At 38.8% G+C, this 57,968-nt stretch overlaps 1 protein-coding gene across 2 annotated transcripts; it reads left to right on the top strand.

Annotated features, from left to right (window-relative positions):
* Window positions 1-1,137: 1,137 nt before the first annotated feature.
* On the top strand, window positions 1,138-52,218 carry TM9SF3 (transmembrane 9 superfamily member 3). 2 transcript variants are annotated; one of them, XM_087764149.1, is made up of 15 exons: window positions 1,138-1,350; window positions 11,014-11,209; window positions 18,979-19,101; window positions 23,637-23,797; window positions 26,596-26,673; window positions 27,633-27,764; window positions 28,286-28,452; window positions 31,063-31,157; window positions 33,078-33,208; window positions 41,679-41,818; window positions 43,412-43,480; window positions 43,575-43,721; window positions 44,147-44,230; window positions 44,340-44,416; window positions 48,966-52,218. In XM_087764149.1, exons 1-15 carry the CDS (start codon window positions 1,138-1,140, stop codon window positions 49,031-49,033), a joined length of 1,881 nt encoding a protein of 626 aa, XP_087620275.1. In that variant the 3' UTR covers window positions 49,034-52,218. The 2 variants fall into 2 exon arrangements, with proteins under 2 accessions (XP_087620275.1, XP_087620276.1); XM_087764150.1 differs by lacking the exon at window positions 1,138-1,350 and adding an exon at window positions 1,562-1,834.
* Window positions 52,219-57,968: the final 5,750 nt, after the last annotated feature.

The following is a 57,968-nucleotide window of genomic DNA, read 5'->3' as shown; positions in this document are numbered from 1 at the left end:
CTAGAAAGAAACATATGGTGGTATCAAAGCTGTTGAGGGTTGTTTGGTTTTTTTTGTTTTTTTTTTTTTTTTAATAGGGGTTTTGAATGGGTTTTGACAAGTATCTCTACAGGGACCTTGCTTCTACTGAAATAGGCAGGAGATTGCAAACATACTATCTGGAAAAGGCTTCATATAAACGTAGCTTGCTAAAATATGTTCAGGGAAGGGAGACTGAATGTGTAAGGCCACAAGGGGAAAAGCTTTTAGTGTAGGTATGGCGGTCGGTGGTAAACCGGGAAATCTGTTTCTGCATCGTTCCTACAACGCATGGATGGCATGTGACAGCACGGAGCAGCTCCTGCGCTCAGCTCATGTCCTTCGCCGTCTTTGTTGGCTTGTGCAATATTTGAGAAGATGCTGTAGCCTTTCTTTTTTTTTTTTTTTTTTTAAATATTATGCCTGATAACCTCTGAAAACTGTTTCTGTATTTGTTCAGTTTAAAAATTGTCTGATCAATGAACGCTTAATACCGTCAGCTTTTTGGCTTGGGGGTTTTACTTGTAAAACTTGTAAAAAATATTTGAGAAGATGCTGTAGCCTTTTTTTTTCGCTTTGGACTCGCAGCCTGAGCCGGCCCACGCCCGCGCGCGGGGCTGCAGGCCGCGCCTCAGCCGCCCCCGGCCGGCAGCGCGCCCCCGCCCGCGGCTGCCGCAGCTTCGCCGCCTCGGCTCCCGCCCCGCTGCGGCGCTGGGCGCTGCTGCCTTCGCCGCGCCGCCTGCTTGTGCAAGCGGTGGAGAAAAGGGGACCGCTTATTTTTGAGGGCACTTGCGCGCAGCCCTGCGTCACGTCGTTCTCAAATGATGCTAGATTATTTCCTTCATCAAAATGATTTTATCAATTAAGAAGTAGCTGAGCCTCCACGCGCCCGTGCCGAAGGCCGTCGGGTCTTCAACGCCCGCGCTGCCCGGGCAGGTCGGGTCCCGCTGCCCTCCCGTTGCTTCCGCGGCCGCCGCTCCGCCCGCAGGCACCGGCCCGCCGCCCTCCGCGGGGGCAGCGCCGGGGGCGAGGCCCGGCCCCTCCCGCCCCGCTCGGCGCTCGGCGCTCGGCTTGGCCCTGCCGGCCGCCGTAGGAGCCGCGCTTCCGGCGTGCGGCCGGATGACGTGGCCGGGCGGAGCGGAAGTGGCGTCGCAGGTCGGCGTTGGCGGCGGGGCGCGGGCCGGCTCCGCGGCGGGGCCTGCTGCGTGCGCGGGGACGCCGAGGCCCGAGATGACGGCGCCCGGGCTGCAGCTCTGCGCGGCCGCCGCGCTGCTCCTCCTCCTCCTCCTCTGCCTGCCGCTGCGCGCCCGCGCCGACGAGCACGAGCACACGGTGAGGCGGGGCCCGGCCTCCCCTGGGGGCGCCGCGGCGCTCGGGCCGCAGCCCCGGCCTCCCTCCCTCCCTCCCTCCCTCCCCGCCCGCCGCCCAGGGGCGGCGGCGCCCGCAGCGGCCCGGAGAGCGCTGCCCGGCGGGCGGGGCGGGGCGGGGAGCGACGGGCCGCGGCCTGGGGGGGAGTGGGCGCGGCGGGTGGCGGCGGCGGCGGCGGCCCTCGCAGCAAGCGGGTGGCTGCCGCCCCGCGGGGCTTCCTTCTTGGCTCCGCCGCCGCTCGGGTTATTTCGAGCCGAGTTTATGGGGGATCCGGTCCTGTTCTGTGTAATTCGGTGCGAGCGGGGCCCCGGGGTGCTCGGGAAAGGGCTACCGGTTTGGACATCTCTGCGCTAGCCGCTGGCGTGGCAGGCGTGCGGCCGGGGGCCGTGGCGCTGGGCTGACTGCCGCCGGTCCCACCTGTTCCTGGAGCAGATAAACGCCTCGGCAGGTACGCCTGCTTTGTTTAAAGAGGGCTGCCGTGCTGTTTGACTTGCACTCTGCGGGAACAGTCCTTTCTTCCGGGAGGATGTTTGCGTTTGCTTCAGGACAACAGTAGAAGCCGGAGCGCGGTTGGGCAGTGACAGCCCTGTGGGCGCACGCTGCGGAGGGACAGCTCGCTGCTGGGAGAGGGAGGTGTATGGCGGGGCGAGGCTGAGCAGTAAGGGCGGGACGGGGGCTCTCAGACTTGGAGCACTGACATGGGCCCCTAAGGAGAAAGGGTGCCTGAAGTACTGCTGGCTTGAGCGCTCACCCGTTGGTATGAGGATAGTTTTTCTAAAGTGCTTGCGATGTCACCCAAAAAGAATCTCTAGGAAGCCAGTACCACTGCTTCATCAGTTTCTGATTTCGCATCAGGGTGCTGTTTCCCATGGCTTTAGGCGTGGGACGGTGGAAGTCTGAGCTGAGATGTGATTTTGGAATGAGGCTTTGCTGAAAACCATCCCTGTTTCCTCACAGGTGGAGTGGGTTGGAGTGTGGCTGTAATTAAACACTCTGTCTGTGTGTCAGAACTTTTGTGCTCTTGAGCAGCCTGGCTGGTGAACACTTGCTCAGTTTCTTAACATAGCTTTCTGTCGGTGTGGTATGATAAGCTTAATAGGTGTTTTTAATAAAACAAATAAATAATGTTGATAGTTTTTGTATAAGCAATAGTTAATTAGTTGGCTAATTCCATGCATTTATGAGACTTGAAAACTGTTTAGGATTGTCTTTATTTTTTGAAAGCTAGTGGGATTTATCAGTGCTGCAGTTAATGACAGAAAAGTCAAGCTAATATTGAGTACATTCAAGGAGCAGATATTCTTTGAACTAGCTTAGGTCCCAGTTTTGTTGCTGACCCTGTGTTTTAGGGTTGGGTTTCTGCTGAGGTGAGATGGTTTTCAGCATAGCACTCTGTTTATTTTTAAATTATGTTTGACTTCAGGGATTCCTAATTATTCATTTAATAATGGTAGTCTTCTGGGGAAAAAAGTGTTTCATAAAGCTGTCATTGAATTTATTGATTTTTGAGCTCTCCCTTCAGAAGTGAATTCTTCTGATGGTTTTTAGGTCTTCTGAACGATGACCTAAACAATTACCAATAGAAATCACAAATTCCTTTTGAAGTCTTGTAGTTTTTTCATCTATATTACTCAACTCTTCAAGATTATAACTCTGTCTCTTGGTTCAGTATTCTAGTTCACGTGATGTCCAGTTTAGTAACATCACATGATAGGTTAGGAATAGTTGATGTGGGATGACAGGTACCTTCTTTTGGAAGGCTGTCTCCTTGCTTAGATATTTTGATACTTTAATATTATACAGGAGATTGGAGTGGAAGCATTATTAGTAGGAATGAAACATGAACAGGGTTTTGTAGTAGTACACTGATTTTGAGATTAAGAACCTGATGGAAATGTTCCCTAAATACTGCATTTTAATGAATTTCAGTTTTGAATATGATTGCAGTTGGAAGATAAATCTTTCTACAGCCAAAGTGCTTTATTACATTTTGGAGGCTTTGCTTGCTGTTAGGGAAGTGGAGGAGAAATAGTAGTATACTGATTCAGGACTTAGTGAAAATTTACATTTTGAAGTTACCAACTTTAAGACTTTGAGTCCCGTTGGTAGGAATACACACCATTATGTGCTGCCATTTACTTATTAATGCTTTAGTGTCCAACTTCTTGTGCCCAAGCACTTGGTCATATCTGTGTGAGGGTATGTCATTACACCTCGCCACAATTTGCTTTTAACTGCTGATGTGCAGGGCCTTGTCTGTATTGAGCCTGCTATACATTTAGAAGTACTGAGTTAAGTGTTTAATGCTCTGTGTTAGCAGGTTAATTTTTTAATTCCTTTACTGCTGCTACAACACATAATAGTATACAATATTTATAAAAGAATACACATGTGTGCTATAATACGTATTTTTGTATTAATATAAATTGGCTGTTCATGTTTTATATGTGTCCTTTATTTTATAACTGTAGGACTGCATAAGCAAATATTATAAAAGGTAATTGTGAGAGGACTCCGCATGAAGCTCTAGGACTGAGTATTAGTGTTTCTGGAGATATTAGGTATGGATAGCTTCATTGGATCAACAGCTAAATCCTTTATCTTAAATTAGTCTTTAAAAATGGTGTCTGCATTTCTTTAGGGGAAGAATAGTATAAATATAATTACAAGTAAAGACTTGGGTATTTAAAATCAGTAGTAGGTGAAGGGAAATTGGGATTTGACACAGCATTTAAAAATCTTCGTTATCAAAAGACAGTGCAGCAGTGTAACTTCAGACCACAACAGAACGATTTCTCAGAAACTAACTGAAAACTTGTCTGCTGATTCTTTAACTTATTTTCATGCTTCAGCGTGTGTTGTGTACGTGCTTTTTGCTTGTATTCTGATAATTGCACCATTTTTTGACAGTTGGCCTTTTACTTGTGGAGGTGACAGTATAGATGAGATATTGGTGTCCTCATCACAGTATATGCTGATCCTGCAGAAGCAGGGTTGGTGGGCTCCTGCCTGGCCTTTGCTTTCACGTCTTCTGTTGCTAGACTTGTTGGAATTGATGATAAAATAGACAAACTGTAAAAATATTCTGAAATACCCTGGTTTTTTTTGTTGCAGGGAAATGGACTAGGGAGTAGGTAGCATTTTTATTTTAATGTTGCTTCAATTTAATTATCGGTGCTCCGTAAGCATGGAAATACATGACAAACATTGAAAAAATAAACAAAACCCAGCCTGTACTGCATAGCAAAATTCCTAATTTATAATGATTGAGAAAAGCATTTTTGTTTGACTTTTAACCTGATGAAGCATGTTAAAGCCCGGAGACTGTAAAGCTTGTTTAAAATTAATACATAAAATTATGGAATTTGTATAGTATCTGTAAATTGTCATTTAGAGAAACACGGTAGAAAACATTTCAGTGCATGTAAAATACCTCTTTGCATACAAAGTTGTGTGCAGATGAGTAGCCTGGTTCCTTTTTGATGTTCTCGTGGTTCCATTTTGAAGAGGTGAAATAAACGTCACAGAAGCAGGACATGGTGTACCTGAGCAACCTTGTACATCTAGGAAGTGTAACAGTAAAAGGACTGCTTGTACAATAGTTCAGACTGTGCTGCCGGTACAGTTGTAGCCACATTTTGGTGAGGCCTAACATTGAGAGAGAAATGAAGAGATGTTAACAGAAATAACCTGCTCTATCCGAAGGAGAGCGTGAGGTCTGAAATCCACAGTTTAATAGGCTATGGATGTGAGCTGCAAAAATTGCGCATTGTCACAGTGCTTGATAAATAGAATATCTGCAAGATACTGGGGACTAGAAGCCTGCGATATTACTCGCCAGTTGAGTCTTACTTGCTGCCTATCTTATTTCTTGGCCTGCTTCTGCAGCTTTGCTCTGCCAGTAAGAGATAATGTTGATCCTTTTTTCCCCTGAAATGCGTGCTGGTGTTTAAGGAACTCCATTCTGGAAATCCTTGCTCCAAACTTTAACTTGAGAAAAGGAGTAACATTGCATACTTTCTGAAAGAAACGATCTTGATTTGAATATATTTTGCTGAATCATCACATAAGATTTGGTAGTTGTAATCCTCTCTGTGCCTCCATCATTTTTTTGCGAAGTTTTTCATGGTTTACAAATATCAACAACGTGCCAGTCTCATATCCTTTTCTGCAGCCTTTCATATACTGCCTTAATCTAGCCTTAATTGTTTTATAGAATAAATAGTTTGTTTCTGTGGCTACCATGCTAATTTCTACGGTTATGCAAAGAGAACATTAAGTTGCGTTCCACATTACAAGTGCCCTATTGGGTAACAGGAAAGAAAGATGCATATACTGTGCTGAAGATAGTCTCAGTATTGCTGTGCTTGGATAGGTTTTAAATCATACAGATGTATGGAAATTGTCTTCGTGTTAAGCCTCAAAGTGGCACACAGACTCGAGTTTTCAGTAGTTGTATTGCCACAGAAAAAGTCCACACTTGGCCAGGTCAAACTGCACAAGCTTCATGCCAGTTTAATATTCCGCAGGGGACTAGAATGGTAGTGTTGCCTTGTTGCCGGTATGGATGGGTTTAACGTGATTTTAGCTTACACACGCACAACATCTCTATAGCCCAGTGCTCTGAACAGGCACTGTGACCATATTGTGCTGCTTTGGAACAGATGTCCCCAGCTGTGATGAGGGTTGTAGCTGATGCATGGTAGTGCTTGAGGTGCAGATTGCTCCTCCACCACCTGGGTGGCAATTACAGAAAAAAGTTTCTGAAGGTTTACCTCCCATTAATCAGATTGTACCAGCATATGGTAGGTAACTTGTGTTGACGCTGAAACTTGTTCAGGCTGCCACTGTGTTTTTGCACAGTTGAAATAGATCATCATATACTCCATAGAATAACTGAAATTACTGAGCTGATATTAAGCTTAGTGCAGAAAAAGATGCAAAGCCAAGCTTGCTATGCTTACAGAATGAGTACTACCTTTTTCATAAATTACTAAGTAAAAGGTATTTAAAATTGTGTTTTGTAGTCTTCTCTCATATTTGGAAGTAGTGAACTCTCTAAATTCTGGCACCATTGCGAAGTTGCTAAATGGTTGTGCCTGTGAATTTTATTAGGATCTCTGAGCTATATGCAGTATATTGTCCCTTCGTATGAACCAAAACGAGAAGAGCTTGCTGAGGTATGCCAGGGTAGAGATTGCAGCATCTAATTTGTTGACCTTTTTTGCCTTGTCAGTAACTATGTTCTTCATAGGACACTGGTGTCCATCTTTTGGCGTGTGAAAAGCTGCCTTTCCACCGTCTAATTCTGTGCAAACAAGTCAGGAAAGGTAACGAAGAACAAAAAAGAATTTCTGAAATAGCAGTACTTCAGTACAGCAAAATAAGTCCTTCATGTTAGGAAGTCCTTCATGTTTGGCACTTGTTTTCATAAGGGATAAAGATAAAATTGCATTGATGCATAAGTGTAACTCTAGATATTAGATTTATGTCACTCAAATTATCTGGAGTCTACTCTGCAAATCATCAATTTTACTTCAAATTATTTTACCATTTGACATGCTACTTCATTACTACTTGCCCCTGTTGCAAGCCTCAGTAGTTTAGATACAGCTGTAATAAGAATATGTTTCTTTTCTAAAAGTCCTATGGCAGTGATGGGTCAAATAGTCACTCAGGACCTTTATCATATGTGGAACGAGAGCAAGAAGTTTTTATTTAGATCTTTTACGATGACAGCTATTCTTGGTGAATTTAACTCGTCAGACGTGTGATGTGGATATTCTCGCACATTGTAGCCGACTTCCTCTTTTGTTTGTTCCGTACCTGTATTGATAGGAGTTCTTGATACTTTTTTCATGTTTTCTGGTATCTGGAGGAATCTCAGTGAGTCAGAGTACTTTGATGATTATGTAGCAGAAGATAAGGAAACTATCACAGTTGGTTATGCAAGTTTTATATTGCTGTGTAACAATTTTTGAAAGAGACCGTTGGACTCTTCGCATCCTGTCTTATCCTGTGTTCGTTTTGACTATGAGTTATTGCTGACTTGCCTGCTAAGGTTAACAGAAGGCAATAGGATTTTGATTTGCTCTGTTGTGTTCAAAGCTCAGAAGCTACAGTTGAACAATTGCTCATCAGCCAGTATCAGAACAGTAAAAATAAGAATTCAGGGTTCTTCTTTTTTGTCATTTTTTCTGGTGTGTCTAAGGCTGATCAGTTCCTGATGAAATGAGAATGGTTTCTTCAATATGTTCTTTCTGCCGAGAATGAAAGGTGGTGCTATGGAGCTGAAATTTTCTTCCTGTTTTCTATGGCTGTGCGTTCTCCACAGTTTGCAGGAGACTCCACGTACACTGAAAGAGGGTATAAAAGAGCATGACAGTAGTTGAAACTAGTGCAAGACTGACGATGAATGTGTTGACCAAAATCTGACTGGTACTGATACAGCGCACCTGAGTGCTGTGGCTCCCTTGGAACCAGGGCTTTCTTTTGCTATCTCTCTTGTAGTGTGATGTTTTTGCTGGAAGGCATGTTGTATGTTAGCCTTCTCTGAACCTAGAAATCCTCATACAGAGGTGACAGAAGAGTCCTACAAGATACTCAAGTTCTTTGTCTTGCCTAAATAAGAATTGTTTTCCTGTAAGTGTGTTGACACTGTTAGTTGTTATAGATGCTTTGATATTGTGAAGGCAGTAATGAAGAAAAAAAAAACACCAACAAAAAAACAACAACCACCAACCAAAAAAAACCCCCAAAACCCAAACGACCACAAGCTTTGAACTTTTTGATAGCACTGAGTTCTTGCCACCAAATTACCCTACCACTAGGGTAAGATTATAAGGATGAGATATGTCATGACAGGGAAATGTATTTAAACGTGAAAGCTCATCTTTATAATTGAGAATGAGCAAAACCCAACAAATGTAGGGAGAAGAAAATCTGTTTGAGTTTCTACTAGACATCACCACCACTCTCAAATGCAGGCTGAAGTTGCTTAGGCTGGGTTTCTTACTACAGCCCTCTCAATTTGGGAGGGCACTGGGAGCACCTGATGGATTGCAAATTGCTATAACTAGGGACTTGCTGATTGTGAGTGAGGTGTAGTTTGGGCTGGCTGAGGTGCTGTGTTCATTTATGTAGGAGTCCTGAACAGCTTTCTCTTGTGCTGTTCTGGGATGGTTGTGAGAATGGAGGAAGTAATAAATGTAGACTGAATTCTTTGCTTATGTTTGGTTTGGTTCCTCTTCTCTCCAGAGCAGACTGATGGCATCCTGGAGGCAGTGTGGGAAAACCTTGCAGGCCCTGAAGGAGGTCTAAGCATCATGCGGATAAGAGACAAAGACCAAATTTGTTATTGTAGATGTTGTAATTGCAATGTAGTTACATTATTAGATCAGAAAATGTAACAAGATTTTGAATGATATGTTCTTAAGAAGTTGGTTTCTGTCACTTGAAAAGGTGATCTGGTATAGTTCTAAAAATGTAGAGGTCCCAACTCAGTATGCAGCAGGTCAGAAACAAGAAGTTAAGTAAAGCAGTGGTCAATGCTTGCTTTATTCAGGTACTGTCAAATATGAATTCACAGACCTAAGGATGTTGTCATATTCTATTACTGAAAGTTGTACGTAGACATAGCTCGGTTCACATGTGAAGCGGTTGCATTACAAGGAATAATGCTAAACTGGGCTCTTGACAAGTTAAGATCATTTTGAGAAAGGGCTGAAAATATGTTCTGCAGCTGTTAGAGGAAGAAACAGAAGACGTGCTAGGCATAACAGACTAGAAAGAGATACGGAGCAACTTGTCCTTTGCTACATTGGCGAGAACTAGAGGCAGTATCATAGTGCAGATTCTCCACCCTCTGCTGCCGAGGGGGCTGGAACTGTGATTTTTCTTTCTTTCTTCCTTCTTTCCCAACTTTCTTTGAAGTTGGACAACTGTGCTGCCCTGGTATAACCTTTCTGGTTGCTGGCAGAGAGGAGGAATGTCTACCTTCTCTTGCTGTGGTGTTTGCTCTTTCTTTGCTCTGTCATTGACATTCTTTACCTGTCAGAATTGTACTGAAGTATGTGCTCTGCAAATGGGCAGGTTTGTGAAATTGATAAGTGTGTGGTCTCTGCTGCAGCTCAGAATGAAATTAGTAAGATATTTAAAGTTTCTTGTTGGAGAGCACTTGCATAAGAGGCTGGAATGACCCTCGTACATCTTTGTAAACAAAAAAGATGAGACTTGTAATTGAGATGACATGTTAGTATAAAGGGATTAAGTTATTTTTCAGAGCATGTTTGTTTAAATCCTTGAATTTAACTTTTAAACACCTCATCTGAAGAATTCATTGCATTCCACGTGTAGCTAATTATTTCTGAGTTAACCTGTCAGTATGACTGGTTATTCAGAATAAATGGAGCTGAAGAACCTTTGTTCATTTGTTAAAAAGGGAGATGCAGAACTGCATTCAGTATCTCAGCTGTGCTCTATGAAATAGTTACAGCTAATGAACACTTGACTTATTTTTCCTCTCCAATGTGTTCTGTGTTTGCATATTGGTCTTAAAACAGTACTTTATTCTTCTGTACTTTAAAAAAAAAAATCAGAATCTATATGGTGATTGTGCTTGCAGGTGTGTACAATTACAAGTGGGGTTTTTTCCTGCCTTAAAAGTTAGGTCACTGTCCCTCCTAATCTGTTGAAATTGTAGTAGGTGAAGGAGTTGTGTTGGGTGAGAGGCTTTGTAGTAACCAGCAAACCTGGTACCTCATCCAGATGCATTCAGATATAGTGCAAGTAATGATTTCAAATCACTTAATTCTCCTGAATTTATGCAGTATCTGCATATGATAGATGAATGGCTTTAAGGACTTTTTTTATGTTGAAAAGTTACGAGGGCTTGAAAAAAATTACTGGCTCCTAGCCAAGGAATAAGCTTTACTGGCTAACAGTAGCTGTGGAAAGTGAAGGGTGGATGTTCCCACAAAGAATTTCATGGCAGCCACCAGACTCCTTGCTGTTCTGTTTTTTCACTGTGAGAATGTTGGAAATACATCAAAATACAGTTCTTTTGTCTGACTTTTTTGTCTCTTGGCTACTGTAGGTATGCCACAGTTTAATTTTAGTGCTTTCTGTGAGGTGTTGCGCTCTTCTGGGAATTCTGAATATAATTTATACCATTACAAAAATGAAAAGGAGTTGCATTTTAGGAAAATACAGTATATCTGTCACCATGGGTAGATTGTCTGATTTATTTGCTAAGATCTTGTTTAACAAGATGTTCGTCTGATATTTCCTTTCTTATTTTTGAGACTTCGGCTTTTCTCCACTTCTGCTCTCTGCATCTTCTGCTTCTCTATTAAATTTGTGTGAATCTCCCTCTTCTGCTACTTCAGTGACAGGCTCTAAGAAACTGTATGATCAACTAAGCCTTTTTTTTTTTTGTGGGAAAGCAGGCTGGAAATCTTATCCTAGAATCCCTGCCACCTAAAAGGCAAAATACTTGACTGTCTTTAAATGTAACTGTTGCCTGTGATTTGAATAATCCTGCCTTGCTAGTTAATATGAATGAGAGTGTTTCTTGAATATTTTTATTCTGCTGGGCTTCTCATCTAACTCAATAACTTTATGTTTCAGTACCAAGATAAAGAGGAAGTTGTTTTATGGATGAATACAGTAGGACCCTACCACAATCGCCAAGAAACATACAAGTACTTCTCTCTTCCTTTCTGCGTGGGATCAAAAAAAAGCATCAGCCATTACCATGAAACCCTAGGAGAAGCACTTCAAGGAGTTGAATTGGAATTTAGTGGTCTTGACATCAAATTTAAAGGTAAGCAATTGAAAGTGCATTTAGTCACTTAAAAAAAACCCACAAACCCTTAAAACTTGTTTTTTTTTTAATTCAAAGAACTGAAAGTTTGCTGCTGCTAGCAACTGAGTCTATTTCATGTTGTTGCTTGAAACACCCTACAAGGTTGTCTACTACTGTCGGCTTTTCAGTTTACAGTAAAGTTCTCATCTGTGTGCCGTTTAAGAAAGATGCTTGCAGGAGATATGTGCTTCTGAAGTAACTGATTACATTTTAGAAAGTAAAACTTAAGCTTTCTGCATATGAATGATTAAAAGTATATTTACTGGAATTAATATTCTGGAATTGTCAATTCAGAAGATGTAATTTTTTCCTGTGATGTTGAATACTTTCAGACTCTCTGCAGTTGGACAGGAGCAGCAAGGGCTCAACATCTCAGAGTTCTACCTTAACACAAAGTTAATTATTGTATCCTTCTGGTTACTGTCTAGTTTAAAATACCTTTGACAAATACCTTTATATTATTGGCTCTAACTCATCGTATGCCAGTCGGGATGGAGCTGGTCTGTTGTTTTTTTTTTTTCTGTTCTTTCCTGCCCTCTCCCTCTTTCCATACTATTCCGGGGATGACATTTAACTTCTTCTGCAAATACATTTCTTGGTGTTAGGGGCTGAGTCTTCTATTGCATAATTTCTCTCTGTGTGTTCTTTGGTACCCAGAGTCCTTTCAGATTGTATTGAATTTTAACACTTATGTATTTAATCCAATTTGAGTTTCTGTGTATATGTATTTTTTTCCCTTGAAGGCTACACTTCATTGCATCACCAGTGCTTAACTGGATGGAGAACTTAAGCATGGTATCTCTTGTCTGAGCATTTGCAATCAGATGGGACTTAAGTTTCTGTAAGTTATAAAAGTTTTATCTGAAACTGGACATCTGCAAAGTAAGAGGCTTGATTATGTTTTTGTTATAGGTAGGACAAATGGAATAAAAGATTAAAAGTTTGTTAAAACCATAAATTCTTCATAAATTTTTAAGTTGCATAAGGGATAGCATCTCTGCATTAAAGGAATTTGGACTTGAATCTTTCCTTTAAGAAGGGAACTGTACCTGCACAAACATTGGAAAACAGTCCTATTACTCATTTGCAAGACTTGTAGCCTGCTGAAAATTTTATTCAATATGGGGGAAATAGTTTTCCTGTCAAACCTCCATAGCATATGCTCAGGAACACAAAATGGAAAGGACAGAGAAGGCAACTGGCAGCAATTCAACATAGCTGTGAAGTTTAAGTAAAACTTCTATCATCAGAATATGATAAATATTTATTTTTATAGACAGTTATACATGTAATTTTTACTTTAATTTTTCCTGAAATAACATGAGATAGATGAAACTTTCAGTTTATCTTTTGTCTCCTCTTGTGAGCACTTCATAGTCTATAGTCAGGTGTAGGTTAGCTTTCCACAGTATTTTCTGCCATTTCTGAGGGAAAATCTGCAGAAGCAGAGCATTGGACAAATCCATTCTTCTGTGAATACACTCTCAAATACTTCTGTAAAATACTTTAATAATGGAGAAATTAATGAGTTTCAGTTTTAGTAATTCTTTAACACTTAGAAAAAAGGTACGTAACATATGTTTTCCTAAACAAAAATAAGTACAACATGGGTAACATTGAACCTCCAGCTCCTCAATACATAGAAACTGGTACCATTCCCATTTGGTTGAGAGAAGTCTTAGAATTCAAAACTACAGGGAGCCAAAGTCATCCCAGACTAACACAAATTCAGAATGGTGGAAAAGTGCTGTGGGTTTTGTACCTTGTGATTGTTTTGGTTTTGATTATGTCCCTGACAGATTAGTTTATCTGTTCTCTTCCATAGTTCTTCAGAACAGGTAAACCTGTTTTCCTTAAGTCTTGTTTTGCTTTCAGGTTAGGAGTTCTAAATTCTGATTCACAACTGCTTGCGCTGATGTTTTGACACAGAAAGCTTTAGATTTTCTCTATTATAAGTATTATTTATTGCAATTTCTTCAGGGTTTAAGGTCTGATCTTCCACTCGTACTATTTTTTTCAGGTGTCTTTTCACACCTCTAATTGCTTTACCAGTGCATACCAGGTATATAGTTGCTATATTGGGGTATATTCTTCCAGACAGACTGGGCCTGATATTGTTCAAAAGAAGCTTTGAATGGATATGGAAGAGTAGAGATTTCAAAAACAATCAGGTGGTTATGGCTTGTAAGTATAAGTGATTGATGTGATAGTACATTTCCCAGCAGGTGGGGAATTCCTCTTCATCCATGTCCTTTGTTGCTTTTAAAAAAACTGTTAGTATTAACACACTGGCGCTCTGTGTAGGTTGCTAATCTGTATTGGACCTGCAGTGAATTTAATTCCAAACCAAAGTGGCTGCAGGTCAGATGTTTTCTATAAAGCAGATGGTGCATGGTGGCTGGTTGATGACTAAGTATGTGTACGTGATCTGGGAAGCTGTCCATGTGCACTTCTAGTTTTTTCCCCTTACAATCTGTGTCCTCTGGATAAAAGATGAAGACAATAATCTCCTTGCTGTTAGCTGGCGTCCAGCAGCTTCTGTATCAGGAAGTGCTTTCGTATTTGTAGCAGTGGATCCATGAAGTGAAATCTGAATGGGAGTCAACTCTATTTTACTATATTTAATCTACTATTGAAAGTATTAAAATAGCCTATTTTCCAAATTTCAGAGTAGCAAGTATAAATTAATTGTAGCAGTAGTTATTAGTATTTATTTAATATAAAATTATGTAAAATTTGTTGGAATTCAAATCCTCTTGATATATACAGGTTTTTAAAGTAAAAACCCAGAACAAAAGATTGCTATCTGAGATTCATTTTTACAGGCTTAAAAGCTGTCATAAACCCAGTACAAATTATATCCAATGCATATAGGAAAATTTATATTTCATAGACCGGCCCTTAAAATTTAGCATTTGTATAAAGAATTCTTTTCCAATTTGGTTGTTGAAATGTGATGGTAGCTCAGTTTTTTGGTGACTCTTTAGTGGTGGGTCTTGTTCTTGGCTGAAGTGGTGTTCACTTTTTTTTTTTTAAATACTTGTAAATGGATTATGTCGGTGAAATGTGAAATTTGAATTTTTTTTTGTAACGGATAAATTTTATCTCATTGTTGTGATTGATCCATCCTTCCACCTCTGCCAGTGGTCCAGAAGTTGCTGCAATGAAATTGAAACAGAGTTGTTGGTGATTTGTGTTTTTTTTTTCTTAACAAATAGAAGCTTATGTTTTGGCATCAATAGATTCATACGTTCTTAAGTAAAAGATAAGGCTTCAAGGAGTGTTGAGTATTTAACATCTACAGCTGAAATAATTAAGAGCTGCTCAAGTACCTTTCAATAATCATTTAGATGCTTGAATATGCGTCTGAATACCTAACCATAGGGACCTGCTTTTCAAAATGTTGGCATGACCATCTGAAAGACTTGTATGGATTTTCTTCATGAGTATGTGAATCAGATATAAGTTCTGAGTTAGCAGGTAATCCTGGTTTTTCTCATGTGTGTTTAGAATTATGGGAAGATTAACAATTACAGGTATTTTTCCTCTTTAAATAATGTTGTAAGAGTTTACAAAATTAAATTAGATTTGGATTTTATACTTCCAGGTTTTTATCCTCTGGAGTGAGTAAAGGGAAATTAGAATTGTTCTAATAAATTAGCTTCTGCAATAAAATCAATTCTCTTCTTCTCAACATAGTTGGAGTGGACAGCAGTAGCAGGTAAGTGTGAAACTGCATGTTGTTCATCATGTTCGAAGAATTATTTAGGCTGCAGCTGTCAGTAACTGAAGTACTGTAGACTGTGTGAGTAAAACTGTCCATTGAAGCAGTGGACCTTGCCTGTATTTTTGAAATAGAGTAAGAAAATTACGGCTCTGCACAAATGTTTTCTGCTGAGAATGGAGGTTTGCACTTGAATGCTCGTAGTGGTGACTCGTGGGGCAAATCTACAGTGTATTCAAGAATCCATGAAGTAGTGTTTCTTCTTGTATTTAAAAATGTGTCGTGTGAAAGGACACCTGCGACCATCCAGGACAGCGGGATTTCCCTTTTCTTACAAATATGGAAAATGTCGTTCTTATATCACAGGTCTCCAATCTGTATAAATATCTTTCTGAAGAAAGTAATGAATTATTAACGTACACTTATATTATAATATGACCTTAGGTTTTCAGTTGAGTTAATTCTCTTCTCAAGCTAAATCTAGAGTAATAATGCTTTTTAGGTAATATGTCAAGTTCTTTATTCAAGCATTTGAATTGACATCCTCTATGTTACACCTGAGACTTAGTGAATTATTGAATGTATTGAACATTGGCACCATAACGATTTCAATCAGAAAATTAGTTTTTGACATTGCCCTACAATACCAATTGGAGAAGATGAATTTAAAGGGGGAAATTATTTTTTCACCATACTTGAATTTTGCGCTTATTTAGGAATGTTATTAAATGACCATACTTCTAAGTGAGAACTGCTTGCCCAAAACTTCCTTCTACAACACCTCTAGAAAATATGACAGCCATTCAGGATGATGTTCAGTGTTGTACTAGGAGACGGTCAGATATAATGAGATTTTATATGGTTTATATGTTTGATTAAAACCCAGTTGATCTGACTGTTCATAGGAAATTTGAGATCTGGCATAAGCGCACCTGCTTTTGTAATGAGTCTTGCTTTCGTGCTCTTTTAAAATTTGCTTAATAGCAGACGTTACCTCTTTGACATCCCTGATGTAGATGCAACACAAAACATACCTCTAACTACACACTCCTCTTGGATATACACACAGCCATGACTTGGGTAAGAACTATCTAACATACCCAAAACTTTAGATCTGATAAAGCTGTAACGAAGTAGACTTCAGCTTCCCCCACCACTGAATACTCTTCTAAGCTACTTTCATTTAATCATTTAACACAGTGGACTTAAGCTTAACCATCTAATCCTGTCCTGTAACTAATCAACAGCTTCACCATCCTCAGTGGCTGGAGAAAGGAGCACTTGTCTTCATTCAGTTGTTTTAGGGGGCGGTGAGAGGAACTGTACTGTGTAGTATGGCTGAGGGTAAAATCATATACCATATGTAAAGTCACACCTATGTTTTGCAAGAATTGAATGAGGTTGTTTCTAATGATTCTGCTGGGTTTTTGTGTGTGTGTACTGGAGTAACTCATAAGGTAGTTGATCCACAGCTGATTGTAATACCACTGTGATGTCTTTTGGTGTTCTGAATACCGGGAGTAAAATCTGTAAAAATGGATGAAGACAGTTTTTTGGTGGCATGCTGCTACCTGCAGCCCCATCAGATGTCAGTGCAGTCATTTCATTTCAAATGATATTTCAAAGTAGTTTTTTTTCCCCCCTTTTTTTTCTCCCCTCCTTTTTTTTTACAACAGTACAGCAGCAAAAGCCACTGTTTACATCCTAGAGTATTAGGTGCAGAATGGCTCATTTCAGTTAGTTTAAAAAAAACAAAAACAAACTAGTGGTAAATTCCAGAGGTCTGAAAGTGCATGGAGTAACTTCGTATTAGATTACAATGTAATACCAAATTTGTCTTGGTTAATAACTGCAAACAAAGGCTGCTGTATTCAGGCTGTAAAATGGGAAAGATCTCCAAAAAGAGCACTTGTAGTTCATGTGATTTTTATTTCAGTAGTAGCACTTGCTCCAATCCCCATGTTGTCCTTCAGTTGTTCTGCTGCCGCTGTGTGTGTAAGTGAACCAGTCAGGAGAGAGCCACCTAAAACCAGCCTGGCCCCCATGGCACTTCCCCAGGTCAGGCTTCCATGCTCTGGCCCTAGGTAGTGCTTCATTTAACAGCCTCTACCAGTTTTCTCTTTTACCCTTGTTTTAATTCACATATATGTTCATTTGACCTCTGTGTGTTGAACAGTCCTTTGTGAGTTAAAAAATTCGACATTAGAAAGGCGTTATCCTTTATTTGAGTATAGTATGAAACTGCTAGAGAGTGACAATAAAGTGCCAAGTATTTTGGAAAGAATTAATCCCTACTTAGCAACAAATCCAAAAGACAGGGATTCTGATTTTTTTTTTCCTTTTAATTAATGTCAAGATGACTCAAAAAATCTGTTAAAGTGAAAAAGTGCCAAGCAGAGGCATTTTTTTGGGGAACATAGTCCAAAAAGTATAGGATCCAGCTCAGTAGAGGCATAAATGCAAACTGAGGCCTGGATTTGTAAATCTGTGTTTCAGCTGTGGTGCCAACTTTAATGGCTTCCCTCTCCTGAATGTACCAGTATGGGTCCTGAAGATGTAATCCATGGTCTAAAAGTCTTCTTGGGACAGTTGTTGACTTGAATGGTTTTGTTTTTCTCTTTTTTCCCAGCAAAAGGTTTATTGCCTAGTAAGTCAGTCTGAAAAATGTTTTGGTTTTTTTTTTTTTCAGTGAGAAAATGAAGCTTAGAGTGCCTTCGTTAGGTCTTGTAAGAAAAAAAAGCAGAAAATACTAACGTTTTCATAAGAAATAGGAGAAAGAGAACCATCCATTCCAGAATAGCCAGGGGCACTGTTTTCTCCAGGGCTACAGGAAATCACTGCAACTATGCAGGACTGCTGTTAGCTGGTTTCTTACTGTCTTGATTCACCAGGCTTTGCTTCAGTTTTGCTTGACTAGACATACGGTGCATATTTTCATTTTGACAAATTGTTGTTATCAGCGAAATAATGTTTTGCGTTGGTAATATTCTACTGGCTGATGCTTTTTCTGTGCAGGTGACTTGATTTTCTTTTTAAGGTTGATATTGCAGTTAGTGTATAGGAGGAAGTAAGCTGAATTTTGATACAGATTAGAGCTGTACTTGGGGCACAAATTAATTTTATCTACTAGAAATGGGTTCTCAATTCCAGTGATGACAAAAAGAGGAGGGAGGGGGAGCTGGAATTATTTACGTTCGCTTTGTTTCACTGTTTGCAGAGTGAAAACATTCACTAAGAAGTGAATGGGGTTTTTGGTCTCTAAATCTGTTGTTGCCTGAATTCTTGTAAATATGAGCCCTTTTGTCTTGTTTCACTTGAAAACATTAAGGAAGGAAATTGGGATGTGAAAGAATGGCTGCTGACTGCATTACTTATGAGTTGTAGATGGGGAAAAATAGCTTTCTGGCTTGAAGAGATGGATTTATTTTATTTCCAAATGCAGCCTTTTGTGCATTCTTTGCGTTATTCCTATTTTTGTCTTCTGTCCTTGTTCTCTACCATTATCCTGATTGCATTGTTTCTTCCTTTATAGTAGTTTCTTGAAAATTGCTGATAACTTTAAAAAGTTTTAGTTTTTACAAACAGTATGCCTAGTCAATGAGCCTGGTTATACTAAAATGGAGAGATAATATTGTATGTAGATTTAGATGTTTGTTAATAATTTCATACCTCTTGTTACAGAGGTCTCATGATCTATCCAGGTAAAGCTGCCATCAGCAAATGGATCTTCATGTAGTGTGGGTGAAGTAGCAAAAGGGATACTTTTGAAACCTTTCCTTATATAGTCTGCGGGAAGCTTCTGCACCTGGAAGGGTAGAATTACAAAAACAATCACGTAATTGCTTTAATGGTTCCTTTTCAAATGTCCCTTTTTATTACCTACTTGAGGATAGCCAGGAAGGGTTAAAGACTCCAGCAATTTCCATTCCTCCATTTGCTTGGTTTGCCTTCACTTTGAGCCATCTCATTAATAAATCATTAACTGTGCTTTAATTTTTTGCAGACGATGTAATGCAGGCTACTTACTGTGAAATTGACTTGGACAAAGGCAGAAGAGATGCATTTGTGTATGCTATCAAAAATCACTATTGGTACCAGATGTATATTGATGACTTGCCGATATGGGGTGAGTGATATTATGCATAAACAACTTGATTACAACTGCAGGAGTCCTGTGCTACTGGGTTTCATGGAGTAATTTAATGACTAAGCTTCATTATGAGAATCTCACAAGTATGTAGAACTTATGTAACCAAATAATACAAATAAGTTGAAGGATTATTGCATTGAAAGAACAGTTGGATGGCTTATACTAGTGAACTACAAAAACAATGGAAAGCTCTTTTGTTTCCCAAGCACTGATGTAATAATACCAAGTTCTTAGGGTTCAGTTCTTTTAAATGTTCAAATAAGTGGTAATTAGATAGGTCAGATATAAGATCCATGTTAATGTGTTCATGAATAACAATTCTTGGTAAAACTCTTTCAGTGTTTTAGCTTTATTTTGCTACTTCTTGTGTTTATTAATAATGCAAGAGTTGTTTGATTTACTTTTATGGTAATTTAGTGGCTTTTAAACAGTTTTGCATGTGCAGTCTGTGGTTATATGAAGTAGTTTTATTTGTTCTTAAACAGTTCTTAGAATTGCTCTTGCTGAGTGTTATTACTCTGGGCTTAGATGTACTTGTGTCTTGAATCAAAATTTATGTCTCCTTATTGCCATTGTCTCCTAAGCTCTCTGTTTTTGTCACTCCCTTGTAACCTGTGATCACATACCTAGTAAAGAGTGCTCTGCAGATTGCATTTTGCACTGATAGCAATCAGCCAAACTCCCCAAGCCCTAATCTCCCTGTTGTAGATGTAAACTGAAGGGAAAGGAAAAGCACCACAAAATACTTTGCTAAGGTAAAGGTCTTTGTTGCCTGTGTTCTGAGAAAGAGGTAAAAAAACTGCCAAAATAAACAAAACTCCACAACACCTACAAAAGTACATTTCAAGCCACATGACAGAAGTTCTTTGATAGATAGTATGCTGAATAATGTTACCCATCAGCCAGAGGCTGGTTTTTTAGCTCTTTCTTATAATTTTAATTGTTTTTAGAAAGTAGCTAGCTGTTGAAACATGAACCCCAGCCAGAAATGTTAGTGTTTTATTTATTTATTATTTATCTGTTAGTCAGGAAGGCTCTTGCATTTTTCCATGTATCTGTTTGTAAGAGATAACATTATAATGCCTGACAGGAGAAGTACTCATATATTGCATTAATTCTTTTCAGCTGATTTGCTTAGTGTGTGTAACAGCTCTGCGGCAGGGCTTGGAGTAGACCCTAATTAATCTGTGTGGCCTTTACTATTCTTTTTGCACAATTGCTGGTAGGCTTTTTAAAACCATCCATGAGTGACAGTTGTTGCTACAATATTTTTTTAGGCTTTTGGCCTTTCAGCAAAAGATCAATGAATGATTTTCCTAGACTAGCGGCAGCTGTGTGGGCTTTAGGCTGTCCAAGGATGATGGATGCTAAGCTGACTTCTTTGGAATCCTGTGTGGCTAGCGAGTCTTCGAGACTTTCTTTTTTAGGACTGATTCTTCTGATCTTATTTGGGATTTTTTTTTTTTCTCAGCCCAAATACTGAAGAACAAATGTACTTACTAAATCTTCTACACACTGACTAAATTTTGTGCTCTCAGCTGAAAAACCTGTTTTACTGTGATTCCAGTGTTTTTAATGTTATTCAGTAGTAGGCTTTGTGTGCACAAGAAGTCATTCCTAATGCTACAGCTAACAAACATGCAGAATCTAGGTATCATCTTCGTATGACATTAAGAAGCTGGTTTTGATAGTTGTTTGGAACCAGGACCTCAAGTTGTGATACTTAATAGATGACTGCAGCATTGTAAGTACTGGTGATATTATACAAGGATATAATCTGACATGAGGTGTGAAAGGAAGTGGTGCTGAAGATTTTGCTCTATGTCTCCTGAGGGCTAGGTAAAAACTAGCAGGACTGCAGATTGGTCAGTCAATATTAGCCTGGCTTTTATTCCGAAAAATTAATTGGTTCTTGATGGGAGTCTGAGAAAGTACTGGGTGCACCTGAACTGATCAGAAGTGTTTATCCGCAGGTCGGAACAAGTCTTTCTGACCTTTGGCTTCCAAGTACAGTTTAGAAAACTGTGAATATAGCTTATCTGCATAAACTCTGGTTTTGATGGGTCTCTGTTCAGCAATAGGAATATTCCAGACTGAGTGCTGCCTAAAACTTAAAGCTCTGAGACTTGCCGCTCACTGAACAGTTTTTATTATAAATATTGCTGTTATGACTATGGCATGAGTGATACTGTACACATGTCTCCTCCAGCTTGTTGGTGTCTTCGACTGTGTTGTATAGACTTGCGTAGTACCACCTAATGTGGTGGTAGAGATGCTAAGAAAACTAATATCTTTTGCTTGATTGAGTGTCATTGCATAGTTGTTAATTTCAGTAACTGTAATGAAAAACATTAGGACTACTTAAAATACATGGGAGTGAGAACTTTAGTAATTATGATGGCATCTCTGAAATACTGTGAATACTGAGAAGTTTTTTTTGTTTTATTAAGATAGTGTCCAGAACTGGTTACCTTCAGCTTGCATTAAAAATATCTTGTGCTGAAGTGGCTTTTTTGTTACGATGTGAAGGCTATCATGTTGATCCACTTCATTTGGATTACCTTTCCTGAGAACCCTACTAGCCAGCATGTGTTGTATGTACTGTGTCACCCAATCCACTATTTTTTTCATTGTTGATTTGTGTCTTGTAGCTGGATTAAACCAAAATTTTGTTCCCTAAATGTAAATGGCTGGAGGTGGGGGTTTTTTTTGGTGCTAACAAAAGAAAGTAAATATTCTCTGAAGAGTTTAAAAGAAAAGGATTCAGATGGTACTAATGTTTGCTGAGAATTCTAGGCAACTGCTGTTTAATTCTGTTCTTAAAGCAGACCGCTCACTTCTCTGGACTCATCCAGATGGATTTGTGGCACTCCTCCTGTCTCCTGGCAAACTTTAGTTAAGTTCATGTTTTATGTTCTTCGTGGTTTTCCACCTTGGCAAGGCGTACTGATGTCAAAGTCATACGCAGAACCGTTAATATTTGAAATTCTCCTTAGGAAGTTCTCAAAATATCCAGTAAGGGGTACTCTATTTTCAGTAAAGACTAGGCATAAAAATAACTTTTTCTTAACTGCTGATAACTAAAGGTAATGACTTCAAACTGCTGTTTGAGGGCTTTGGAAGGTTTACACTTTTTTTTTCTGACCTGAAAAAGGCAGCCAGATATTTTTAAGGGCATCCAGGTAAAATTATTCCATTTTCTATTTTTTCCTGAATTGCTACCCCACAGTGAGGTGGCTAGGCTTGACTGTCTTTGTTTCAGGACATCTCCCAAAGTATACGGAGCACTGTGTTAGTTCACTCCTTCAGGTAGTGATTGATCAGAATGTCCTTTAAGTAGTTTAGAGGTCTGTATTACGGGTTTGGATGCTACCATGGGAACAGATGGTATGCCAGGTGCTAGGCTGTATGGCATAGGCACAAACTGGCACGTTTCATGTGGATGGCATATACAAGGCAATCCTGATGGATGAGCATGAGTAAAAAACATGACAGAAAAATCCCACCTTGACAATTAAAAAGCCCAGGTAATGCACACGTGCCATTCCTTCATATACCTGCTGCTTCATGATAACCTGTTCCATATCCTTCACCTACTTGTTCTCCCACTCCCGCCCCACCTTTGTATATCTTGAGTGCTGCTTTTATTGTGGCTTTCCATCTTGTATGCAATCTTTGATAGGATGGTCTTGACATTAAAGATGACGCTTGTAGCCTGTGGACTTGGTGACTGCTAGACTTGACTTCTTCCCCCCGCCCGCCCCCCCCCAGCCTAGTACATTCTCTGGAATTTTTCTGTAGTAGATTAGACATTTTGCAGTAACTTACTGAAAAGTAAGAACTTAATCATGGCTAATATTGAGGTCAGTTGAGTTCTTACGCTCCAGGAGCATCTCAGCAGCTTTCCATGTTGGAGGTAAAAAAAAATCTTCAAGTAAATGATAACTTTCTGAATTTTTCAGTGAAAGTAACAGAGAGAGTAGTCAAAAGCTATCATTCTTGGCAAGCATTGGAAGCTTGTGTGCAAATAAGAGCAAAAAGTATGTTTTGGGGAGTCAACTAATGAGGACTACAGAATGAAAGTAAAATCTTTAAGAGGAAGAAAAATGAGTGAAGCGATAGGTGGGAGAAGGGAAAATAAAGAGGTCTTGGTTAAGTTCTGTTCACAGAAATTAAATCTGTATTCAGCTAGTTGTTTATCTGGTAAGAATTCCAAATAAAACTAGAGGAACTGTTGTTGTGTCTTCTGTTTCTTCTGCAGTGTTTGTAGCTGCATGCTTTTTTCTTTTAATGCCATTACAAACTGCTTCTTGGAGATACCTGGATTACACCTTCAATCCACAGGTATTACGGTTGAAAAGAAAAGCATAAGGTCTGCTGTGTTCTCTTTACTGTAGTTATGTTGCTTTTTTAGCTGGCAAAACTTTTGTAATGCATATTTTTAAGAAAATAATTACAGAATATTTGAAAAGCATACCTGTAATAGATGCTTACACTTGTTCCCTATGCAGGTATTGTTGGAGAAGCAGATGAAAATGGAGAAGATTATTACCTTTGGACTTACAAAAAACTTGAAATCGGTTACAATGGAAATAGAATTGTAGATGTCAATCTGACTAGTGAAGGAAAGGTGAAATTGGTACCAAACACAAAAATCCAGATGTCATATTCAGTAAGTAATATGGTTATGCATCTGTAATAAATTCTACATGGTGAAATAGCTCAAAAATAGATACTTGTATACCTACAACTATGTATTGATACGTCAGGCTATATTAGAGGAAGATGCATCTTCAGTCCTTCACATTTTTTTTTTCATTACTGAAAAACCTTGATGGGTTTAAGAATGATGATTTTTGAAACACTTCAAACAGCCTGAAACTTTTGTAATCTGCAGAAAAGTGTTTTGGTGGGAAAAGATGTCCCAAAAGAGACTAGAAGTATAGAGGACTTCCCAGTAGGTACACATTTTCTTAAGGTTTGGAGCTCTGACATTTGCATTGTAGATTTGAACTGGATTCTGAGCTAGGACCAAAACCCACTGTAAACCTTCATACTTTGCAAGCAGTTAGTATCAAAGCTTATTTTGTTTTTGCAATTCCAGTAGAAATTTGTCTTATTTATATAACCTTATTAGTAAGGTTTTCTCTAAGCCCTCTGCTATTATATTAAATTGCTACGATAAAAGGTAATGAATACACAATGTTTGCTGATCTGAGATAACAAATTAATTTATTTCAGTTTCCCTCCTTATTTATTTGATGTTACTTAAATCTGTAATGGTTCACTTCTCATGTTCACCACATTTGTATACTGAAACTAGTTCTTAATACATTGCTTTTCTACGATGTGTTAGCAGTAGGTATCAGCATAAGATTTTATTTCAGGGGATATTCTTACCACTATTACATTTGTTTTGTGCTGAATAAGTTCTACAGTTTGAAGTGCAGATAATTGGTTATTATATGTGCTTTCTAGAATTACGTTTACACTACTCTCCCTATTTCTATTGCAAAATTGGTGGTAGAAATACTGAAATTCCACCAGCATTATGAAGTCCATTTGCTCTGTGAATTTTGAGGTGGACAGCACTGAGTAGCTGCCAGTAAGGAAAATAACATTAGATGTTCCCTTAAAATACTTTTAGTGTACAGAACTCAAGACTTAGCTATCCAATTCTGTTGGCACCATTGGGCAATTGTTGGCCTCTGGGGCGTGTGTGGTGGTTAATTCACAGGTTGTCTCCGTGGATTTGTTCTTAAGCAGTGCTTCTTAGTGGCAGATGCTCTAATGAGAAGTGTATCTACTTAAAACATTGTTGAAAACTGTTAATCTTTTGAGCTACTAATCTTGAACAAGGTTGTAATTCGAACTGAAGAACATCAATATCATACCTCAAAGTGAGTAATACTTGAGTGTTGGGGTTTTTAATCTGTCTTAGGACTGTGGTGAGTGATAGGGATATTCAATCTACATTTGTATGCTTTCTTCTATATTGAATAAGAGAACAGCTGTTGGAAAGGATAGTTCCTTGTCATGTATTTTAAAAAGATATGCTCAAGGGGGCTGCATTTGTTTCAAGATGACTAAAAATCCTGATATGTCCTAATCTTGGCATGCTTTTGAAAAACAAAATTAGTGTAGATTTGTGTTTAATTTCTGAAATTGCATTTAAAAGTTAAAATGAAAAAAATTTTGCAAAAATTCTGAAAAATACTTAGTGCTACCATATTAGCACCATGTAGTTCATTAGTACAGTTAAATCTTCCAAATCCAAAGCAGTGCTCTGTGCAGCTAGTGGAGTAACTGATAGTAATATGCTGCTACCCTGTGATAGTATGGCCATAAATGCATACTTTTCTAGCTCGTTTCAGAGTTATTTATTGGCAATTGAAGTGTCTAGATTGCAGAATCCTGGGGTCTTACAGATTTTAGATTGCAGCTTTTAGCTTGCAGCTTTTAAAATTTTAATGTCTGTCCTTTAGGGTCCAACTTGATGCCTTTTATCCAGTTCCCTTCCAGCTAGCTTGTATCTCAGTTTATGCCCTTTTCTTTCCTATTGGCATCTGTTTTAAAGCTGCTCTTATATCTTCTCATTTCCCTCACTTCTGCTAGACTGCATCTTTTTTCTTGGGCACTGTACTCAGAGAATTTAGGTACAGATTTCACTGAACACCAGCCTCAGTACATGGCAGCAAAACGGCTGCCGTTGGGGGAGCAGAAGTAGAGGGTGTTGTCGTTGCTTGATGAACACTAGTAATGTTCTCCACAAGCCTCTCTTCATACAACGCAGCACATGGAAATATTGAGAAAAGGGAGTGTGCTGTCAGAAAAACAAACAAACAAACAAACAAAAAAAAAACCTTTGGAAAAATTCCACTACTTTCTAGCACATCATTCTTGAACATATTTAAACATGCTTTCTTTCTCTAAGCTTTGTTCTGAAATCTTGGGCAAATTTTGGATGATTTTTCAAAGGTATTCCCTCATCGTTTTGTGTCTACTGTGGGGGAAGAAAACATCATCATTGAACTATTCATTTGACAAAACTGAAAAATAAGGTCATTTGATGGACTTTGGTTATGGCACCTTCAGTATGAATATCTTTATGAGCTCCTTCTATAATCATGAAAAGGGTTTGTTGTATTTGACAACTAGAAGTTTGCATCTTTGGTTAGTCTCGCAGAGATGGTGAGAGCTGAAGCAGTGCAAGACTGATTCTTCCTTGTTCTTAAACAAGCATAGACAAGATTAGATCCCTGAGGCAAGGTGGCTGATGTTCATTCTATGTCTGACCTGTAGATATCAGCCTTTAAGAACATCAGTCCATTGTTTTTGCCAAAACCTAGATTCATGTTGAAGAAAACATCTGAAGTGGATGACTTTTAAAATATGTTTGGGGTTTCTGCATATGAGTATAGCTGAACATACTATAATGAGCTTTTCAAGTGTAAATTTTTCTCTCTTTAGGTGAAATGGAAGAAATCAGATGTGAAGTTTGAAGACCGATTTGACAAGTATCTTGACCCATCTTTCTTTCAGCACAGAGTATGTATTGTTCTAAGACAACCTTACAAAATATGCCTTCAAAATGGTTGCTTTAGTTCAGAAGATGTCATGGAATTTTTGGATGACGTCTTTGAATTTTTGGATGTCCCAGATGTTCTGGGACAATGAAACAGACAGGTTTAGGACTTACAGGTTTTAGGTGATAATTCTGTTGCTCAAATAGGATGGCTTCAGTTTTTTAGAGTGCTTCAGTAAATGTGCAGGCAAGCTTCAAGCCTGCAGCAAATACAAGGCAGTTCAAGAAAATATATTCGCATGATCGGAAGCAATGAAGTTTCAGGGACACAACTGTACAACTTGTAAGCTGAATAACTGCAATTGTCATATATACATTTTTTACTAAGGTAAGTGCAAAGCAAAAAGCATTAGCCTAACCCAGTTAGCGATATCAGTTGTGATGGTTTAAACCCATGGTTGTAATCTCCTTAATGCTAGTATACTGAGCTATACTAGTTTCTGAAATTAGAGGTTTTGGATTATGTTTGGAGCTCAGTGAAAAGAAGAAGAGGTGCTTGTCAGAGGCAAAATAATGCTGCTGCACATTTTGGTCCTGTGCGAAATAATGGTTCCTTTGGCTTTTTGACTGTAAGTGTCTCTCTTACTACTTAAACCTCTTCTCTAGGAAGGCAGCAGTACATCGTGTTGCCTTGCCTTTACCAATGGAGCACGCACAGCCAGTTGTTCGAACTTTGCTGGTGCTTAACTAAGCTGTGATAACTTCATGAGCAAGCTTGGCTGTTGAAAAGCTTTACGTATGCTGTTTCACAGGCCAGTTTTAGTGGGACTTTCTACAAATGGAGTGTTACTTACAATATGGGTTTATTGTTACTTAGCTAGGGCTGACAAGCTGTCCTGCTAGGCAGCCATTTTTCCTTATTGGAACAAATTTGAAACACTTTTACAGTTCTAAACCTTAGGGATGTGTTTTCTTTTTGTAGATTCACTGGTTTTCAATTTTCAATTCTTTTATGATGGTGATCTTTCTGGTTGGCCTAGTGTCTATGATATTAATGAGAACTTTGCGAAAAGATTATGCAAGATACAGCAAGGAGGAAGAAATGGATGATATGGTAAGATCTGCATTCATGCTTTTTAAAATTTTTTTTTTTAAAGCTCATTGTTTTCTCTTTGTACATTCATTGCGCTAGCAGCTCTGAATGGCTTTCTTCAGTTGGACAGAAAACTGCCTTATGTGTGTCTGGAAAGTGTTACTGGTTTTCTTTATAACATGCTCCTAGGTTGCAACCCAGAATTCTGTCTGTAGTCACTGTGTTAATGTTCATATCCGCGCTTAGGTTAAACAAGGCCCATTCTGAGCATGCAATAGAAGCCTGTGTATACTCCTAAGCACTTCAGAGGATTTTAGGGACAGGGAGGGAATCTGGTAGATTTTACTGCATCATCAGGTAGTAGTTTTTGTTGTCTTTATAAGCATCTGAAAAGTAAACTTTTCTCCTAGATTTGATACATTCAGGAGAGAAGACGTACTTGAAGTTGCTTTAATAAATCAAACCTTTAATTTATGCCTAGCTTATGTGTTTGTCATTAATTGTTATGACTAGACTTACAATTTTTTTGTTGTTGTTCCTAGGACAGAGATCTAGGTGATGAGTACGGGTGGAAGCAGGTCCATGGAGATGTTTTTAGACCATCCAGTCATCCTCTAATATTTTCATCGCTTATTGGTTCTGGTTGTCAAATTTTTGCTGTCTCTCTTATAGTCATTGTTGTTGCAATGATAGAAGATTTATACACAGAGTAAGTATAATTGTGCCATGCCTTCTGCATATAAATGCTTAAATGAACAAAATAATTACAAAAATGAATGTTCTAACTGGCCTGGAAAAAAGTGTTTGAGACTCTCTAGTCGTTAGGTCAGATGTAGTATTCAGAAGGGCTCTTCTAAGTTGTAATGAAACTTTGTCCTACCCTTATCATGTGAATTGATCTCCTTTAATTTTACTTTTTTAATGCTTGCTTTTACATGATTTATTATGAAACTAGTTTGTTGTTCTGCAGCATCACGGGTAATTCTGTGGGAAATAAATGTTAAAAGGTACATATTTCACTCTTGGTTTCATCTGGAGTGACAAGATATTACTATATTTTTTTATCTTGTTTTCCCTGCTGTGTCCTGTAAAGACTGAAGCAGGAGTGTGCTGTGTTGTGAATAGTCCTGTTTACTGCTGACAATGCATTAAGCCAGTCCACAAGTCTTCTCAGGAATGGAGATTTAATTTCTTAAGTTCTGTCGAACAGATACTGCTCAGCCTGTGTTGCATGTAAAACCTCCAGCAATAGGTGGGCTGTGGTCCTGACTGGAGAGAATTCATTTAAAACAAACAAATAGTACTCTGGTTTCAGTTGAACACACCACTTACGGTTCACCTAGTTCTCTTCCTTTACCTTTTACTGGTTTGAGATTTTCTGGTGTCCTGGATGAACTTCATCTGTTTCTGCAGTGATAGTATTTTGGATACTGGAGAGAATTTTTTTTTTTAAACAAGTGCTTTGTTTTAAGCAATGACTAAAATATCAAATCTCTGTTCTGTTTTCCCTTGAATATCACTTGTAACTATTGATTTTAACAAGTTGTAATACTTCTAACGTGCCACTAGAGAGAACTCTTGTTTTTGATTTTAGCTGCCTTTTAAAAAGCCACTCTGTAGTACCAGTACCATGGCATATTTTCATTTTTATATGGTGGTGTTCCCCCCGTGTGCCCCATGGTTACATTTCTGGATAGACTTACATACACATTTTTAATTGTACAGCATGTCAGCCCTTTAAGGGAGGGAATGAAACCATTTCAGAATGTTTGTGCACTGTAGGGATGCTGTAAGTTAGTAATGGCAATTGTAAAATGTGTCAGAACGGTAATTTTTAAAAATATATGTGCACTTAGTCTTTTATTGCAATAGGCCTTTATATCACTTTCAAAGTGAATTTAATTCTGGGTCTGTAACAGAACAATTGACCAAATCTGGTGCAGACAATTCTTATGTTTAGGAAAACAGTGATGTGAGTGAAAAAGGCTGTAAATCAGAATTATGAGAATTATTGCCTGTCAGTATTCTTCAGGTCTGTTAAAACTCTTAGAGATTGTGCAGCTGATGCCAACTAAAAGTCTCTCAGTGAAATTTGGTCGTGTCAGCTATTCATTTATTTATACAGGTTTGTGTTTTGAGAAGCTTTTCCATTAGAATATTTGAAACACAAGTGAATAAGCTTGAGAATAGGAAATTTTTGATACAATTTTAGATGAACATCTGCTGGTCATTTCACAGGTAGCCTGGATTTACATGTGTCACTTCAGACTATGCATGGTCTTTGGGGTTTTGCATGTGTTTCTGAATTGGCTTAAGTTAGGAGAAGTGTTAAAATTAGTTTCTGTCTAACCAGTAGCTTTCTAAAATGGAATTATTGCTTACTTTTTTTAAGAAGTAAATGTTAGCATAACACTCCTTTAGTGTGTGTGACCAGCAGGTATATTTGCTCAGTTCAATCCATGCAGTCATGGAAGCTGGTTGTACTAAGGATTACTGCTTTGAGTAGGGCAGGCATCCAGTAATGGTTCATCAAAAGCCAAGATGCCAATAGTCTGGAATCTCTCAGAACAACTAATTTGAAGACAGTATAGCAAACTGCCTGAAAACCTTCTACTGCTTTTTGCTATCGAAGAGTAGCAGAGGGACATGGGGAAACAGCTCTATTCATGAATAACATTTGTATCTTGCTATTCTTAGACATGATTTTTTAAAAATATATTTGGAGATGGCTTTTGTGATTTAAAGTTATTAGCTTTGCCTGTAAAATTTCAGAAAAATTATGCCAAAATGAGTACTCCAACATTTAATGAGGTGATAATTTAGAAATTACTAAACTCTTCTGACTGGACTACTTCATGCTGATTTGTGGCTTCATTATAGTATTTATAGTTTCTAAATCAGGTCTTCTAATTTTCTGTGAGATGATCACTTTCGATCTTACAAATTAATTTCTGAAGGGTGGCAGAAACATCATTCACAATCAGCGTATTTTTGTTAATGCTGGCCTTTATATTAAGCAAAGAGTACCTTTTATCTGCAAAAGTTGAATGTTACACTTATGTGTGTAATGTCATGTAAACAGTTCAGGTCTTTGTACACAAGGTAAACACATCCAATTGAATTAGAATTGTCCAGAAGCTTTGGATACAAACAGTTCTCATTCTTAGGCAGATTTTACAATTTAAGCACTTTTAAATTTTTACATTACCTAAAAATACCAAATAACTGCTTCTATTAAATGTACGTATTTTACTGTAATCTTTTGCTCTAATACTGTTTGTTTTTCTATTTCATTTACCAAAAAAATCACTTCTTGTAGGAGAGGATCAATGCTTAGTACAGCTATATTTGTTTATGCTGCAACATCACCAGTAAATGGATATTTTGGAGGAAGCCTTTATGCTAGACAAGGAGGTAAATTGTTTTCATGTTTCAGCATTTTCATTACATTGTTAAATGGAGAAGTTGTTGTTTTCTGATTTGCACCAATATAGAAGTGTCCTTGTGGAGTTAGGTCATTCAGTTGGAATCCATTAAATTCTTAATAAACAGAAAATATTTTGAGTATATTTAACTTTCATATTATTTCCTATTCAGTATTGGCTGCATTTTCTAACCAAAGATAGCTGAAGTCTTTGGTTAATTTAAAAGTAATAAGAGCTAAAGAACTGTTAACAGTTGTATCTTATTAATGGGTTTTTATACTCTTGTATATAATCGTTTCGCTCATGACATCTAGAGAGTATAATAGTCTCTCCCTTTTCTGTAACATGCTGTTAAACAGCTCATGTCATCTTTTCCAGATGACTCCTACGCAGCCCTCCTCTGTAGGTACCAAAAGGGCTATGTTTACTAACACAGAAAGAATGAGTATACAGTACTTACTACACCAGTAATTGTGGATGGGGAAAACTGTTTATATAATCTTTTAAAGAAGGTTATTCTACTTTTCAGTATGAGCTCTGCTTTATACTTCAGAATTTCAAAATGACTATTTGTAGAGAGCAGAAGCCCAATAAAATTGACATAACAGATTTGGACAGGCTATCTTCAAGTGCCTCCCCACTATGCCTCTGAGTTATGACCAAATACCTCCTTGCAGTCCACTAGCATAATCCATTCCCTATGCTGCAATAAAAGAGTAATCAATATCTATTATCTTCTATAGTGCTTTAGGAAAAATAATTCTGGTAAGTTCGCAAAAGAAAATTAGTATCTTTTTAGCACAACATACTTGTTAGTTCTTAGTCTCAACAGCACCCTACTGTGAGTTTGGATGTTAGGTTTGGTTTTTTTTTTCCATGTGGCTTGTGTAGAAACCTAGTGATTTGTAGAAAAACAGATCTAGGTAAATTATGGGTTGATGTTCTACAATGTACTGTGCTGTATAGTTGAGCCAGATTTGCATTTTTTTCTACAGATCAAACATGTATCAAACCATGAAATGCTGATTATGTTGGCCCATGGTGAAAATACATATGATGGTCCTGAAAAGCATATGCTAGTTTTCTGACTGTTTTTAATGTAGTGCATATTACAGATGCATCTATGGTGTATTATATTTAAATATAGACAGTATTTAAGAGCATAGAAAGTAAAGGGAATATAGACAGTGAAAATTCTTAAGGTATGACCCAAGAGGGTTTTTTTGAGCTCTAAATGTACTAATAACTGCTAACAAGTGTTGCTGTTCCCTTTATGGCTGGGGTTTAGAAATCGCTCTTCTTCTACCTTTTCTGCTGTTGAAGATGTCTGAGTTCAATTTTGCTGTATATTAAATGTTGTGGCATTTTGCTTTATACCAGGGATAACCAGTTCCTTAATGCATCCTGAATGTGTGGAGTCAGCTTAGTTGGGTCAAGATGACCCAGAGCAGGTTGCTGCCTGAAAGCAGCTGTAGTGCTGAGTTGTCCCAGGAGCAGTGCTGAGCTCTCAGGGTGTGAGCAGGCTCTACACAGGGCCAGCTCTGCTATCTCTGTCTCTACTAATCTACGGCTTACATACACACCTGCGTTTCATTCCCCGGTTTCTTTGGCCAACTTAGTCAGCATATGCTCTTCTTCAACTGAAATGTTCTCACGCTGTATCCCTTTTCCTGTCTTTTCACCTGACCTAATAAATGGATTAATGTGTTGCATCTTGTGAATTGCCAGGAGTCAAATGAAACTTAGTTGACTCTTGGCTCTTTTATTGATGTAGTATGTTGTTACTTAATTCTTTCACCTTTTTGGGGGAGAAGTCATCAAAAACCTAAATTCTGGAGAGCTTGCTAATAACTTTTTAAACAAAATACGGTGTATATCACCCGTCCCATTGGAATGTCCCTTCTTACAGGAAGGCGATGGATAAAGCAGATGTTCATTGGAGCCTTCCTTATTCCAGCAATGGTGTGTGGAACTGCCTTCTTCATTAACTTCATTGCCATCCATTATCATGCTTCAAGAGCTATACCCTTTGGAACCATGGTGAGTCATTTTAACTGTAGACACAGGAAAACTACCTTTTAGTCTAAATTCAATTGTGAGTCATAGCTTTAGCTTCCTAGTTAGAAATTTATTCTGGGAGGGTTTTAAGGTGCTTCAAGTATAACTTGTTTGAATCACAATAGCAACAGCTGCTGGATGCCAACGACAGTCTTCTCTCTGCTTAAAGTGGCACTTCTGTTTTGTATTCAAGCTTAGTGTTATAACAACATGGGAAGTTAGCAGCTTTAATTTTCTTCTAGATGGCCAATGCAAACTGGTTATAAGGTAAAATGCAATACAAAAGGATTCCAAGTGAAAGCTACTTCCAAATCATTGCAGTCAAGCAGAAAAAATAACGGCCAACAACATGAGATGAGATGTCCTGAGGAGATCTGGCTTTATGAAAAGGAATAACTGTTTTCACTTTGTGAAGTGGTATTTAGTATCCAGTTATGGTCTTGTGTCTGTGTATTTACCATGTCACTTGAAAAACAATGCTGGTTGGATTACTTTTCTCATTTAATCATGATGACTCTTCTTGTTTCTTGTGGCTTTTGTCAGGATTTTGTTTGTTGTCATGTCCCTTTCAAGTAGCCTCAAATAACCCTGTGAATACAATGTAGGAAATAATCACTTGACACTTTGGCAGAATTTCTGTTTAAACTTGCAAGGGGTATTATTTGAGAGCAGAATTTTTTGAAATATACACCATAAAATTGCTTTTTCTAATTTTATGCAGTAGGACTGGTAACTTGAAAAATATCTTGATACAGCAAGGCTTGTTTTCTTTTCAGTATCTGTAGCAAATCTTGGGATTTAACCTTTTTTTATAGGTCCCTTCTTTGCATATCAGTTTTTGTGATATGTTAAATTGTTCAGTCTATTCAGAGATGCTCGAGTAGCCTTGGATTTCTTCTTAGTTTAAATTGACCGCAAAGTGAAGCACAGTATCACAAGTTCTGTCTTATAAATTTTATTGTTTGGGATATAATCAAATTCAGTATGTGACTGAAAATACTTCTTAAGTACACATTGTTAATGAATGAATGTGGTAGAAATCATAAATGATAATTAAAAGAGAGACAATTCTCAGTTTCAGGCAAAGGCTTTCAATAACTTTCTACTCATGGAGGTGTCATTACTTTACATGTATATTGCTGGTTCTAGTTACCTCCTTGTTAGTAGTATTTTCAATGCATGTCTAAATACCAACTTTTTACATTGAATTCGTTGTTATAAAACCACTAAATATAATATCAAGCTAAACATGTTTATAAACTGTTCACTTAATTGTTCTGGTTTTCTTCTTCAAGAAATTAGACTAAAATTCTATCTTTAGATATGTTTGTATTAGTCGATCAGTGCCCCAAAGGAATATTGTATTGGTTTTTCTTTCCTAAGCTAGCAGCCATATACAATACTGTCAGAAAAGTTACAACATTTATCTTTGATATGTGGAAAGAGGCTCTGTTTTACTGCTGAGCAAGCATTTATGATACCACATTTCTCACTTGTATTCCCATTTAGAGGTCAGGAATGCTGAGGGAAGGGAATTCCACCTGTGCTGAAGTTTGTCTTGTAAATCTGTTCAACTGATTTGTATTTTAAGATCATGGAAACATGTACACCCAAAAGCAAATGGGAATATAAATCTTCAGGGGTCGCTTATTCAGGATGTTAGGACTTCATAGACAGTGATTTTAATGATCTCAAGGTTTTATGAACATGTTTGAATCATTATGACTGTGGCAATAAAACTTCAGTGGAGTTAGCAGACACTGAGTTAGAGCAGGTTATGAATCGGAAACTTCATCAGAATAAGCAATGCTCTAATGACTTCAAATCAACTAATGAAGCTGGTTTGTAGAAGGAAATGAAAATTGTTTGAAATTACCATGTTATACTTCAGGCTGAAGTCCCTGGGAAGCCCTCTGGCTTTATGGATAAGATACATTTTGTGTCTTTCCACCTTTGGTTTCAATGTAGAGAAGCTTCCAGAATTCTCTAGTGCAAACTTGCTGCTGCTTTCTTGGGGAAATAAAACCTCTGCTATCTAAATGTACTAGAACACAGAAATTACTTCCTTTACTCTGGCATGTCTTGAAACCACCTTCCTTGATTTAAATTGCTGGCAAGAATTACCACCTCTTCTTGACTACTGTAAATCTGGAAAAAGCAGAAACCGAGTTGTTGAAAAAAGTCTCCGAGCTAAAAGGTTGCTAAGAGACTATGCTTAAATATGACATCCTTTGCTTTGCGCCTTTTGCATTGCCACTTCGCAGTGAACCAGTAGGTAGTCTCCTCTCTGTGACTTAATTCCTCCCTCCAGGCAGATTTTTCTATGGAATGTAGGCAAGGGCAGCTGATAGTGTCAAAGCCAAGACATCCAAGCTAACGCACAGTTGCTGCATCTTTGATCTACTTGGTATCTGCTCTTCCACATTTTGACTTGAAATGCTCAAATTGATTGGGCTCTTCGGGACCTTCGTACACCTCACTGTCATTGCAGTCTGTTTTGAACTTCAAAGCTTTGTTCACCTTCTAGATCTCATTCCCAATGTCTGGGATCTCCTCGAAGATGTGGCAGGGACTGGGAAGATCCAAAGCTTGTTTCTGAAATCGTTCTGCAGTCTTGGGACTCTGCCTTTAGCCCTTTTGGATATATATGCAAGCCATCTACCTATACTGTGACAAACCTTCTGTAGTGAAATACACCATGAGCCTGAACAAAGGCTTAATCTCTTCCCTGGGATAGCTTTCAGCTGCCCTTCCCTTCAAAATGCAATAAAGAATGTGACAGATTTTATTCAAATATGAGAGCTTTTTAAAACTTAATGGTTTAAAGCTTTCAACTCCCTAAGCATATGAAGGAAATATAGAAGTCTACTTTTTTCTCTCATCTCTTCACCTTTATAGAAATGCAGTGGCTACGTTCAATTCTTTGTTCTTTTGGGGCCCAAATTTGATTTTTGGGGGTATTTTGTCTATTATATCCTGTTACTGGTGAACGTAGAGTTCTTCTGAAGGTGTTGTACACCTTGATTTACTTTCTGTTGGTTTTTGTCGGTCTGTTTTGTGTATTTATCAATCATCTTTCTATTTTGTTGTGTTTGAATTATATGCAAAAAATGGAGCATGGAGCAATTAAAAAGAATTTTAAATAATGGCAAGTGAAGTGACCTCTCCATATATGTTTATGAGGAGTGTGGTGGTAGTTCTATGCAGAAGTACTTACCAAGTAATGCAGAATTTCTAGAGAGTACACCGTAACTGAATTTGAAGGGACCATCTTAATTCTGGCATTTCATAAGTTGTGACTGCCTACGTTGTTCTGTGTGTGGTACATAATTTAAAGATTTCCATTAAGGCTACTATGACTAATGTAATATTCTGACTGCAGAATCTGTGCAGCTTCTATTAAACTGTTTAAGGTGTACCATTTTTGTTTTGTTTGAGCAATAGGCTCCTGTGTGGCTAATGTTTCCAGTATGCATTTTTAATGATTTAATTAAACAAGGTTACGCACACTGAATTTCTCTTGGGATCGAGATCCTAGTGTTTGCATCTTTTATACCTTGTTTAAACGCGAAAAAAGTGTTTCCTCCAACAGATAGCTTAATCCAGGCTCCAGCCATCCCTGACAGCTTTAAGTTGGTGAGAGTATTGGCTGCCACTGAAAAAGGAGGACCTGGTAGCACCAAAGATTTTCGTGCCTTGAGCCAGATTAGGAAATACACCTGGCTAAAAATAGAAAAAATTCTAGTTATATGCATTCAGCGGGGTGCTTCCTCAGATTGCTTGAAAGTGACTGTGGAACCCTTGGTCAAAAACCTCACTTTTGCTGAAAACAGACAGCTTAATGCTTCTGCCTAAATTTTCAACAGTTCAATTTATTACCCGAAGTAGCACCCTAGATTAACAACTTAGTTTTAATAAAATTAATAACACTTTATTTTGAAGCCTTCTATTCTTTTCTTGTTCTGTGTAATGTTTGGGCAGATGATGTGCAGAAAACTGTTTCACTGTACAGATTCAGTAACCTTTATACGGGGCGAGAGTCTCATGACTGAGAGTGCAGTTATGGTAGCTGACAGGAACGATCAAGCTGCTGCTTTGACAGTTAATTTTTATTGCTTTTCTCCCTCGTGCATTAAGCAGTCAAGGCACCACAGCCTGCCAGTAGCTGTTTAATATTAGATATGCTCATAAAAATTTTAATTATCACCTTTGAATGAAGTTTAATCTACAGTTGTCAGAAAATATGAAACACATGGCACTAGAACATAAATTATATCCCTCTTGACAATGTTTCCTTTCAAATAAGGAAAACTGAATCCTGCACATTCCGCCAAGGGCAGTAGAATATTCTTTCCCCATGAAAACAAAACACAAAGACATGAGAAAGAATGCAGGCTTGGTGAGGTGGTTGATCTCTTATATGGCACCTAAAGTCTGTGAACCAAATTAGACGCTGGTGTATAAATAAGATATTTTGTACAACAAAAATGCAACAGTCGAAATAGGTATGTTTTAATGTATTGGATTGGTAGAAAAACTCTTGTTATTTATCTTCAGTAATATGGATTATGGAGAGTGTGTGCTTGTTTGCTTGTTGGAAAACTGGGTTTGTAGATGCAGTGGATTTGCCTGTTTGCATAATTTGTGTTTTCTGAAGTGGTAGTGAAAACTGTTCTCTGAATTTGTCTTGGCTGGTGTTACTTCTCTTAAAAGGCTCACTAAGACCTAACTTTCTTATCTCTGCCTGTCATGCAACAGCTATTATTGGGGTTTTGGTTTTTTCAGTATGTTACCAGTGACCTCTGTGGGAGGGCAGAGCATGTGTATGCGTTGATCCTGCCTTCGTTTCCTCTTACCATTTGTGATGGTGAAATGGAGGCCAATAAGTGTCTGAACTGCTTTCGCCATTTTAGTCTCATTCTCCAAAACCTTTGAGGCAGAAATCTCATAATGTCATCTCGGTTTCAGTTAAGACACTTGTGTACCCTGGTGCCCTGTGTTTGCTTCAGTTTGGATTTAAACTCTCTAGGTTTAGACATTGCCCAGCCTGCATCATCACTGCCCTTGCCATCTGTGGCAACAGGCGCTACCTGTTCGGTTTGGAAGGGAGACAGTGTCTTCACCTCAGATCTGAAATTAAGAGGAACATACTTGAAAAGGCAGAAGCTAGAAAAGCCAGTTATCTCTCACATCCAGAGAAGACTTACTGCCAAGAATGAAGAAAATAATTTTCAGCAAGCATAAGTCTGAGCAGGTAGACTATCTTGGAGTCAGACAGTGAGTTGAAAGCAAGAAAGAAGATGCTACTGAGGTTAGCACAGTGTGTGCCGATTTTAACCAGCACCACTTGTGTTGGTCAGCCTACTAAGACCAGCAGGTTTCTGTCACGGGGGTGGGGTTATCTCAGAAGACAGAACATTCACATCTTTATCAACTTGGACAGCTTATCAGAGGCAGGTGGAAGTGGGAGGCATTCCTGAGCCTGCACTATGGTCCATCCTTCCTTGCGTAGTTGGGCCTCCTTTGCACTGCAAAATTATCTCAGATAATTTTTAGACTCCTGAATGGCTCCAGGAAAAAAGGAAAAAATGCACTTCAATCCAGCTGTTCTCAGAACATAGCATAGCATTAAGACAGGCAGTTCATTGTTTAACAAAACATTGTACTTTACCTAATGCTGCTTACTAGATTTCACTGAAGATGCTAGCTGTTCTGTCTGAAATCAGTTCATTTTTCAGCCAAATGGTTAATAAAATGGAAGATGTTACAACATTATCAATCATGGCTTGACTGATCTGATAATGAAACCACAAGCACTCAAATTTTCTGATGGATGCCAGTTACAAGCATACTGGGGACAGGTTGGCAGTACTTACTGAAGCCATTATTCAAGAAACCTTGGTCTCTCTCAGCTTGTTTTATGCAGATAAACATTTTAGATTCCAGATCTGCTGCTGAGTCAGTCTCCTGGACAGCACAACAGCCAAGCCCTGCAGGAACAAGTTGGGCCTTCTTGCCCGCCTGATTTGAAGCCATTCAGCTCTGCAGTTGGTGTCACTGGAATGAGATGCCACTGACTGCCTTTTTTCATCTAGGAGTTTGCCAGCTAAGCAGTAATTAGGCCTGGATGTTCCTTGCTTGGTTCCTTTTCTGAGGTTATGTTGTTTCCATGTGGATTCCCTATGGTATATGTGTTTTGCAAGATGGACAGTTATAAGCTACTAAGTTTTGTTCCAGGTGAGCTTGGAACCCAAGCTTGGACAGTTTCTTTCCACAGTAAAGCAGTGGATTCACTTTCTACCATTATCCCCAGTGAAGGGTAATTTCCAAGATCAAGAAATGAAGCTACCTTGATAACTGCACTGTAAAGGACAGCTGTGGCTGGATGAGCAATACAGATGCCCTTTCACACTGCCTGTGTCTGAGTTTCCTGCCTTGGCCAGGTTTGAAAGCTACCTGCCGGAGTGCCATGGAGGAGGGCAGACAGGGGCCACCCGACACACCTGGAGGTCCTTGCGCAGGCAGGAAGCAGAGCAAGCTCTTCTTGGAAACGGAAATGGTTTCAGTATAGTCAGGTTGGAAATCCGTTGGATCCTATCCAGGCCTTAATTCTTGAACGTCTCTTCTACCCACTGCACTTCAAACAAGCTGGGACTTTTTGGTCAGAATTTTAGTAAATGTAGGACTCAAGATGTTCTTTGATATTTCTGATACTTTTTGACATTTTTCTGTGAAAATTCTTATCTGCTTGTTCTTTTAGACTGAGCAGTTTTCAAGTGCAGAACCTGCATCTGTTAAGTGAGTTAGCTGTATACTTCTCCTGTAATTTATTCTTAGGCAACCTCAGTGTCCTACCTAAGACACTATGCTTGATTACATGTGTGTTTTTTCAGTAATGGAAGACAGATGGGAGATACTAAAGATGTATTACTTGTGTAAAATCTGCTTTATTATTGGCAAGTATAAATACTATTTAGCTTTTCCTTATTTACTGTTGTAGCTTCATATTTTAGTGGCTCATGATGTAATTTTTTTAATAACCTCTCCTCAAAGATATACAAAGCAGTCTGGACAGTGCTTCTGCTTGTTGACCACCTGTTTGGTGTACCCCTTCTTTGAAGCAATATTTGACAAAAGTCAGTTTTTTACTTTTGTGAAATACTGCTTTAAACTCGTGTGATTGACTTAATGCTAAGTTTGTATTGAGTTAATGTGGTGCAGCTTCTCATCTCAGGAAGTCTAATGGTTCTTGGCTGCTTGGCAGTAGATTTCCATAGATACAACATAGGTGAACAGCCTTTATCTATCCTGGAGTAACTGCTTCTTAAACAAGTCAGTGTGTGGCTCTTAGACCTGGTCCTCTGTCCATTGTTTTGGATTAATCTGCTCCCATGGATGGGATGTCCTGATGGGGTGAAAGAGGAGTATAGCTTCTTTGCTCAGGAGGCACCAGGGTATACGCAGAGCCTCGGGCAACAGTGCTTTTAAAAGGCAGTATTTTCATATGTTTGGGTAGAGAAGGTCACAAGGTCAATACTCGGAACTATGGTTATTGCATTACAGGCAACTGTTCTGGCTTTAATTGTCAATATCAAAAAGTTAACAAACTGTCTAATGCTAATTCATTTTGTACTAAAGAGTTATGAGTAGAGAACGTCTTGCTAACACCTTAAATGTTCCCGTTTTGGAATATAAAAATATGTTGCCTTCAAGGAATAGCAAAAGTAGAGCTACATACATATACTGGAAAAAAGATGATTCATGGTAAAATTTTAGGGAGGCTGTTCCATTGGAAAGAGCTGGAACATTGGCTTGACTTCGCTGTGTTGTGCATAAACCTGATCTCTATATGTAAGTAGGGCCATTGTGCTTCTAATTGATGTATTTGTGCATACCAGTGGTCACTTGTGTCACCTGGTCGGTGGATAGTGGAGAAAATTGACCCCAAAATTTTGATTGGTAGCGGTCTGATATGGCTTTGCAATTCTTTTTTCGGTTTCTTTTTTGTATTGGATTAAAAATTTTGCACCTAGCAGTTGTAGTTTTGTTAGCAACTGCCTAACTGCTAGATGTTAACTCCCAGGGATAGCATACTCTGCAAAAGTTTGAGAAGCTGACAAAATTTTCTGTGACGAAGTACCATGAAGATTTCCGTTTAATTTCTTTGCAATGTATTGAGTGATTAGATAAAAACAGTAAAAAAAAACTGTAATGGTTCTGTTCTCTCAGTTGATGCAAGAAAATATACTTAATAATGTTTATTAGGAAGTTTCTCAGGAAATAAATACTTCCATTTGATAAAATAGACGTATATTGATAAATGCTTCATAACTACGAGTATGATTCTGCAGCAATAGCTACTAAGGACTAATATATACGGAGTGGGTAGGTTATCTTCTTTTGTCATCTTATACCTGGGTTTTTTAATTATTATTTTACTTTTTGCTTACAGGTGGCAGTGTGCTGTATTTGTTTCTTTGTTATTCTTCCATTGAACCTCGTTGGTACAATTCTTGGCCGAAATCTGTCAGGACAGCCTAATTTTCCATGTCGTGTCAATGCAGTGCCTCGTCCCATACCAGAGAAAAAATGGTAAAGACAAGAATTTGTGTTAACTAGGTGTATTCAATTCAGTAGATATAAAATGACTTTTCAAATGTGATCATTAAAAGGTTTTCTAGAATAACTTTTTTTATTTAAATTGAGCTATGTCTAGAAGAACGCCTCTACTGACATTTCCTTGATGTGATTTTTCTGTTGAATGAAAAAAACAAGTGCAGTAATGGTTAATAGTTGTAGCAGATTTTACAGTCCTGGATCACTGATTCACATTTGGCCTGAAATGCTCTTCAGTCTCTTATGTAAAACGGATGGTCCCAACCAAGTTCTTGTATGGGTATCTTGAAACTAAACCTTTCTTCTTTAGTTAATGCCTCTTACAGATTTAGGATTGAATGTGCCTTGGAGACAGAACTGTTCTGTTTAATGGTCTCCATGTACAAGCTGAGACATATTTGCAGGGTGATGGTGGGAAGAAGCTTGTAATGCTGTTCCCAATTCTGCACTTTTATTGATTGCACAGAGCATAAAATACTTCAGGTATATGGTTTGAATTGTGAATAAACCTTTATTTTTGAAGTGAATATAAAGGGGTGGGTGCCTAGTCTCAAAAAGTAGAATTAGGTTTTTTGGAAAATCATGAATGCAGTCACTTTTTCCTATTAATTTAATTCTGAGATGGAAGCAGCAAGCTATGGAAATGGAAATATCCTCAGAGGATTTTTTTAATCGATTTTTCTTGCTTTCCCTGTTCAGAGGAATGGAACAGACAAAGCGAAGGGGGCACTGAAACGTGTACACCCGCGATATCCAGGAAGTGCAGCACACTTAGTCTCTTGTTAGTGGTGGGTTGTGCAGCTCAGATGCTAGGATTTGATTTATATTGTGATCTGTATCTTGGGAATCCGATGGATTTTTCTGTATCAGCACGACAGATAAAAAGAAATAAGATACTTCTGTTGAAGATGATGAAATTGCACACTGTCAACTTAGACAAGTCTCCCTATAAATAATAAAAGAAGGTGCAAATTAAGTCACTGGTTACTAGCTAGATTCAGCATCATTGCAAGTACTACACAGAGGTCACCTTTAGTAAGTGACAGTATCATCTACAGGTAGCTGAGTATTCATTTTTGACCATAGGCTCATGACTCGGTATAGCATTTAAAATAAACACTGGTTCTTAATTATATAACCATTATCCTGCAAAATTTTCTCTGCGCTTTTTGCTGTATTTATAGCCATCAACAGCATTGAGTTTTCACTGCCTTCATTCAAGGCTAGTGGATGTTACAGGACTTGACTGCTTAGGCCCTTTTTGGGCAAGAGAGATTCTTTCTGTAGCCTTTGAGGCTGGTTAGATGCCTAACCTTATGCCTGTAGGTGATAGGCATGAGCCTTATGTTTTGTTTCAGCTTTCCCCAAGAATAACTCCTCCTTCTATCCATACACATGACATCTTTGGGGGAATCTTCTTTCTAATATGCTGGTATGAGACCGAAATGTTCTTGTTAGCATGCCTTTTAAATAATTCTCTGTGCTATATGAATTATCTGGTTATATGTCTTAATATGTTTATAAATGAAAGATTAAAATTGTCCCTAAACTAATCTTAATATCTTTCAGGTTCATGGAACCAGCTGTTATTGTTTGCCTGGGTGGAATCCTCCCTTTTGGATCAATTTTTATTGAAATGTGAGTATGTCAGCTATTTGCCAAATTGATTAAAAAGTATAATAATTTAAGTTCAATTACAATATCATCTGAATATTTTGTTTACTCTCTTCAGGTATTTCATTTTTACTTCATTCTGGGCTTACAAGATCTACTATGTTTATGGCTTTATGATGTTGGTTCTGGTTATCCTCTGCATTGTAACAGTTTGTGTGACTATCGTTTGTACTTATTTCCTGCTAAATGCAGAGGATTACAGGTGGTAAGTATTGCATTATTTGCGTAGCTTACCAGATTGTGAGAGTTTTATAGAAAAGTAATGTTCTTCAGTCTAGATGGCTCGTTTCAAAGTGTCCCGTGCCCAGATTTTAGCTGTAGGGAGTAAAAGCAGTTCTTGGATCCTTTCTGTAGAGGAGCTTTCTGTGCGTATGTGCATCTGTGCGTGCGTGTATGTATGTATTAAAAAAATAAGGCACACAGGAATATGAAGAAGGATTATCACTTGGTATCAGTGGTAGCTGTTGCCGTAGAAGCTTTTGTCACTTATAGCAGACAATATGTAGATTTTGTTAAATAAGTCTGTAGAACCAGTACACTTTATTTTCAGGGTAAGGTCTTAGCGCATTGTGCATCTTCTTGGGAAGCCTTTTGGTTAGATATATGATGGACATGCGTGTTTACTTTCAGGCAATGGACAAGCTTTCTTTCTGCGGCATCAACTGCGATTTATGTTTACATGTACTCCTTTTACTACTACTTTTTCAAGACAAAGTAAGTGGTAGTTTTCTTGCTTGAATATCAGATTACTGTATTGCCAGATAAGTTTATTGAGAAAAACTGGGGCAAATACCTAGCGTAAATTCCTATCTTTCTTTTTCAGGATGTATGGCTTGTTTCAAACATCATTTTACTTTGGTTATATGGCAGTATTTAGCACAGCTTTGGGAATAATGTGTGGTAAGTTTCAAATATATTGGCAGTTTTCTATCAGAATTTTTCAGACTGTCATGTTTCTGATTTTAGCTCTGTGGTTTTGGTGGTGGAGCGTGTGTGTGTGCAAGATCTGCTCAAAAAAGCTTACAATCTTTAAAAAGAATCTTGGAGTTCTCTGCTTATACTTGGTTCCTACCTAATATAGGAGATTTCTGTGGATTGTGTCTCCTGATAGGAAGATAATTTATGTACTGTACAAAGAATTTCACACTCAGTGCAAGCTTGAAAGACTCAATATTTGGCAAGAAATTCTGCAAAATAAATTCAAATCAAGTTGAGTCCATGCTAGCATTTTGTTTTGGAGTTTTTACTATTGCCCCAAGACAAGGAGCTAGGTATACCCATTGAGGCATCAATGGTATCGCAATACTGATGACACTACCATCTGTATTTTGTGGCACGTATATATGAAGGTGACCAGAATAGAAAGGACTAACACCTCAGGATAGTGTTTGAGAAGTAAGTATTGGAATATTCACAGGTGAGGAGAGTGCAGAGTGCTCCTGCGTGCAGCTGGATTTCATTGCTTTTTAAGATACTGTTTTGACAGACGTTTAGAAAAAAACACAGTTCTCAGCATGGAGGTCACCTGATAAAGTCAAATATACTTATTCACCTGTTAGCTTTACTTTTATCCTTTGCTTTATGACTTTTAGAAAGTGCTACTTAGTTCTTTTGCACTTTCCTATGATGTTATTTGCTTTTTATGTGTGATCCTTATTTAATACTTTCCTTCTTAGCAGTGAATGAATAGTCCTATAAACTCTAGTGGAAGGATTTCTTTGAGTTAGATATTTAAGACACATGATGTCTTAGAGGAACTTACTTTCTCTAAAGTATACATTTCTTGATATCCCAAGAGGGTGGGTAATTTCACAATGCTTTATAAAAAGGGGAGGGAAATAATCTCTTAACTGCTGAGTACCTGTTCCCCTTTTCTCTCATACAATCTAATCTTGCTTCATCAGGTTCTTGGCACATTACAAGACTTCCCTGCTGTTCTGGTAGTCTTGCAGCCATTTTTTTTTCCTTTAATAGGCTTATACTTTTCAGCTCTAATCTTTTCTTTTTAAAGTGCTCAGGCTGGTATTGATTAAAATGTTTATGATGCAGAAGCCAAGCTTGCCCACCAGTTTCTGTAATTAAAATGTTTTTTAAAACATGGAAAAGGAAGATTGTCAAATGCTTTCTTGTCATGGTAGGACACTACTAGATGGAATATTAGAGTAAAATCCAAATTTATTGAAAATCAGAAAAAACTTTAACACATTATCTCCACAGCTCTATTGAGATTTCTTTTTGTCTTTTTAACTGTGTTGGAAGAGAAGCTGTGAGATTCCTTTTTACTGAGAACCCCCATTTGCAGCATGTGGAAGGAAGAAAAAAAAAATCCCCTGTCAAAAAGCATTTGTCTAAGGAACTTGCTGCCATTGAGGTCTAACAAAGACATTTGTGTTAGAGAATTGTGCAGTGTGTGTGCTACTGACTGTATGTCTCCTGTGAAAAGTGTGTAGAGCTGTGCTTTGGATGCTCATGTGAATGGGCGTGTTCAGTGTCACACAGTTGGATATGAGATGAGCTAGTTAGGGTCCAAAGCAGCCACAGGGAAACTCTGAAGGCTTGTATCATCCAACTCTGGTTTTAGTGCCTCTGGCAATGCCTAGTGAACTCAAATCCCACACATCGTGGGATGCTTTGATCCACAAAGTCTGCTGCCCTCTGCAGAGCATCTGAGTTCTGGGAGTGGACAGTAGGGAGCCCATGAGAACTTCCAAACCTTTTGAGCTCCTCGTGCTTCCCTCTTAGTGACAGAAAAGAATAAAACTTATTCCCCAACTCAGGGGATGGCTTAGGAGCTAAGTAGTATAGAAAGGCCTCTTGCACAATACCACACTTCAGCATCCAGATAAATAGTGTAAGTGTGATTGAAGGGCTTTTTAAAAAAAAATTCTTTGCTTACAAAGTCACAGCTGTAGTAAGTGTTAATTGGTTTGAAGTAATAGATGGGAATTAATCTTTTTCTGTTTGTGGTTGCTATTCCTTGCTATTTGGGTTTTTCTCTTTATTTAAAAGCTTGTTGTTCTGCTGAAATATGCTTGCAGTCTGTTTCTACTAAACCTATAGAGGCCATAACCAAGTTAAACACCTTATTAGATGATATTTATAATAAATAAATAAAATCATTCCCTTTACTATGGATTTTTTATTCAAATCAGCCAACTGTCCCGCATTTGTTTCAGGAGGACATTCTTTATTCATCATTGTCTAGGGTGTCCCCCTCTCCCTCTCCGCCCCATATTTTATTCAATGCCTGTGAAGTAGCCTTGAGGCTTAACCCCTGCCTTGGTATTGGCCATTAGAGGCCTTCATGGATAAGGCTTCTGTGATTCAGAATAGGTTATGATTTGTTTATGGGGTTGAGAGCTTGTGGTCTCATGTGACTGCTGCTCTCTACTCCTGCCCGTCACTTCCACCTCATGCATGCATTTTCTAGATCCCAAATGAAACACAATTAGTGCTCTGTTCTCCCAAATCTTTGTGATATCTGGCATCACATCCCTAGAGAAAACCTCAAAGAACAAGTTCTGGAATGTATCTGAGTTTAGCTACTGAAATGGCCATTGGATCTGTTGGCAGTGTCTGCTTTAACAGGCAAAACATGATGAGTCTTAAAACAGGAATCCAGTGCCATTATTTTGTCCATTTACTGCATAAGACAGAAGATGTGTTTCTTGACAGGCTACAGAAAAATCTGCGTGTGCTCCCATATGACTCTAAGCCCACGTCACCTCCTCTGCACAGCCCGTGCTAGGGTCTGTCAGAATGCTGTACTGGTCTCTCCTTGAAGTGCCAGGCCTTCTCTCTGCTGAGTCCTCAGCACACTTAATGCTTGCAAGCAGCAACCTGATCTTGTGTGTGCTGTGTTTGTTTTAATCAAACTCTACTTTGTCCAAGTTAGCGATACAAATCCCTCATTTGCTGGCCAGGTTGTCATGATATTTACTCAGCTTGAAATGCTATGCAACACAGAAGCTGACTCTAAAAGCTCTTTACTACTCCAATAGCATTGGAACGATGCATCGGGTTTGCCTTGCGCAGATTTCCTGATTAGATTGAATGTTGGGCTTTTGGGGGTCTAAAAACCAAAATTCTGTGTGAGTTTAATGGCTGACTTCATGAATTATCTGAGCAGTCCCCAGGATTTAAAGAGCTCTCCAGGTTCTGAATAAATCTGTGGTCAGCCATGCTAGCTGCAGGTCTGTACGGCTTTAATTTCTAAAGGCAAAAAAACTTTATATTTTTATTAAAAAAAAAGAAGTTTTGGCAGAAATTTTTGAGAGTTGGTTAGGTTTTTGTATTTAACACATCTTATGCAAGTCTGGTGCATCCCAGATCACTGAAAATGTTGTTTCACGCTTTGTTCTGGGCTTTTCTTCATTACTTCAGGGAGTCGGTTCTTCACTGAGCATCCAAGTGTTTGATGTTAGGAGTTCTCTTATCTGTACTGAGTTATAGGCCCTCACTTCTCTATCCTTTTCTTCCCATGTTTTATGATGTGTTATTCTGGCAGTCTGGTAGCAGTTCTCTCTTAATTCTTGCTTGATTTTTCAACTTCACTTCTAACCTGAGAGTTAGCCAAACTGACTTCCACAAGGCTAATTTACTCTCATTTTGCTTGGAAGAAATGAAGGAGAAGCACTGGGGTATTCCCTGCGGCAATCCTAAGACAACAGTATTTAATGAGCCTGGCAAACCTGAGGTTCTGGGTTTGACCAGGTAGGTTGCTGAATCTCTTTCTCAGAAGAGTTCTTGGTCCAGTGCATTTCTTTCACTTTTCTAGGTGTTCTTAGTCCTGCACTATTTTGGGTTTAGCATAAACTGTTGCCCCTATCAAAAACTCAGTGACCTATTCTTTTATTACTGCTGTGACAATGCATATTCTGCTCATGACTGTTACTAATTTGAAAACCACAGGTTGCAATTTCCTTTAACTACTAACTGCTACTAGTTTAATCTCTTTGTACAGACCTCCTTGGAGTTTAAGACTCCTGGGATGGGGATCTATTATTATTTGTGCCTTGTGGGAAGGAAAAAGCCATCTGCCAATAAAACACTCATCCAGAAGGCATGTAACTTATAATAAAAACCCGCCCTCCCATCCACCTTCCCTGCAGAGTGGGTGATTGTATGGTTTTTACCCTCTGTTCAGAAAAAGGGACCTGGTTATTGGCAGCAGTAGGGGGGCTGCTATATTTATCGAGGCCAAGTGAGCGTGGCCTCTTGGTAAGATGCCTTAATGGATTTAGATTGCTAGACTGGGGGAGTTCTTGCCAGACGTTCACTGGGAGTATGGATAATTAGAGTTTGAGAACAAGTATTGCAGGTAAATAATTTTCTGTGTGCAGAGTGCATACTTTATGTGACTTTGTTTTAAGTGTGTGTGGTTTATATTGCTGGCTTATTTTGATGATCAGCTCTCTAACATATTCAACGTTTTTGCTTTATTTTGCAGGAGCTATTGGTTACATGGGAACAAGTGCCTTTGTTCGTAAAATCTACACTAATGTGAAAATTGACTAAGGAAATAAGAAAATTGAACTATGGATCAGTTCCTGTTTTCATGGGGACGAACTTGCACAACAAAAAGCGCGAGAAGAGATTGGGGTTTTAACACTGGGCACTATATGGGTCTCCATTTTGTGGATGGCTTAAAGTAACATCTATTTCATTGATCCTAGGTTCTTACTGACTGCTTTCTCCAACTGTTCACAGCAAATGCTTGGATTATATGCAGTAGGCATTACTACAGTACGTGGCTAATCTTCCCAAAAAACAAAAAACAAAAAACCTAGCTCATTAAAGATGAATAGACTAGCTCTCTTCAGTGAAGAGGACAAACGGTTTATTTAAAGCATTTGTTCCATTCAATAAAAAGAGGGAAACTTGGCTGCTAAAACTACTTGATTAGTAGTCTTCCTGGTACTTAACATTTCTAAATTATGTAAAAATGCCGTTCCAGAAAGATTACTCTTCTGATTTTTACTGCCATTGCCAGGATAGGAGGTATGTTTTATATTTTGACTCCAGGTGCTTTTTGGTTTATTTGCGATATCAACTATACCCTACACTCATTTGTTTAAGAAATAATTTAAAAATATATAAAAACCCCATATGCATGTAATATATCAGCTATTGTTCTAGTTGGACCAACTTCCCTTTATTTATCTTTAAAGTAATATCCAGCTACATCTTAAATCCATCCAAAGAAAATACAGTCTGAAGACGGGATGTGTTCTCTGCAATGCAATTTACTGTACAGTTAGAAAGCAAAATGTTAAATGAAGAGGATTGTTTTTTAATAAACACTTTGAGGTCTAGATTAAAACAAAACCAACATTTTAACTGAATGTCTAAAGTGATTCTCCTTTTTTCCAAGTTAGTCTTGCGGGGGTTTTTTTGTTGGTTTTTTTTTGTTTGTTTTGGGTTTGAATGAAGATTTTCCTTTAGGCATTATACAAGGGGTAATAAGTGTATATAACATTAAATAATGTAACTTAGGTGTAGATCCCAAATGTATTTGGATGTACAGATTTACTACAGAGTACTTTTCTGATGATTCGGTGTAAAAATGTGTGAATTTGGGTGGCTTTTTACATCTTGCCTGCCATTGCATGAAAAGTTGGGGTTTCTTCACAATGTGTGTATGTCATGCTTTTCTGTTCTATTTCCTTTCTCAAGCTCTTACAGGAATTAAATTTGTAATTTAGAACATTTTAATTTTTGTTAATCCTATCTGGACACTTGTGTAACATCAAAAGCACAGTTGCTTTAGAGTGTTCAGAAAACTAAAATAAACTTTTCAGACAAAAATGTTCTGATTGTGAAAATAGATGAGTTTGCAATTGAAGATGTTTGAATAGGCAGTACTGCTGAACGCCAGTTTCTGTATACAATATTAGTGTGGTTTTCAAATATCAAAACCCCATGCTTTGAATTCAGAATTTGCTTACAACTGTATTGTATGATACAGCTCCAAAGTGGATGACCAGCCCAAAAAGATTCTTCTTGGCTGAACTGTTTGTGGAGAAACCTGTTTTGTGATCCAGCTAGCGTACTGAGAAAAGGGGGGTAAGCGTGGACTTGAAATAAATGGGCAAATAAAGGTTAAGGCTTTCTAATATGACTGTTAATTATGCACTGTATTTAGCTAGAAATATTCTAAATGTGTTTGTGACAGATATGAGAGCCAGTCGGCTTGATTTTTTATTTTTTTTTTTTAGGCATCTACTATATAGGGATGTTTTCATCAGTGTGGCTGTCTGAAATAGAGCACCTGCCATGGAGAAGGCAACTTCCTGAATTAAAAAAATGAGCAAAGTATTTGTATTGATTAGCACTGTATTGTCTCTCTATAAAAAGTACTGATAATGCAGTAGCCACAATGAGAAGCAACCGTGCTTTGGCAGGGTTGGGTTGGAGGCTGGGGGAACTGAACTGATGGGTAATAGTGAGAAGCAATGCATCCTGCTGTATATGGCTTCTGAAAAGTATTTGAGCTTTCAGTACTGATTTCCCTGGCCAATTTTAACCAATCTGTCAGAAAAGTTTTGCTTCAAGTGAATGGTTGTTGGTGTCTGTAGCTTCTGCCATTTAACAGAAGATTTTTTTTTTTTTTTTTTCTCCTCTCCAAGTACAGGGTGATTTTGAGCTTATAAACTGGGTCAACAGTTAGTTTTCCTTTGTTCCAAAACACGGAGACTTAAAGCAAAGAATGGGTTTTGTACTAGTTCTTGCTAGTGCATACAGCTGTGGGAAGCCCTCTTTTCATCCATGTTCTTCTAAATCTGAAGTGAGAAGCCATTATCTTCACACAATAAATACATTAAGTACTCTGCCGACATACAAGTTTTTTTAAAGGGAATATTTTGATAATGGGTCTGTTTCTCTATTTAGAGCACTGCTATGTGATTAGTCTATCAGAAATGTCACTAAACCATTTGTGAATTTCATTTAATCACTTTTTAATGCCACAGAATGGTGGGCTGCCTACTTGCTTTCTCTATCCTCTGGCATTATTAGCTTTTGCATATCCAGATAGGATTGTATAGCTTTTAAAGTGACATTGAAAAAATACTTACTGCACAGGCACTGCTTTTGTTTCTGCAAGCACGTTCCTCTGGAGAAGTATTGTGTTTAAATAATTGACATTTTTATACTTCCACCCTAGCATGTGAGTAAGTTGGGGATTTGCTTTGTTTTCCCCCTCCCTTTTGGTTTCTGAAGGAGTGCAAAATGTGACCAGTTTTCAACAGCTTGTCTTTATGGTTGCTGTTTGGGGCAAGGCTATTTATTTGCCCCCCAAAAACTGTGGATATAGCTTGAACCATCTTGCTTAATAGAAATCGAAAGCTCTCTGCTTAGATGATGTAGTCCTTCCTCTTTTATGGAAGAAATAAAGATCTTACAGCCAACACTCCTCTTTCCATGGTTGTTTCTTAGGAGTTTCTGGTTCTTGAAGTTTTTTGACAGCTCTTCAGTTGGCCACTCAGTGCTTCTCTTCCCACTTCTGGTACAGAGGCCAGAGAACTGGGTAAATAGTTGTGTAGCAATAGCCAGTCTTGATCAAATGCTTTAGATAAATAAAATTGTAAATCTTTTCAGTTGAGGCAGAGTGCATATAGAAAGCACCTCTGGTACTCCATGTATGACAAGTGGTGAATGCTGGACTGGAGATAACGGAGACTGCAAATAAACATTACATTATGCTCTTTTTTTGATGTCTGAATGTTTTGAACCAACAGTGTCTATTAATTCCTCTCCAGACTTACATTCCAAAGTGTGTAAAGGGCACCCAATTAAATTGTTTTCTGTATGATGCTGTAGCTGTATTTCTTTGACAAGTTTCAGGTTAAAAAACAAAACCCCTAAGACTTTTTACACTTTTGGTGCTAAAACTGGGTAAAATTGATAGCATATTCTTACCAGTATCATTAGTGCAGAAGTAACACAATTGAGAATGTTACATTTTGCTCTGGTTTCAGCATCAGCAGTATCTAGCCAAATTTGCCCAATGAAGTATATATACACAGCTTCACTGAAGACAGCAAAATTGCATAACTGTGAGTGCATCAGCAATTTCTCCACTGGAATGTGTCTGAAAAGCATAAGCTTAGGAAAAAAACCAAGTCTCCGCTCCAGTCTGTGGACAAGGAAACTGAATAGTTGGAGGTTGAGTTGAGGGGTCTTCTGATGTTGAATTAATTCTTAACTGTGCAGCTTGTGGTTCATTTTAAGAGTCGGTTGGACCTTGTAGGTTGGAGAAGGATTCCATTTTTGGATCCCTTGGGTCTTTTCTGGCTAAATGCAGTATGGTACCACCAGTCTTGCAATGGCTGTTAGCACTGCTGCTGTCTAAAACAAGTATCTTCTACCAGAGTTAGCACTGAAGTCACGAACGCCACTGCTGTTGTTGGACTTCTGTTGGAATAAAGGCACATTTTAAAATTTTGAATCAGCACACTTATGGTTTGCAGTCTTCAGGAGCATCTTTTCTCAAAAAAAAAAAAAAAAAAAAAAAAAGTTTTGATGCCAGTTGTTTTCCAAAGGTGGAAGTATAGAAATGAGCCTTGCAAAGGAACATTTGCTTTTTGCCAAATAGCTTCAGGGAGAAAAATCTCCTAATTTTCTGAGGAGACATCTGCATGTGAGTTCTACAAGTAGTTCCTCACATCTCACAGTTTTGTCCAGGAGCTGCTTTTTCAGTTGGGGGAAGGGGCTGTTACAGTATTTACTTTTATGACTAGTTCTGTGGTTCTGAAATGTTCTTCAATTTTGGGTTATGGCACGTGGAATAAAAAAAAAAGGGGGGGGGAAGGACCCATGAACCTGGAAGGCTTTGTGCGGTTCCAGTAAATTCAAGCAGTTCTCGGACAGAATCACTTTAAAGGGCAGAAACTCCGTTGGGAAAAGGATAAGAAAAAGTTGGTTTATCATTGGACTAACCTATTTCAAAGGCAAACCTCTGGAGACAAATTTGCTGTTACAATATCATTTGCCCCCAGCCCCGTATCAATTACAGCCTTTTCGTTTTCGTCAGTGTATTCACCATGGTGCAAGGCTTTTGCAATAAACCGAGGATTCATCTGTCCTGAGCAAGGGAGATGATGTTAATTGCTACCAGCATTTCTGGCTTGTTGATAGGTTAATTTTCCTACCAGCTCCTAGTAAGACAATACAGAACAATATGTCAAATATTTCTGGAGGTTCGACCATGCTGAGGCTTCATTTCTTACGGAAAACAAACCCATAGGAACTTTCCGTATTTTCTATATGGAAGATCTTCTTCAAGACCTTGGGCTTGGAGCATTCCAAAACATAACTATACAAGTTCATACTTTTCCTTCAGCTGGCATTGCATGGCTAGAGCATTCCAGAAAATAGATGCATTTTTAGAATTGGGAGCTTATGTGCAATAAAAATAATTTTACAGAAATGTTCGGGGGGGGGGGGGGGCTCTATTACAAAATAGTCCTAACTTAGAAATAAACTCTCCTAATATTGTGAGATGCAGTAGTTACCTTGATAGATTCCAGTTCACCAGGAGCATAGACTTAAGCCCTGTAAACTTGAAATACTATGCTGGGTCCGGGCCAAAATGTCCAGTCTCTAGTAGTTCTGTCTAACAAGCTGACCAAACTAGAAATATGTGCTACAGTTAGGCACCAGGCTGTGAAAATTTTTTTCTGAAGGCTGTGCATGGCAAGCTTTTACTTGGTTTCTGAAAAGTTTTGGGAGCTATAGTAACTAACTTGCTGAGAATCTTCCAAACGTGGCTGAGAACATCACGTGATACTGAACTGAAGGAAGCCCTTGTGGCTGCTCGTTCTCATTTCCCAAAGGTTTGCCTCAGAAATTTCAGAGTTGCGTGACGTACTAAAGCACTAGACAAGGCGCGGTGGTTTTCTGGGCTACTAGAGGTGTAATGCTCCCTTTGAGTTCATTTAACGCTATTTTTTTCATTCTGAATCATTACAGTCTTGGTTTAGCCATATGACTTCATTGGGCTGAGAGAAATGGATTACATTATTAGCTTAGTGTGAGGCTTTTCTTGCTTTGCTACAGAGGAGTAGCTATAAGAATGGGATGGAAATTTTCTCCTCATTTCCTTTCTAATGTCTGACCAGGAGTTGGCAGGTGCATTAGTGAACATTACTTTGTTTTAAAGAGATCGGACAGTTTTACAGAGATGAACATCCATTTACCTGCAAGAATTGGAGACTTTTATAATAAAATGTTGAAGAGATGCTATTAGGTTACTTCAGTTCTGCATTTGGACTCTGCAGAAGCATTTTTAGTAATTTGAATTGCTTAGCTGAAAGTTGATTTTTTTGTTGGGAGGTATTTTTTCTGTTTATCTCACTACCCGAAAGTGATCAAACACCCACCTTTGTCCAAGTCTGAAATGTACCACATTTTTGTATGATTATGTATAGCGAAATAAATAACAAAAAAGGAAATCACTAGTCCTGGTTTTAGCGATCTGAAGAGTGACATGTGAGACAAACCTGATTTAAAGTATTGCTTGCCTAACGAAGGGAAATACCTGCATGTTCTGTGCCATAGCCAGGTGTGTGATTTGGATGAAGATGTTACTGCAGATAAATCTATGTACAGAAATCCTGTGCAGAAACTGATTGGGAAACTTCTCTAAGGCAATTCTCCATGAAGCAGCATCTCTGCTTTTTTGGCAGATTCATTAAATTCTACCCACTGTTGTGAAACAGCCTAAACTCAGGTAGCAGACCGCTATCAGGCTCCCTAAAGCAGGCCTGCAGGTGAACAGGTAAATGCGACTACCCCGTCTTTGTCTCGTAGCAGAGGCTTGGAGAAATGTTTTTACTTTCCCAAGCCATCCCTCTGGGGAAAGAGAACAAAATTATTTAAGACAGATTTTTTCCTACAGCAAAAAATTCTTTGGAAAGACCAGTGGATTCACCTTCAAGAATTTTGAACTCAAGAGATGCTTTTCCAAAGGTGTTCCCATGCCCTCCTGCTTAACCTTGCAGCAGAGATCACCAAAGCCACCGGCTTTGCTCAGTGCTTTCCAAGCACAACTGACTCCTATATGAACCCTGAAAATGGATTTTAAGTGAAGTAATGAAACATCAGTTTCACATGCCTCAGTTTGGGAACCAGTGGTCAAGCCAAAATTCATACTTCCAGATAAGACAGATTTCTCCCACAGCTTGTCTCTGACTACAGCTCAAAAATAACTCCAGAAGTAGCTTGTTTTTCCTCACACAGTTTAAGGATTGCAGTAATGATGGGAAAATGGTGCTTTTTGAGATGAGATGACTTAAAATCCTGTCTGCTGCTACTTTGGTGAACAAAAAGGAATTTTCCAGTCATCGATTACTTACTCCTAGCTTCCCAAAGTGTCACTGCTTGTGTATAACAGGGCTACATTGTTAAATGTATGTTGAGTTGTTAACGCGCAGGTGAATGTGCCCGTGACTGCAGTGCGCTATCTGTACAGTGGATTTCAGAACCCCTGGAGCATGTTTAGGCACATACGTGTCAGCACCTTTAAAGATTTCTTTTGGGTAGGAAATCTTTTAGCCTTAGGTGAGATATTTCCTGGGTGGCAATGCAATAAACTTGATAAAAAAGAACGACCCACCGCAACCTACTGCAGGAGAGACTAAAATGGGTGATGGAAGGAAGAGAGAGCAGGGGTCAATATTCATTTTATCACCTGGATTTCTCAATGACAGTGGTCAAGCTGGTGAAGAAGGGATGTCCTAAGAGAGGTCAGCTTTAGGAGTGATAAGGGGAGTCGAGAGCAACAGACTGGTAGGTAAAACCAGATGGAGAAAATGGGCCAGAGGAGATGGGGAAAGTGAACAGGCTTCAGCAGGGTGGGAAGACTGTAAAGGCACTAAGAGAGTAAATGAGCCTTTGATAGAGTGTCACGAAGCAGCAGGAGGGTGACGGCTCTGCAGAGCGCCCAGTGGTGCCTATAGGAAGCAATGCACAGCACATCGGGCTAAACCTGCAGCGTGGGTTGGTTCCTACTGAAAAGGAAGCAATGAAAAAAGTCTAAGCAGAACTGAGGAGTACTGGAAATGCAGAGGAAGAGAATGCTTTGGGTTGAGAGAGTCCTCCAGCTCTCCAGGGCTCCATCTGCCCTTGTGCTGACATACGTGGAGGAAGAAATACCTTAGCGTGTTTGGGGAGCTAAGACCAGGAAATGAAATCTCTGCTTGTAAACCTGGAGACAGCTGCGGCATCCAGAGCAGGACAGGCTCCAAAGGACTGGTGCCTCAGTCACTTTGTTAGAAGATTTGATGGACGCAAGTGTTGGCAAGAGAGAAGCAGGAGGTCTTGTGGAAAAACTAACAAACCTGTGTTTTGTTTTGGCCTCGGGATGTGTTGTGTGCAGGGATATTCCATCAGCACTAGTAGCTGCCACATAGCTTTGCTCATGGATGCTGTGCAGAAAGAGCTGCGTGCATTCTTGCTCAGCGAGGCTTGAAAAGATACTGGATTTTGTTTGCATGTGTTGGCAGGGGGGGATTCTCGAAAGGACAAGGCTGTCTTTGACAGTGATGGATATAGATTGTTTTCTTTTGAGATAGTTAACTGTTGGTGTCACGAGTTGTGCTGCTGGTGTGAAACTTCACTGACTGTTTTACCAGCTCTGATGAAAAAGATACTTTCACAGGGCTTTTTATGTGCACTGATGAGGTACCTGCAAATCAAGATGACAGGAACTGATCTTCTAAACACTGAGAAGCTGTCATTACTCTGCGTGCACTGCTTTGGCTGCTGGTGACAAAATGCTATAATTGTTACTGAGAGCCATTTCTAGAAGGGTCAAGCAATTCCCATGTTAGGGAAGGGACTTCCAGAAAGAGTCTGCTGTAGTGGGAGAGCTTTTCTGTTTGTGTATGGATAATAGTAACAGACTCCTCTGAACTCCCTTACGGGCCCATTCTAATTGCACAATTAAGGATCCACAGTTTATTTCGCTCTTTTCCTCTTCCTCCTTCAAAGCGGTAGGATGTCGTCTTGTATGTCCATCCATATCTATTAGAGAGCTTCTATATGCCGAAGAGGTTGGGCTCCCCAGCACAGGTTGCCATCCTGGAAGAGGTTAGCAACAGTTTCCATGTGGTCAAAAAACTGTTCTTAGTGGGTGACAGCCCAAATCTCCGTGCTGCTGACAAGGGCAGTGCTTGCTCTGCTGATCTATGATGCTGGTGAGGAAAGCTGTGGACCCACCCTGCAAGCGTTCGAGCCTTTATTTTTCAGCTTCCCATACCCTCAGGAAGTGATGCTGCCAGGACCTTCTCTACAGAGTAGAGAGAAAGGATCACCTAGTCCTCTTACCCCATAGGAATCGTGAATTCTTCTGAAGCACAGAAGGGGATCAGCCTTGCCTTTTAAAATAACCACTAGGCTCTGCTCTTTGTCTGACAAAGACAGTAGCAGTCTAATGCAGAACAAGTAAAAG

This window comes from Nipponia nippon, unplaced genomic scaffold (assembly GCF_047370975.1).
Source record: "Nipponia nippon isolate SJK-2023a ecotype South Korea unplaced genomic scaffold, ASM4737097v1 scaffold_3, whole genome shotgun sequence".
Classification (NCBI taxonomy): Eukaryota; Metazoa; Chordata; class Aves; order Pelecaniformes; family Threskiornithidae; genus Nipponia; species Nipponia nippon.
This window is presented reverse-complemented; position numbering and strand designations above follow the sequence as displayed.

Excerpts from the sequence above, each read along its gene's own strand:
- TM9SF3 (XM_087764149.1), top strand. The coding sequence starts at position 1,138 with ATGACGTGGCCGGGCGGAGCGGAAGTGGCGTCGCAGGTCGGCGTTGGC. Across the intron at positions 23,798-26,595 it reads AAATCCAGATGTCATATTCA|GTGAAATGGAAGAAATCAGA; the intron begins GTAAGTAATATG and ends TTCTCTCTTTAG. Across the intron at positions 26,674-27,632 it reads CATCTTTCTTTCAGCACAGA|ATTCACTGGTTTTCAATTTT; the intron begins GTATGTATTGTT and ends TTCTTTTTGTAG.